Source organism: Solanum dulcamara, chromosome 12 (assembly GCF_947179165.1).
Source record: "Solanum dulcamara chromosome 12, daSolDulc1.2, whole genome shotgun sequence".
NCBI lineage: Eukaryota > Viridiplantae > Streptophyta > Magnoliopsida > Solanales > Solanaceae > Solanum > Solanum dulcamara.
The window spans coordinates 65,307,947-65,380,035 of NC_077248.1; the positions used below are offsets into that span (position 1 = coordinate 65,307,947).

The 72,089-nt window shown below is 33.6% G+C and overlaps 4 protein-coding genes and 1 long non-coding RNA gene across 5 annotated transcripts in view; 4 read left to right on the forward strand and 1 right to left on the reverse strand.

The window, feature by feature from the left end:
* Positions 1-6,658: 6,658 nt before the first annotated feature.
* LOC129876419 (uncharacterized) lies at positions 6,659-7,352 on the reverse strand. The gene is made up of 2 exons (XM_055951861.1): positions 7,045-7,352; positions 6,659-6,911 (listed from the first exon to the last, which is right to left on the reverse strand). The coding sequence occupies exons 1-2, from the start codon at positions 7,307-7,309 to the stop codon at positions 6,832-6,834; spliced, it is 345 nt and encodes a 114-aa protein (XP_055807836.1). The 5' UTR covers positions 7,310-7,352; the 3' UTR covers positions 6,659-6,831.
* A 14,494-nt stretch (positions 7,353-21,846) lies between these two features.
* Positions 21,847-22,609, forward strand: LOC129876554 (uncharacterized). The gene is made up of 2 exons (XR_008763386.1): positions 21,847-22,029; positions 22,357-22,609. It is a non-coding gene; the product is annotated as an uncharacterized LOC129876554 (long non-coding RNA).
* Positions 22,610-23,833: 1,224 nt separating this feature from the next.
* Positions 23,834-24,614, forward strand: LOC129876704 (uncharacterized). The gene is made up of 2 exons (XM_055952198.1): positions 23,834-24,236; positions 24,372-24,614. The coding sequence occupies exons 1-2, from the start codon at positions 23,903-23,905 to the stop codon at positions 24,455-24,457; spliced, it is 420 nt and encodes a 139-aa protein (XP_055808173.1). The 5' UTR covers positions 23,834-23,902; the 3' UTR covers positions 24,458-24,614.
* A 7,367-nt stretch (positions 24,615-31,981) lies between these two features.
* On the forward strand, positions 31,982-32,788 carry LOC129876798 (uncharacterized). Its single transcript, XM_055952291.1, has 2 exons — positions 31,982-32,374; positions 32,510-32,788. The coding sequence occupies exons 1-2, from the start codon at positions 32,041-32,043 to the stop codon at positions 32,593-32,595; spliced, it is 420 nt and encodes a 139-aa protein (XP_055808266.1). The 5' UTR covers positions 31,982-32,040; the 3' UTR covers positions 32,596-32,788.
* Positions 32,789-68,326: 35,538 nt separating this feature from the next.
* Positions 68,327-72,089, forward strand: part of LOC129876215 (uncharacterized) — a 9,117-nt gene continuing 5,354 nt past the window's right edge. The window contains exons 1-5 of the mRNA XM_055951580.1: positions 68,327-68,572; positions 70,327-70,368; positions 70,497-70,641; positions 71,371-71,600; positions 71,878-71,935. Of these exons, the coding sequence (XP_055807555.1) occupies positions 68,412-68,572; positions 70,327-70,368; positions 70,497-70,641; positions 71,371-71,600; positions 71,878-71,935 (636 nt within the window). The 5' untranslated portion in view covers positions 68,327-68,411. The remainder of the gene's footprint in view (positions 68,573-70,326; positions 70,369-70,496; positions 70,642-71,370; positions 71,601-71,877; positions 71,936-72,089) is intronic.

Below are 72,089 nucleotides of genomic sequence, written 5' to 3' on the forward strand. Positions count from 1 at the left end.
GAGATAGAGGCGAATACCCAATCTCTAAGTGGCAAGTACCCAAAATATCAAGGCTTAGTGGTGAGTATCCGAGTCTAAGAACTAGAGGTGAGTACCCGGTTTACACAATAGCTTAGTGGTTTCACTAAGGCATATAGGAGTCTATCTACATTAGCAAGTAGTCTCCCCCTTTTCTCCGATGTAGGGGTAACATCGGGACTCCATGTTATAGCTCACATGGTTTATGTCAGTTAATGGTCGCTCTCACAAAGGTACAAGGTCCCTCTTCCAATGTTTAAGTTTATTTGATGATTCATGATGGTTTTCTATATTTCATTGACTAAGCTTCACAACTCTAAATGATATTTCAAATGATCGCAAGGTTTTAGCATGATCCATTGCATCACCTTATGGTATAATGATATATTGCATTGCATACTCACATACTTAGTACATTCAAAGTACTAACGCATATTTTTGCCTACATGATATCACCATGTAGGAATCGATGTCACTCCTCGACCTCCTCTACGTGGCTTGCTCGAGTTAGTTGAAGATTGCTTGTGGTGAGTTTCCATGTTTCGAGAACAACATCTTTTTTATTCTAAGCTTATGTTTTGTAGAATAGTAAGACTTTTATTAAGGCATTTCTTAATATTTATTTTGAGGGTGAGCTGGGGACATGTCTTAGCCCCCGCCAAGTCTATTAGTATAGGTATGTTTGGACACAAATGGCAAAATATTTTTACTTCCGCTTATTATTGTTTATTATTACCAATGAATGCTAAGAGGCTTGGGTGAGGTACCTTCGAGTGTCTCATTCGCCATGTCACGTCTAGGTCCTAGGCTTGGGTCGTGTCAATCACATAGGTTCTAGTCTCCAAAACAGAATACAGTATAATCAGAAAAACAAAAATGACAATAATTTCTTTAAGATTGTTAGTAAACTGTATTGTAACATGTTGAAAAAGTAACAATAATTTCTGAAAATAAAAGACATAAACTGGACAGAAAATTGGAAATATGTACAGTATCTGAAAAATTATTTAAGAACAAAAATTGAGCCCACTAAATGCACAGTGTGTCCTTATGGAAATTATTCCCCTCAGTGTACCTAAGGTTTTGGAATCTTTCCTCCTAGATAGAACAATTTACTCACCAGAATAGCGTTACAGCAAATTATGATGCGAACCACTCGAATGTAGTATATTACACGAGTTTTTAAGAAGTACAGAAAAGAAGAAGATGCTTATCAGAAATTTTCGTAAGAAATTATTCTGAGGATCCTTGTTTGCAACTTTTCCAAATTCGAAGCTGTAGCGGCCTCGACCGAGCAACGACGACGACGACGGCGCGAGGGGAGACCCTCTTCTTGACCCTTTAGCAACATGAATGAGTGATATTACTTTTAAGTGGGAGACTTTTTCTTTTCACTACCTACGTGGGACATATGCTTATTTCATAAAGCAAGAGGGAACAAGTCATTTTTTCCTCTACTTCTTTTCCCTAAATTTCTCATTCAACCAATCAATTAAACCCAACACTTATTGATATGGGTCATAAGGGTAGTCAATTTATGTGGCTAAATAAATGTTATAAAAAATAAGAACTCCCTAATTCTAGAACGCCTAGACCATTTTTTAGCAAATGATGAATGGTTGTTGGGCTATCCTGACGCCCAAGTACAACATCTACCTAGGACACATTCAGATCACTGCCCTTTATTACTATCAACGTGTAAGAATGAGAGGTATAAAAGCAACAAACCTTTTAAGCTAGAAATCATGTGGACCTCCCATCCAAATTTTAGCAAAATAGTTATAAAGGCATGGGAAAAAGAAAACCTGCTAGAAGCTCTAAAAGCTTAGAGTCAGAAGTTACCACTTGGAAAAATATCACCTTTGGGGATATTTTCCATGAGAAGAGACGACTACTTAAAAATTACAAGGAGGGTCAAAACGTGTTGAGCACTTCGTCTCTTTGTATGTGCGCTTGTCGTCATCAAGGTTCTAAGGCAAATTTGTCCTTGTCCATGAGCCTCTTCGTAAGAAGCGACACTAAAACAATTGATATTTCACTTTATCATAATTTATTTTCAATTACTTTGGTCATATATTTGTCATTCATGTTCATAATTAATAGTCTTGGAATTAATATATATATTTGTATTTTTTTCTCCCTTTGCACCTTTTTTCATTAAAGCCCATATTTTATTTGCGCTTTGTGCTTAAAGTCCCAATGGACCTTAGAGCTTTTTTACGCTTTTCTCCTATGATTAAAATGTATACAAGTGCAAAAGTCTTGTATATATGCTTCAAACGGTCCAATCCCTTTCTACGTTGGCTACGTAGTTCATTGGATTCAAGTATGGATTATACTCATACCCAATTCGGTGCTCAATACTCCTCCCAAGACTCAATATGCTCATATCTATCAGGTGAGTAAAATACTCATTTAGTCTCTTTGGACTTAGTTTCAAATCAACTCGTTTAGTCTCATTGGACTCTTTTCAAAACTCAATCAATCTGGTCTCATTGGACCTTCTTTCAAAATCAACTCATCTCAATCATCAAACTCTTCTTTTTAAATTTATCCAATCTCAACTCAATTAATGCAGTAAATATTAATTGCTTTTAGAACATAATTTTAACCCCTCAACTCAATCTCAAAATAGACGTTTTAATATAAAAATGCTCAACTCATTTATACTCAAAATACTTATGCTCAAAATGATAATTAAGAGACTTCTCAAACTCAAATCATGCTTAAACCCTTTCTAAATCAAAGATGAAAATAATCATTTTTTAAACTCAAAATAGTGCATAAATAGTTTATGCAAAAACGTTCACAAATCATTTATTTAAAACTCCTTTTCAAACAATCATTTATACTCAAGATCCTCATATGACTCCAATCAAATCAAATTATGCAAATCATATCATGTAGTCACATTAGACTCCAATTCATTACATCTCAAAACATCATCATCACCGTTTCATCTTCATCAACCATTTCACTTTTTAAAGATGAACATCATTTTCATCATCGTCAAACATCTTGCTACAAAATACTTATTTAATTCTATGTTCAATTTATAGAGACACAAAGGACATTCTAGTTCTACCAAGGTTTCATTCATTTTTATGCCATTCACATTCATAGCTATCCCAATTCATTCTTTTCATTTCAATCAATACATATACATAATTATTTGCAGTCAATATGTAGCTACGGTTTATGAAATAAAATATGAAAGGTAATTATTCAAGAATTTAAGTCATGAAAATCATCAATTAATTAATAGTATGTAAAAATATTCTAGAGTTTATGAAAAATTCAAGAAAACATTCATAGAAGGTTCAAGTCTTTCACAATTTACATCCAACACATCTATGGGACATATAGAAGAACTCAATTCATATTTTAGATTAGCCTTACATACCTGTATATGAAGATTATCTCACCAAAAACCAAGGACGTGGCTTGGAGATCTTGAATCCTAACTCTTCTTCTTCTATCTAATATCTTCTCTCAAATCTCCTAAGGTAAAAGGAGAGGAAAACCTCCTTGGATATTACGAGGGAACTGATTTTTTTTCCCCAAATGGCTAGGGTTATATTTGGGATAGGTGGGGAAAAGTCCAAAATGCCCTTTCTTAAGAAAAGTTTCAAAAAAACAAGTTCAAAACCCTACAGGCTCAATAGTGGTGCACCGCGCCAGCACCCATATACTGTAGCTAATTTCGGGCGTTCTGCTGGCGCGCCGAGCCAAGCCCATAATTGTTGCAGCAGTAGTCTTTGGTAAAACGGTCATAACGATTTACTCAGAGTTCGGAATGAGGCAAATCCGGTGGCATTGGAAAGAGGATTCAAAGACCTTTAATTTTATATTTCATGGGACACCTAAATCTTAATATTCTGAAAGTTATAGTCATTTGAAGTTGACCCTTATACAGACTCATCTGAAAACTAAGCCAATAGAAATTCTTTGGACTAGGCTTGGTGTTAGAGATCCCTCATTAACCTAAACCACATCTAATACTCTTTAAATACATAAGAATTGATCCTAACTCATATATATATAATTACAAGTCATTCAGTTCGAGTCTATACACAGCGAGTCTTGACGAAAAAATTTGAGGTGTTACACTAAACTTATACTTAATGGTCATGATAGCTTTGCTAATATCACATCTGAATACAGGGAGTTGCTCCGGCAGATGGGGAGCCCTCAGATCAGCCATAGCAGCAGAAAGCAGAACCAGTTGGCCGATATATTAGCTAAGGAAGGCACTAAACTACGGCAGGATGTTCCTTTTATGGAATGGACAGTGCCCCCCGTGTTTGCATTGGAAGCTCACAAAGCAGACAAGGATGGAACTAATTTTGATAGGCAGAAAATGTCAATAACAGTTTATTTATGTTGTTAATTTTCAAGACTTACTTCGGGCCATTGGTCTTGTGTATATATAAATCTTTCTATTTTGTTGTCCCTTCGGGACGTCCAATAAGAAAAAAGTTTTTCTATTTTGTTCATCACGCAGATCGACATAAATAAATATAAATTATTATGTTCACTAAAATATCCTTCAAACAACTAATTATAATTTCACTACCATTTCAAGTATTGAAGTATGGAATTAGCTAGCAAATATGTAGAGACAGAGTTTGAATTTAAAGTTTATAATTTCACTCGCTTTTTTCTTCACTTTTACTATAGTACTAATTTTTGTATTTGGTCAACTAAGGAAAATGGATTAGTGGTTTGAGTTAAAAAGAGAAGTGGAGCAATATAAATTTAATTGAGATAGGTTAAAATAAAGTGAGATAAATTAGATGACACGGATCATTTAATCAGAGGAAACATTTATTTTATTATATTTTATAATCGGGTATTTGAGCCATATAATGCATTACTAGTAAGTAATGTGCACATTTTGTCACGAGAAGGAAATAAACAGCCTCAACTATTAGTGTATTAGTGGGTGGTATGAATGAGCCATTTATGATAGTCAGCTAATATATTTATATTTTTTCTTAAATAAATTAAACCTACTTATGTTGGTATGTTTTTGTAAATTAATTATGGTATTTTTAGCGATTGAGCTTGATCGATTTTACACTTTCTCAATTTTTGACACTAGAAAATCGACTGTATTCCATTAGTGTCTTTAAATTTTCTAAATAAAAAAAAGGTAAAAGTTGAACAACGTTGGTCAGTTTTTGTTGGCCGATTTTTTTGTAACGATCTGAACCGTCATTACTAAGGGACATGGGAAATCGTAATTTTTTTCTATTTGGACCCACACCATCCCAGAGCGGACATAATCCCGCTACGGCTACGCCGCTCCAGCGGGATGTGAACCTCCAGAGTGGGATAGTCAAGGCAGAACTTAAGGTCGCGAATTCTTATTTTCTCTTCTTGTCCCTAAGTGTCAAAAAGAGGCGAAGGTTACCCCAAAAACCCTCTGAAGGCTACCTAGGCTTGGGAAAGAAAGGAGAAGGAGATTTTAGCACAAAAAAGGTTCCAATTAGTGGAATTCAGGCCCACTTTCACCATCTTGTTGTCTAGAAGCTAGGATTGAAGCCTCAATGCCTCTCTATATGATTTACACATAGTGTATCGTAAGATAACATATATAAAAGTGATGAAAAATTGGTCCTGCTTTCTAATATAAAAGGAACAATACATAAGATAACATATATAAAAGTGACGACTGTATTGTATTTTCTCTTTCCCTTTCTCAATGATACTTCATTTTTCTTTCTCCCCTCTATTTTTCACTTCACTTTCACCATCTCAAGAAAATAATCTTCTACAGTCATGTATAATTTATTAGATAAAAATGATCTTTTTAAATCTTTGTAGTACTATTTTAAAAATCTCTTATATGTTAAAACGCCATAGCATTTTTAAAGAGATGGTGAATTCCCGTTCAATCAGTGCCAGAACGACCCTTGTCCAAAGGGTGTCAAATGAAACTCTTTGATTGAAAATTTTCATTACATAGGTAAAAAAAAATATTTTTTTATATTAATGATTGGTTTGACATGTTATTGTGCACTTTCATTATATTGAACACTAATCAATAAAATTCTATTATGTCGATTATTCCTTTAGTTTCTTCTTAGCTCAATCTTGATTTTACTTAATTAATGATTGAATCCATAGATTGTTAATTAAACTAACAAATACTCATGAATAAAAATAGAACACCAAGGGAAACTACAACTTCTCTCGTGCTTTAATATATAGAAATACATTAAAGCACAAGATTTATTCAATACGTACAGAACACAAATACATAATTTAGAAAAAGAATTACAATCAGAAATTAATAATTTAGTGTCATAGCTAGACACATACTTTTGTGGTAATAATTCTTAATGCTTTCTTCTTAAACTTAGTACATAATTTAGAAATTACAACCACAGAAGTATTTAGTAGCTTAGTACATACTACATAGCATAGTGTCATAGACAACACAATTATACTTTATAAGAATGACCAGTTTGATATGTAATTGTGCACTTTCATTGTATTGAACACTAATCACTAGATTTTATTCTGTCGATTCTTTATTTTTTTCTTCTTAGCTCAGTCTTAGTTCTACTTAATTAGATTGAATTCATGGATTTTTAAACTCACAAACACCCATACATAAAAATAGAACATCAAGTAGATCTACAACTTCTCTCGTGCTTTAATATATAAGAATACATTAAAGCATGAGATTTATTCAATACAGAACACAAATGCATAATTTATGAAAGGAATTACAACCACAAACTAATAATTTAGTGTCATATATAGACACATACTTTTGTGGTAATAATTCTTAAATACTTCTTCTTAAGCTTTCTTTAGAGCAATATTGCCAATGCAATAGTTTTCACTGCAGCCGTTCATGCAATTTCCAAACTTGTCCTTATCTGCAAAATTACATAATCGTTGTGTAAAGCAAGATTAAACATATATCGTGTGAAAAAACGTAATGATATAATATGTGATAGCGAAAAAAACAAACAAACAAGTATAGCAAGACAAAGAGTGTTAGTTACATACCATATTTGATAAGAAATTTGTAACAGTGACCTAAAGAACATCCAACATTACAAACGTGATTTCGAGTTTTTTCCTTATCAGTAGTATCAATTGATTCACTTAGAGCGCAATGGGGAAGGCATAAACCAGTACAAGTTATGCTAATACCGCACCTTTTAAGACAATCGACCATGCATGTTTGAAAGTCTCCAACGGTCTCAGCGTTGTTCTGATCAGTAAGCAAAAGCATTGCAAGAAACAAAACCAATACAACTTTAAATGCCATACTTAATTGTATGATACTATTGTTATTTGGTTGATGTCAAAAAAAGGTCCTCACCCTAAGTTATTTATAGAGGAAATCATATTAAACATATTTCTGAGATATTATAATATAAAAAATATAAATTTATAATATTTGTAGTTGTAAAAAACGTGTTCAAAGTTTGAATGATTGAAGTTCTTTGGGGTACTGTATAAAGTTACACAACTTACAAAAGGTGTTTCAACCTTATTATTAGTCTTAATTGATTCACCCTAGTATCAAAAGAATATGAAAAATCAATCGAATCGAATCGTATCAAAAAAATAATATAAAACAAAAAATTATTAATTTATGCTATATCATTACTTAAAAAAAGGTGAAAATCAATCGAAAAATGTCACGATCCAATTCACCGGGTCGTGCGGGCACCTACTCTAACACCTAGTTAGGAGAACTCTTACAAAAATACATGTGGAAGTTTAACAAATACCATTATAAATCCTAAAGGAGTCAGGAATACACCAAAATTAATTTTTTAAAATTCTAAGGTTTATTACAAGAGACACTTAACACCCCCAAGAATACTAGTCTAAACAAGTACAAGAACTTCTAGAGATACAGTATAAATAAAAGCAAGACACAACTCCCACCATAAGGAATGAAGAATAGAAGTTGTTGGGGACTCATCTTCGTCTTAACCTATGAAACATCACTAATTCTGCAATCAGACTATGCCAAGTGGCATAGCAAGAATAGTATCATATGCATCATCAGTCAACCCGATACCCACCGCATAATATAAGGGAATCGATAAGAAGAAAACATCCAATGTTACAAACAGTTGTAGTAGGATTTAGAATTGCAACTTCATCAGAAATTGTTGTAAATGACGAAAGGCAACCGCCGACACACAAAAGTAAACCCTTAATATCACGTGAAGCTGATAATTTTGTTATACATTGTGGCGGACATGGTATGTTACAATCAACGAGGCAATAAGGCTTTCAGTACTTTTGAATTTTGTAACACATCCTACCACAAAATTGGCCAGCCAAGACTTATGATCTGTAAAAACAATCATTGCAAGGAACAACACTACAACAACTTTCAATGCTATTGAGAGAGTTAATTTGCACTAGAGTTGATCTTGTTATTTGGTTGATGTATGTGAAAATAAGCTTAGCTTCTCTAGTATTTATAGAGGAAATACAAGCATATATACATACATCATTTATATTGTTTTTACATTATTATATCTAGAAGATATATAATTTGTGTGATGGAGAATCAATGGTGGAGACACTCTTTTCCAAAGGGTATATCAATTGAGATTTCTGAGTTCGTTGGAAAATTATATAATGTTATATGTCACGATCTCGATTCGCCGTGATTGACATCCATAATACTAATTTTAATATTTAATTTTAATTAATTCTAAGAATTTATTTAATTTTTGTCTAGGTGAAATATTTTGTCTATTTAGAGTGTGATATGACAATTTTTTTAAAATGTAAAAGAGAGTGTAACCAGTCTTCCCTTAGAATTTCTTCCCTTAGAAGGTCCTCACCCTAAGCTATTTATAGAGGAAACATATATATTTTGTAGTATTATTTCCAAAGCTTCCGGGGGGCTATAGCGGAACGGATCATGTGCACAATAGTCAAATTCACACAATTTATTTAGGTTATTTTACATGTTTTTACTCAGGAAACAAATACTAAGTAAGTATTCTTTTTGCATGTTTTGTCCAATAGTAGTGTAAACTTAATATTTATACCTATTTAATAAATTTGTAAATACAAATACATTATTTAAATAAAAATTATTAAGTTTGACTGAACACGTATCGAGCTTCTAGGTCGACCCCTGGATCCTAAATATAAACTTCAATATTTAAAAAAGCAGAATGGCATGGAAGACCTTTTTGCCTTTATCAATTTGTCATCCCGGTCCATTTACTTCGAGGAATTTCATCCTGACATATGAACTTGTTCAAAATTAATATTTTGTTTTTAAAAATTTTTCAAATTTGAATTATATTAAAACTCCTAAAATTTAAGACTTTAAAATGAATCACAGTTTTGTTAACTTGTATCAATCTTTTTTAAAAAAACTAAACTAACTTATTATTCATCACAATTTTTAATTCACGGCACAAAAAAATAAATTTGTATTAATACATTCAATTCCTAGCTGAACTGAATGTACTTTGAAAATGACTTATCATATGTACTTTAAAGCTATATTGGTAAGTCTAATCACCTTAAAAATTTCCATAACAACTTTTAACTTTAAGAAACTGTAAACCCTACACCTTTATTTAGGTCAATTTGGTGACATTTTAACAGAATGGAACACGATAATGATCAATTATTAGCCAAATTTTTCAAAATTTAATTATGCACCAAATTGAAATGATTGCATTATTTGCCATCATAATAAAGCTGTTCTCCATTTTCTTTCCTGCCAACCAATAATTTTCTAATTTTCCTCAAAACTCATTCTACAAAATAAAATTCTCAGAACATCAATATAAATTGAAAAACAAATTAATATATATCTTAAGTTTTCTCTCTCGTGCTCTTTCTCTTTTTAATATAGTATCCTGTATTCATTAATTTGAATTTGCGTCATAGGGAAGAACATTTCCTACTCAAAAATTGTTCATTTCCTAAGTTGTAACTCAAATTTAAAATTTTTAATTAAAAATAAAGAGATTTTATTCTTTCTATCATATTATCAGTACTAAATAAAATATACCTTATTCATATAAGATTCCCACAGGGAAAGCATTTTCATGGAAATTAAGCCATGAGATCTTAAAAAGATATGTTGCTAATTAGAGACACATATATTCTATGTGCTCATGGATCCCATTTTACACATATTGCATGTTTTATTGAGTTGTGCTAATTTCAGAGTTGAGTCCTATGAATTGAGTTGAGTTGAGTTGAGTATCTTTGAGTAAATTTTCTTTCAGCTATTTTACATACCGTACATTCCATGTACTAATGTTATTTGGCTTGCATCATTTTATGATGCAGAACTAAAAACTACAACTAGAAATCCAACTTTAGGTGGTCATTATGATCAGAAACTCACTCTCTAGAGAATTTTATGTCACGCCCCGAGAGGGTACCCTAGGCATGACCGGTACTTAGAAACCATCTCTAGCCTCTGAGAGAACCACTTGGTCTCATCACTTATTCGTTCATCAGCGGAAGATTTAATAAGAATACTTATATGGGCTCTCCATTAACAACATCTAGTGAAAGAAGAAATTTTTTAGAAGAAGTAGTTTCAAAGGAGAACTACTCCAATTACATCATTAAACTCTCTCTGTGAAGCCTCTAATACTCTTAGATGGTGCCAATGACATGTCCATGGCTACCTTAAAAGAAACATAATACTCAACAATAATTAAAGGATAAATAGTTCCTCCGAATATAAGAATGACTCACCAATGCAGGTCGAATGACGTCAGTACGTGGAATGTACGAGTATGTAAAATGGCAGGAAGGTAAGGACAGATATCAAGAAACTCCTCTCAAGAAAACTCATCTCAGAACTCAACATCATCTCAACATCAATATGTAATGCAAGTTTAAAAAAATAATAAAAATAATAGTAATAAGCAATGCTTACTCATTTGGGAGTTTCTCTAACCGACAACCATCATTTATGAGCTAGCGATGATACAACGAAGCGATGTCGTTGCCACATCCATCCAATACCTTGCCAGGGTAAAGAACATCACCATGTTGGATCCACTCATCAAAGTCCTCTTTTTGGGACTTAAGAGTAGGGCTGTTCAAAACCGTCTGCTACCGATAACCCAACCGCAAAATTGGCTTATTGGCTTATTGGTATTGAGTTATCGGATTAGCGGATGGAGAATGAATTTAAGTTTTAAAATTAACGGCTTATCGGTGTGGGGGACGGATTACTCAATTTTGTTAATGGGTAAACCGTTAATCCGTTAAGAATTTATTATATTTTATCCCTAAACATATAAATATGTATAATATTGATAATTTTTATTTGTAAACCTAAAATAAAATAAGGTCCAAACCCATTTAATTAAACAGGCCTAACCAATTTAATTAAATAGGCAGACCCATAATCCATTTAAACTTAAACTGTAGAAGCCCTACTTACTAGTTACTAGTTACTACTTCAACTCTTCTACAAACTTCTTCCACCTACTTTAGGTTTAGGAACTTCCGCCTAAACTTCTTCCGCCTAAATCTGCCTCAAAAATTCTAGTAGCATCCCAGAGTTGATTCTACATGCATTTCTGAAGTTGATTTTTGATGACCATATGCAGATACTTTGAAGGTAGATGCTGCTTGTGGACTGCTGTTTTCTTATTATTGTTTCCTTAAGAAATATTTTTGTTAATGAGCAAATTTGATGAAGTGGGTACTAGCAGCTTTACTCCTTTCTTGGGGTGAAATAATGTTTTCTGGACCTGATCTCTTGCATTGTTCTATATTTGGGTTGTTTGACCTTTGATTTGGCAGCATCTAGTAGTCATAAAAATAAAGTCTTGAAATGGGTTGGTGAATAGAAATTAGTTTGCGGTTGTTTCCGACGATTTGGGGGTGGGGGTGTTGTGTGGAAGAAAGGTGAAATTACTTTGCTGATTCACTTTGCATATGTTATAATGCTGTGATTTTAGTTTGTTTTTTTTTGGTACAATTTGTTCTCTGTTTATCTTAAGGTTTGTTGAGCAAAATGGCATATATGTATTTTAGAGGGATGATTCTTTTTGGATAAATTTTGTAGATGGATGATTACTGTTATAAGAACATATGCTTTTGTGCTCAAATTTAATGTGTTCATCACTTCAGCTAGTGAAAATAAGAAGGGAACTTTAGTTGAGTGTGCTCAGCAGGTAAGTCTATTAAGGTCACCACCGATACACCGCCCGATAACCGTCCGATAAGTGCTAATCCGATACCAATCCAACCGATATCTTATAGGTTGGCTAGCGGATTAGTACTTTTAAAAGCCGATAACCGTTAAGTCAAACCGTTAAGCATAATAATCCGTCCAATCCGCCCGATAAGCACCCCTACTTAAGAGGCATAGCCTCCATCCTACGCTGGCTACGTAGTTCTGGGGTTTGAGTGAATTAAACTCTTACCCAACTCGGTGCTCAATACTACTCCCAAAATATGTGCTCATATTAATCTCATTATCTAGTCTCATTGGACTTTAATTTAAATCATCAAACTCATCTCATTACCTCTTCATCAATCATTATACTTCAAAAACATCATTTACATCTCATCAAAACATCTTTCTCAAAATATCATTTACTCAAATTCATTTAAACTCAACTCTTTTGCTTTTTCAAAACTCAATAAAATACATATATAGTATTAACTCATATTACTCTTTTTATCAATGAAAATATTAAGAAGCCAACATCTTTACTCAAAATATATGTAAAAATATTCATGAACATCAAATCAATTAGGATTCATGGGAAAGGAGCCATGAATAATAATTCCAATAATATGAGAGATAACAATAATAATAGTAATAATGCATAAATATATCTAACTCAATATAAGAAGAATTAATTCATTTAGAATTCAAGATTTGGATAAAACTCAACTATAACTCAATTATAATAAATTTAAATATTGGGCGCATGGACGAACTCAATCCGATGCTATGAAAGCCTTACATACCTTAAATCTGAAGTTTTACTCCGATTTGAAACACTCTTGAACCCCTAGCCTTTTCTTCTCGCCGGAGTGTTTTGTGTACTACCCGGAGTATAAGAATCACCGGAGTAGTATTTTTATACTACTAAAACTAAAACTATATTTGAGAAGGAGTAAAAAAGTATATAGAGAGAAGAGTTGCTTAAGAAAGCTTGATGAAAAAAATGAGAAAATAAGGTGGTATTTATAAGTGTGGAGGAAGGACCTAACAATAAATAAACATAATCATAAAGGATGATCTTGAAAATTCAATGGAGAATTTTGATGTCATGGATAATGTCAAATGGTTCTAGATCTTTCTATGGTAGGTGAGATGGGATCTCTTTTAACGGAATATCCATTTTCGAAGCTGCGTTTGAATAAGATAAATTCCTTATTAGGATTTGGTATCTCATAAGAATTGTAGATCTAGAAGTCTAGTTTCTCATCCAATTGGGAGCATTCCGTTACAGCACTATGTCTTGCAAAGATCAATTTATTTGATCTAATTAAACTCCGAATCTTAAGATATGTTCTTCATGAAAGTTGTAGGTAATGATGTTGTGGTTACTCAAAAATTTGAATCAACTAATTTGGATTAATGTATGAAAAGTTATGCCCAAAATACATAGATATTATCATTTTCGTTGAGAATTAAAATACCGACATACAACGTTTTAGGGGGGTGTTACATTTTATAGCTCCGGTGGGCCTCGTTTCTGCCTCTATCAGGCAGCGACAACCCCCTCACCCCTCTACACACAGGTATGAGAGATCCTCGACAGAAGTACCATTGAAGATTCATTTCCTTCCTAATAATAGTGAGACCTCCTTTCTTTCATAAGAATCATAAATATTTCGTTCATTGCTCATGAGTTGTTTCTTTCGAGGTAGTCGTAGACTTGTCTCAACACCTTCTTGATAGTTGATAGATGCTTTATAGACATAGACTGAATAGATTGAAGTTGATGTCCCTTTTGAGTCTGTTTTTGTAAATACTATCATTTATGTGATTGAGTTGATTTTTAAAATTGTTTACTTAAGAAGTATTCATTTATTGAGTTGTTGAGTTGTTAGCCCACTTGAGTGTCTTATTTTTGTATATCTAAGTCTTTCGCTAAGTGATTAAATTGGTGATTAGAACAAGTGGTTCGCTTGGGGTCAACAATGGTCTTTGAGTGTCAGCCACGCCTAAGGTACCCTCTCGGGGTGTGACACCTTCGCAAATGTGAAGCATATACCCAGGCACCAGATATTAGCAAAATCCCACAAGGCATAAATCTCGAAACGGACTCTCGGGATTCGTTTGAAACTCCGTGAACACAAACCAGATATGCAACCTACTAAATTTGACGTTCCAGACTTAATTGAATCATTGGATTTTGAATTCGATTTCTCCTTGACCCAGAATCGGATAAGTCGCAACTAAACTAGTTTCGACACCTAAAATACCCAAAATACTCTCGGGACCTCTAAAAATTAAAATGAAGATATTTCTAGCATTAGAATCACCTCTCGAAACCATCAGAAATATAATTCGAGCACCCGAACTCCAAATGTTGACCAAAGTCAAACTTGGATCAAACTTTAACTAAATTTCCAACTTGGGACCAAAAATTCATGTTTCAACTCCAACTCTGATTCTGACAACTCCTCTAGACCAATTTCCACCATCTAGAACTGATGGAATCGACAGAATTCCATTTTAGAGACTCTAAACTCAATTCTTTTACTATTTCAAAACTCAATAAAATACATATATAGTATTAATTCAAATTATTTTTTCTATTAATAAATATTAAAAACCAACATCTTTACTCAAAACACATGTAAAAATATTCATTAACATCAAATTAATTAGGGTTAATGGGAAAGTAGCCATGAAAAATAATTCCAATAATATGAGACATAAAAATAATAATAATCTCAATGCATAAATATATCTAACTCAATAAAAGAAGAATTAATTCATTTAGAATTCAAGATTTGAGTAAAACTTAGCTATAACTCAATTACGATGAATTTAAATATTGAGCGCATGGACGAACTCAATCCAATGCTATGAATAGCCTTACATACCTTGAATCCGAAGCTTTACTCCAAATTGGAACACTCTTGAACTCCTAGCCTTTTCCCCTCGCTGGAGTGTTTTGTGTACTACTCGAATTATAAGAATCACCGAAATAGTATTTCTACACTACTAAAAACTAAAACTATATTTGAGAATGAGTAAAGAAATGTATAGAGAGAAGAGTTGCTTGAAAAAACTTGATGAATAAAATGAGGAAATAAGGTGGGTATTTATAGGTGTGGAGGAAGGACCTAACAATAAATAAAAATAATTACAAAGGATGATCTTGAAAATTCAATGGAGGATTTTAATGTCATGGATGATGTCAAATGATTCTAGATCTTTCTATGGTAGGTGAAATGAGCTCTCTTTTAACGAAATACCCTTTTTCGGAGCTGTGTTTGAACAAGATGAATTCCTCTTTAGGATTTGGTATCTCATAAGAATTGTAGATCTAGAAGTCTAATTTCATGTCGTTCAATAATCAACCAATTTGAAGCATCCTACCGTGAGATATGATTTTTCTTCAACAAACACTCGATTTTATCATAGAACCATGTCTTGCAAAAATTAATTTATTTGACCTATTTATCCTCCGAATCTTGAGATATGGTCTTATGAAAGTTTTAGGTAATGCCATAGGGGTTATTCAAAAATTTGAATCACCTAATTTGGACTATGCTATGAAAAGTTATGCTCGAAATACAGAAGCAGTATCATTTTCATCGAGAATTGAAATACCACATACAATGTTTTAGGGGGTGTTACAGGAAGGAATACTCTCATTAAAGTCTTACATACCTTAGAGTAAAGTTTAAAGATAATAAACATAATTTGTATAATCAAAATACTTTAGGCATCAGATAACATAATTATAATCAAAATACTTTAGGCATGAGAGAACATAATTATAATCAAAATACTTTAGGCATGAGAGAATATAATATAATCAAAATACTTTAAAACTTTTTCATGCCTTCATATAAGGACCTTTGATAAATCAACAATTCAATGCATTTAAGAATTAATATAAGCTAATCTAAGATTGGTAATTAAACTTCAAATATTTAATAATCTATGCATTTGGAATCATGATATGAAAACCCATAAAGTTTCATGCTTGAATTAAAAAGAAAACTTTGATAATTCAACTGGGCTTCATTAATGAAAGGATCCATGAATCAATACCACATACAACATTTTAGGGGTGTTACACCTGTACCATTGCAAAGGAAAAGAGGAATCTTTGAAGTACCATGATGAATATAGTAGCACTTTTGTCTTTACCATGTGTTGTCCCTTTCCTACAACGTACTTTGTATCTAGTGACTAAACGTGTATTAAGAAAAATTTTAGATTCAGTGGCAAATTTAAAATTTTTTTAAAGAAAATTAAACTATAAAAAAGTAAACATGATAAAGTCAAGATGTATATATATAAAAAAATTATTTCACCTAGCATATTAAAAATGCGGAGTTAGAATTAAAAAGTGTGTCTCTAGCGAGTCTCAAATCAGCAACAGTGGGCAACTATGCTAGGTGATTTCGTAACTTAATATTTACATATAAATAATTAAATTGATGTAAATTTAAATATTATTTAATTGATGAAAAATATTTTTTTAAAAAATTGAATGTGTAGGATAGGTCGGAGGCGGTGACACACAATGACCAATCCTGAAAGACCGCTCTTTCATCTAAGGATATCTAACCACTATACCGATCATTCGGGAGGAGGCGGAACATTGTGAGTTGAGTAGTTTACCTTGGTTGGATGCCTTCTAAATAGCAATAGAGGTGTGTGTACGTAGTCTCAAGTCAAATTTTTGATCGTGAGCAAGATCGTATAAGTTTGACTGATTGTGCGATCGGCTGGTCAAACAAAGACGCAATTTAATTTTCCATAAAGAGATTAATAAGTTGAACCCTTGTAATTCCGCCCATGAATATATACTGTAACGACATGTCCCCATTGTTAGAAATAGGCCAATGGAAAATGATTTCGGGAGAGAAAACTTAGAGTAGTAACTTCAAAAAAATTGAGCCCAGGCCATACTTGAACGAATTCTGAGTCAGGTGAAATCTAGGGTGATCATGTGAATGATGGAAGGTAAAATCTATAATTTTATTTGACAGCCAGATAGCCAAGACGATATGGAGCATTTACGATTTTACGGAATCGCATTCGGGTGAGTAAAACTCTCAGAATTGAATTTGGCATGAAGGGTATAATTTTAATACATCTTTGGAAGGTGAGTGTTGTAAAATGAGGGCTTGGAGCACAAAATTCGAGCTCATTATTTCTGCATATTCCGCTAGAGCAGGATGGATCCGGCCAGAGTGGGACAATCGCGACTTAAGTCATGAAAAAATCCAGAAATGGTCCTTTTTTGAAAAATCAGTGTCTAAAACTTCAAGAGGCGATCTAGGGAAAATTCTACCAATTTTCCATGGATTTCCACACTTAAGGTAAGGTTTTTACTCCCTAGATTCATACTTTCATTCCTACAAACTAGAAAGTATGGGTGGTATTCATTGGGGAAGTGTTTGAACTGAAAATCTATGGTGAAAATTAACCCTAGGATAAGGTTAGGATCAAGGGTTGGCCAAGGGTGTGAAATTATGCTATATTTCTTGATAGTTTGGTCATTGTGTTGATCTTTTATATGTATTTACTGTTTTCTACACCAAAAATGAGAAGAACAAATTTGGAAAGGGAAGGCTCTTGCATTGTAAGCTTGTTGAAGCTTGAATTTGAGGTAGGTGATAGTCTAGTTCCCATATGTACTTCATATACTTTTTAAATTGCTTCATGATAAGCATGTGTGTAAATGAATAGGGAAACATGCTAGATTATGTGTGAAATGATCAGTTGCTGTCTATTTTTTTTATGATGAACTTGTTCTTGATGATATAAAATATTGTAAATACTGAATGTATTTATGATTGTGGTACCTTTGGATCGGGTGTCACACTTCGACACATAATTTGGATCGTGTGTAACATTCCGACATATATTTGGATTCGATGTCATATTTTGATACATAATTGGATCAGGTGTAACGTTTTGACACATAATTGGATCGGGTGTCATGTTCCGGCATAAAGTTAATTGTTTGTAGGTCCTTTGAGAGGGCCCTAGTGTGAAGTTATAGCATGTGGAAGTTATTGAGTTGTGATATTGTTGAATAATAGCTGAACTTGATATTGGTTGAGTTATTATGTATATGTATATGTCTATTGTGTTAAATTTACTTGTGTATGATCCGCTTACTAGCTAATCGCGTGATCCTACCACTACACCGTTGTCTTTGTGTATTTGCTATGCCTTTTTGATGAGTACATTGCATATTCAGCTAGTTGCGAAGAGACCTCGGTTGGAAGATTAGAAGTTTATTCAAAGTCCAAGGGTGAGCTACTATGTCATGTTGACGTAGACTTTTCCATTAATCTTAGTCCTTCTTTCGGGACTCAGATGTTTAAACACTGTTTAAGTAGTTTTACTTCTGTTTGGGGAGTGTTTCCCCTTTTCTTACATTAACACTGGTTAGAGTTTTGGTACGGACGACTTTCAATTCCTAGGATGTGTTGACTTCCGCATTTTCGTAATTATTAAAATTATTGGCTGAGTTTATAAAAATACAGTATTATTTTCTGGTTATGTTCCTTCTTCTACAAGGTTTTTAATATTTATTGCTTAAGTTAATAAGTTGGGCTATAGAATTGATTCTTCCACTGAAATAAGTATTATGGGTGTCAATCACGACAAATCGGGATCGTGACATATAACATCATATAATTTTCTAACGAACTCAGAAGTCTCAATTGATATACCCTTTGGAAAAGAGTGTCTCCACCATTGATTCTCCATCACACAAATTATATATCTTCTAGATATAATAATGTAAAAACAATATAAATGATGTATGTATATATGTTTGTATTTCCTCTATAAATACTAGAGAAGCTAAGCTTATTTTCACATACATCAACCAAATAGAAAGATCAACTCTAGTGCAAATTAACTCTCTCAGTGGCATTGAAAGTTGTCGTAGTGTTGTTCCTTGCAATGATTGTTTTTACAGATCATAAGTCTGTGGCTGGCCAATTTTGTGGTAGGATGTGTTACAAAATTCAAAAGTGCTGAAAGCTTTATTGCCTAGTTGATTGTAACATACCATGTCCGCCACAATGTATAACAAAATTATCAGCTTCACGCGCTATTAAAGGCCTACTTTTGTGTGTCGGTGGTTGCCTTTCGCCATTTACAACAATTTTTGATGAATTTGCAATTCTAAACCCTACTACATGCCTTTCTTGGTCGGACCAACCCAACCGGCGATTTCCGACAAGTCTTTCTGAATTGGAAGAGTAAGAAGCGGAACTAGGCAAGAATTTCACCCTTTCTGTTATGCCCTTGAGTATCTACTTGTAATTGTCAAGCTCTACTTCAGGTAGCTGGGTGCATCAACCTCTTTCTTTCACAGGAGAGGGGACAATACGCTTTAAGGAGGTTGGGCTACAACTGTTTGTAACGTTGGATGTTTTCTTCTTATCGATTCCTTTATATTATGTCGTGGGTATCGGGTTGACTGATGATTCCTATCAGTACGTGTTGTTTGTACTGATACTATTCTTGCTATGCCACTTGGCATAGTCTGGTTGTAGGGTCAATGATGTTTCATAGATGAAGACGAAGATGAGTCTCCAACAGCTTCTATTCTTCATTCCTTTTTGATGGGAGTTGTCTCTTGCTTTTATTTATACTATGTATCTGTAGAAGCTCTTGTACCTGTTTAGACTAGTATTCTTGGGGTGTTAAGTGTCTCATTTGATAAACCTTAGAATTTTTAAAAAAAACAATTTTGGTGTATTCTTGACTCTTTTATGATTTATAATGGTATTTGTTAAACTTCCGCATGTATTTTTGTAAGATTTCTCCTATCTAGGTGTTAGAGTAGATGCCCGCACGAGCCGGTGAATTGGATCTTGACAAAGTGGCAGAAACCTACTACTCTCAACTGTCCTGTATATTTTAATGGATGAAAGGACCCAGGGGTCGACCTAGAAGCTCTCGGTCAAACTCAATAATTTTTATTTAAATAATGTATTTGTATTTGTAAATTTATTAAATAGATATAAATATTAAGTTTACACTATTATTGGACAAAACATGCAAAAAGAATACTTACTTAGTATTTGTTTTCTGAGTAAAAACATGTAAAATAACCTAAATAAGTTGTATTGGTTTTGTTTCTTGCAATGCTTTTGTTTACTGATCAGAATAATGCTGAAACCGTTGGAGACTATGGAACATGTCTGCTCGATTGTATTAAATCGTGCGGTTATATCGACATATTTTATAGTGATAATTAACCTATCACATGGATAAGTGAATATACAAATTTCTAAAGCAAATCGAAAAGTAAATATATAAATCTAGAAGCGAATATACAAATCTGGAAGTAAATATTTATAATCTCTTTTGAAAGTCCAATTTGTATAATGCAGTGAGATATACAAACGAAAATTTTTGCAATTTTTGAAAGCTCCCTTATTTTTTGTATTTGAAAATAATTTATAAAATATATATTTATATTAAATTTAACATATTATTAATATATAAAATATATTTGCATACATGTAAGGTTATTTGGTTCGGTTCGGGAATTTTTTGAGTTTTTTTATAAATTAAAAAGACCATCTCAATTGTTCAAATTGGTTATAAACTTAAATAAAAATCCACGATTATATTGAAAAATTTCTATAAATCAATTTGATACAATTCTATTGATTTTTCATATTCTTTCGATACTAGGGTGAGTCAGTTAAGACTAATGATAAGGCTGAAACACCTTTTGTAAGTTGTGTAACGTTATATGGTACCCCAAAGAACTTCAATCATTCAAACTTTGAACACGTTTTTTACAACTACAATTATTAGCTTCAACCATTCAAATTTTGAACACGTTTTTTACAACTACAACTATTAGCTTCAACCATTCAAATTTTGAACACGTTTTTTACAACTACAACTATTAGCTTTAATGTACATATGATAAGTCATTTTCAAAGTACATTCAGTTCAGCTAGGAATTGAATGTATTAATGCAAATTTATTTTCTTGTGTCGTGAATTAAAAATTGTGATAAATAATAAGTTAGTTTAATAATAATAAAAAAGATTGATATAAGTTAACAAAACTGTCATTCATTTTAAAGTCTTAAATTTTAGGAGTTTTAATATAGTTCAAATAAGAAAAATAGATAAATGTCAAAAACACATCTAAACTATTCCTTTTTTTGCGTTTCATACCTAAACTATCACTTCTTAGTTTGAGAAACACATATTTCTCTTTTAGTCCACTCTCACCATGGTCTGTTAGAATAGGTTCAACTCCTCTTTGATGTGGTTAAGGCAAAATATAGATATAGATATCAGAGAAGAAACTCTACGGGAAGACTGGCTACACTCTCTTTCATTTTAAAAAAATTGTCACATCACACTCCAAATAGACAAAATATTTCACCTAGATAAATTTTAAATAAATTCTTAGAATTAATTAAAATTAAATATTAGAATTAGTATTATGGGTGTCAGTCACAGCGGATCGGAATCGTGACATATAACATTATATAATTTTCCAACGAACTCAGAAGTCTCGATTGATATATCCTTTGAAAAGAGTGTCTCCACCATTGATTCTCCATCACACAAATTATATATCTTCTAGATATAATAATGTAAAAACAATATAAATGATGTATGTATATATGTTTGTATTTCCTCTATAAATACTAGAGAAGCTAAGCTTATTTTCACATACATCAACCAAATAACAAGATCAACTCTAGTGCAAATTAACTCTCTCAATGGCATTGAAAGTTGTTGTAGTGTTGTTCCTTGCAATGATTGTTTTTACAGATCATAAGTCTGTGGCTGGCCAATTTTGTGGTAGGATGTCTTACAAAATTCAAAAGTGCTGAAAGCTTTATTGCCTCGTTGATTGTAACATACCATGTCCGCCACAATGTATAACAAAATTATCAGCTTCACGTGATATTATGGGTTTACTTTTGTGTGTTGGCGGTTGTCTTTCGCCATTTACAATAATTTCTGATGAAGTTGCAATTCTAAACCCTACTACAACTATTTGTAACGTTAAATGTTTTCTTCTTATCGATTCCTTTATATTATGCCGTGGGTATCGGGTTGACTGATAATTCCTATCAGTACGTGTTGTTTGTACTGATACTATTCTTGCTATACCACTTGGTATAGTCTGGTTGCAGGGTCAGTGATGTTTCATAGGTGAAGACGAAGATGAGTCTCCAACAGCTTCTATTCTTCATTCCTTTTTTATGGGAGTTCTCTCTTGCTTTTATTTATACTATGTATCTCTAGAAGCTCTTGTATCTGTTTAGACTAGGATTCTTGGGGTGTTAAGTGTCTCTTGTAATAAACCTTAGAATTTAAAAAATTCAATTTTGGTGTATTCCTGACTCTTGTAGTATTTATAATGGTATTTGTTAAACTTCCGCATGTATTTTTGTAAGAGTTCTTCTATTTAGGTGTTAGAGTAGGTGCCCGCACGAACCGGTGGATTAGATCATGACATTTTTCAATTGATTTTCACCCTTTTTTTTTAGTAATGACATAGCATAAATTAATATTTTTTCTGTTTTATATTAATTAGTTGAGAATAAGACACAAGCAAATAATAAGAAAATGAAAATGTAGAAGTAGACAAAGTGGCAGAAACCTACTACTCTCTACTGTCCTGTATATTTTAATGGATGAAAGTACCCAGGGGTCACCTAGAAGCTCTCGGTCAAAGTCTGTAATTTTTATTTAAATAATGTATTTGTATTTGTAAATTTATTAAATAGATATAAAGATTAAGTTTACACTATTATTGGACAAAACATGCCAAAAGAATACTTAGTTAGTATTTGTTTTCTGAGTAAAAACATGTAAAATAACAAAAATAAGTTGTATTGATTTTGTTTCTTGCAATGCTTTTGTTTACTGATTAGAATAATGCTGAGACCGTTGGAGACTATGGAACATGTCTGCTCGATTGTATTAAATTGTGCGGTTATATCGACATATTTTGTAGTGGTCATTGCCATATCACTTGGCTGTATGTGAATATACAAATCTCTAAAGCAAATCGAAAAGTAAATATATAAATCTAGAAGCGAATATACAAATCTAGAAGTGAATGCATACAATTTCTTTTGAAAGCCCAATTTGTATTAAGCAGCGAGATATACAAACAGAAATCTTTGCTATTTTTCAAAGTTCCCTTATTTTTTGTATTTGAAAATAATTTATAAAATATATATTTATATTAAATTTAACATATTATTAATATATAAAATATATTTGAATACATGTAAGGTTAATTGGTTCGGTTCGAAAATTTTTTGAGTTTTTTTTATAAATTAAAAAGACCATTTCAATTGTTTAGGATGGTTATACACTTAAATAAAAGTCCACAATTCTTAGAATTAATTAAAATTAAATATTAGAATTAGTATTATAGGTGCCAGACACGACAGATCGGGATTGTGAAATATAACATTATATAATTTTCCAACGAACTAAGAAGTCTCAATTGATATACCCTTTGGAAAAGAGTGTCTGCACCATTGATTCTCCATCACACAAATTATATATCTTCTAGATATAATAATGTAAAACAATATAAATGATGTATGTATATATGTTTGTAATTCCTCTATAAATACTAGAGAATCTAAGCTTATTTTCACAGACATCAACCAAATAACACGATCAACCCTAGTGCAAATTAACTCTCTCAATGGCATTGAAAGTTGTTGTAGTGTTGTTCCTTGCAATGCTTGTTTTCACAGATCATAAGTCTGTGGCTGGCCAATTTTGTTTGATCGAATGTATTGTAAAATCCAAAAATCCTGCAAGCTTTATTAATTGCGTCGTTCAGTGTGACGTACCATGTGCGCTACAATGTATAACAAAATTTGAAGCTTCAGGTAATATTGAGGGCTTATTTTTGTGTGTCAGCGGTTGCATTGTGCCATTTAAAACAATTTCTGATGAAGTTGCAACTCTAAACCCTACTACAACTGTTTGTAACATTGGATGTTCTCTTGGCATTTGTTCCAAATACCTCAACGGTACGTAACTAACACAAACACACTCCTTGCCTTTATTGCTACTTCATATGTTCTATAATGTAATATAGATAAGGGCGACTCAATAAAATTAATGTAGCTCTTTAGTTTCTCTAATTTTTTGGGTGAATTTTGCAGATCTTAATGACAAGTTTGGACCTTGCATGACAAGCTGCAAAGAGAACCATTGTATTGGTGGCAAAATTGCTCTTCAGGAAGCTTAAGAAGAAGCATTAAGATCAAATTATGGCCACAAAGTATATTGTGTCATCTATGACACTATGATATGTACTAAGCTACAAAATATTTTTGTGGTTGTAATTTTCTAAATTATGTAATCGTTATGTTTTGGTTGAATAAAAGTCTTGTGTTTCCTATTAATTACTTCCTAATGGATCTTTTTAGTTTCTTGAATGTCTAATGACATAAATAAGGTGATTAACATTCCTATTATGATGTATAGCAATTATATAGTCATATGTTTACAACAAGGAGCCACTTCAAATCCTATAATAGTTTGTGAAAGACAATTCCCTTGAATGATATACATTTGGATGATGTGAAGATGGGAATGATATGCATTCGAATAATATACAGATTTTGTTACTCTTTTGCGTATCCAGCTAGGCATCCTCTTACTTGGTTTTCATTTATTTCTACGTTCTTAACTCCCTAAATTCAAAAAGAAACCATAAGAAAGACAAAAACTTGGATTTCAAGGCTTCCAAGCAAGTTCTTGTTTCAAATTTCAATATCTAAGCTATGTAAGGATTCAATGAGAGTATGCTTTGACTCTTATGCTAAAGTATTTTTGATTCTCAAGAATTTAAGAAGATTGCTAGAAATAAAGCTAGGGTTTCTATGAAATTATGATCTTTCTTTAATAGTTTACGTTTGATTGTTTCACTTTGGTTTTATAACCTTAATATACTGATTTAGCATGATTTTCTATGGTCTCTTATGTATTTATGACTTTTAAACATGAAAGCAAGCATGATATGATTTGCAACCTAAATACAGGTTATTTTAAGGCATGATTTTTGAGTTAATCTCACTTATGATTCAAGATATAATTTTTGAGGTTAGTCTCGCATGTGATATAAATGATAAGAGCTTTATATACCTATTAGCATTATATAAATATATGTTGTTTTGGGAGGATTATTTAGTACCGAAAGAACATGGGTTTAGAAAATTCAAGTCCCACAACTACGCACGTAGGATTATACATGTTAAGAGGGTCGGGCCGGGTTGGACCCGTTGGGCTTGATATTTTTTGCGGCGTTTATAAAAAAAGGGCAGCCCGGTGCACTTAAGCTCCCGCTATGCGCAGGATCCGGGGAAGGGCCCGACCACAAGGGTCTGTTGTACGCAGCCTTACCTTGCATTTCTGCCAGAGGCTGTTTCACAATATGCTATCTATTATACTAATATACTCACTATATACTCACAATCTACTATCTATTATAATCATATACTTACATTATACTATATATATATGTACTATGTATATGAAGTATACTAACATTATACTATATATTATAGTGATATAATAATTTATATTATATATATATACTTACAAAGTATACCAAATACACTCACAATATACTCTCTATTACTTACATTATATATTATATATACTTTCAATGTATATCTAATATACTCACAATATACTATCTATTATAATAATATACTTACATTATATTATATATACTTATAATGTATATCTAATATACTCATAATATACTATCTATTACTTACATTATATATTATATATACTTACAATGTATAACAAATATACTCATGATATACTATCTATTATAATAATATATTTTTTCAAGTATTGAAATCTTATAGTGACTACAAATTTAATTTTCCTTAGATGATTATGTAAAGTAAAAATAATTATTTAATTGATTCATACAAAATTTATAGGGAAATAAAATTAAGAAATGCAAACACTCAATGAGTCTTTGACTTTATTAATATATTGATAAAATTCAAATCATACAAGTTACAAACTTATAATAAGTTGTATATAACTAATTGTAACATCTACATATTTTAAATCATTTTCTCCAATTCATCTGTATTAACATTAACAGAAATCGGCTCATAATTTTCAAAATCAACAAATCTGTAATTTGGACTAGCTTGTACCGAAGGATCTCCAATTGACATTATTTCTTCAAGTTCTTCGTCTTCTTTCGTATATTCTGCTCTTCCTTTAGCCCTAAGCTCTGATCTAATCAAATCTCTGAGGCAAAATAAAACATTCAAGATAGGCTAAAGACATCCCAAAGCCGCAAAAAATCTTACACCGACGTGAGAAGGAGAGACTTAGAGTTTGAGGTGGGTGATTGGATATACTTGAAAGTGTCACCCATGAAGGGCGTCATGAGGTTTAGAAGGAAGGGGAAGCTTATTCCTCGATATATTGGTCCTTACCAGATTGCGAGGCGGATTGGGAGTGTCGCCTATGAGTTGGAGTTACCCTCGGAGCTAGCCTCTATTCATCCGGAATTTCACGTTTCGATATTGAAGAAGTGCTTAGGAGATCCCTCGTTGGTAGTCCCCATTGATAGTATTGGAGTTAAGGATAGCTTATCCTATGAAGAGGTTTCGGTCCAAATTCTTAATCGCCAAATTTGCAAATTGAGGAACAAAGAGATCGCCTCAGTCAAAGTCCTGTGGAGAAATCAATTCATTGAGGAAGCCACATGGGAAGCGGAGGAAGATATGAAGTCTAAATATCCCCATCTATTCGTGCCTACCGATGAGAATGTTGGAGGTAATGCCTACTTTCTTGACTTGAATTCGTTTGTGCATTTTGAGTTTGGATAGTAAGTTAATTAAGAATTTGATTGGTTAATTGGCTGAATGTTGATTGTGATTTGCACCTCGATTCTATTCTTGGTTTACTAGTCATTCGAGGACGAATGATCCCAAGGGGAAGATATTGTAACACCCCGCAAATTGTTCCCTAAGTTTCAGACCTTTCTTGAGTTCGTATAAGGGGTCGACTTCTAACGACCCTATATTTTGAAATATGATGATCTGGGTTGGCCACGACATACTAAATTAGAGGTCATCGAGTCTTCTTTCCAACGCCGCCAAGAATGTAATTTTTGGATTTCAGAGTCAAAAGATATGACGATCCTAAGACGGACGGGTATTACAGGAATTTCAGGCCTAGGGACAACTGCTGGAAACCTGGGCTTGGCGCGGCGCGCCACTATCGCGCCAGGAATAAGCCTCAGTAGTTTGGTCCCTGGCGCGGCACGCCACTAGAAGATGTGCAGGGCGCGACGCGCCACAAAATAGTCTCAGTAGTTTGGTCCTTGGCGCGATGTGCCACTATCAAATGTGCAGGTTTTAAGCCTAAATTCAACTTGGCGCCGCAGTGGCGCGACGCGCCACTATCGCGCCAAGAGTGTTTTAGCCATTTTTCCAGATTTTCGAAGAAAGGGAAATTTGGGTATTTCTCTAAATTATATATACACAGCCTTGGGACATTTTTGGACCATATTTTCAGTCTCTCTCTCTCTCTCTAAAAGCCCTAGAAATCCCTATCTTTTTCTTCAATCTTTCTCCAACAAAGATTTCATTCAAGAGCTTCAAGAAATTCAAGTTTCTCATTGAAGACCCAACATCAAGGTTCTCTTCAAGTCTTCACTAAGGTATATAAGGCTATTCAAAACATGGGTTGAGTCCACCCATGTGCCCTACATCTTCTTTTGATTTATTGTCCATGAGAATGAAGCTTATTGATAGAGGTAGGTCCAAATAGGTCCTTTTTATCAATCCCCCTAATTTCCATTATGATGATGTTGTGGAGTCAAGAAAGTGATGTGCTTCATGTTGTTATGAGTTGATTGAGATGAGGTGTCGATCATATATTGTTAATTCCTTAACTATGTTGATTTTGATAAAGAAATGTTAATTTTCTTAAATATGTTGTTTATCTTGAATTGTTGATTTAAAACCTTGGAATTGTGTTGAGTCCCAAAAGATTTGTTAAATGAATAGAGGAACGATTGGATAGGTTTACATGTTGTTATAAATGCATGCTTAATCTACTTTTGAAAGATATGATTGAGATTGATCGGATAGTATGATTGGGAGAGATTTGATTGTGATAGAGTTGATGAGTTGACAAGGTTGTAAATGAGACTTGTCGATATGATTGGATCGAGTTAATTGGATGGAGTTTTATGAGCATTAAGTCTTGGAGAGAGTATCGAGCACCGAATTGGGCAAGAGTATAGTCCATACTCGAACCCAATAACTACATCGCCAAACGTAGGAGGGGATTGAACCGTTAAAGTCGGATGCTTCCCCAAAATTATTATCCTGACATTATAGTACTTGGTTGGATTGGATCCATGATTGGTTGATTCGTTCATACCCTGGCAAGGTATGAACGGACGCGGCAACAACATCAGTTTGTTGTACTATCACGGGCTCATAAGTGATGGTTGTCGGATAAGAGAAACTCCCATATAGGTCTTGATAGTACTCTGAGTCGGATTGAGTTGAATGGTATGTGATTGGTCCCGTCTAAACCATATTCTTGTTTAGACTTAGGACACTTGATTGAGTTGTTATTTCTCTTAAGTTGAGATTCCGAGTTGATTTGATGTTTCCTTGATGTTTGTTTCATTCGGCCATTTTACATACTTGTACATTCCATGTACTGACTCCATTTGGCCTGCATCGTTTCATGATGCAGAGACAGGTACTAGAGATCATCAACCGGCGCACCATTGAAGATATACCCACTCCCAGCTAGTTGGTGAGTCCTCCTAGTTTTCGAAGGATGCCGAGATCGACCTTACTGCTTTGTTTTGTTTTCGTTATTTTGATTGTTGGTAGCCATGGATTTGTCATTGGCACCTCCTAGATTGTTGATAGAGGCTTCATAGACCGGAGCGTAGAAATGTTGGATTGTTCTTTCGAGTAGTTCTTCTATAACTGTTGGTTGATTTGATAGTTATTTGGCCTTTGGCCCTACATTATGAATAGTACTTCATTGATTGAGTCTTCCGCTGAGAGAATATGTTTGAATGAATGTGTGACTTGACCAAGTGGTTCGCTTGGAGGCCAGAAATGGCTTTCGAGTGCCGACCACGCCTAGGGTACCCTCCTGGGGTGTGACACTTGAATCCTTGAATTTTTTTAGGGCAAATCTTGTTGGAGATGTTTGGAAGAGAAGAGGGGAAGAAGATTAGGGTTTTTGGGAGGTGAGGAGGCTGAAAATATCATCCCAAAACATTCTAAGTTGGGTATATATAATTAGGGAAAAAGTCCAAGTTGCCCCTCTTCAAAAATATGGAAAACTGGGCAAAAATCTTGCTGGCGCTATAATGGCGCGTCGCGCCACTGCAGCACCAAGCCAAAATAGGCTTAAAACCCTGCACATCTAATAGTGGCGCATCGCACCAAGGACCAAACTATTGAGGTTGTTTTCTGGTGCTATAGTGGCGTGTCACGCCACTGGAGCGCCAAGCCTAAATTTCTTGCAGTGGTCAACCAATTCCAGCAGTACTAGTCTGTAGTACAATGGTCATAACTTTTGACTCTGAACTCTAAAAATTGCAATCTTAGTGGTGTTGGAAAGAAGACTCAAAGACCTTTAATTTGGTAGGTCGTGGTCCACCCAATTCATTATATTCTAGGAGATATGGTCGTTTGAAGTTGACCCTTATACTAACTCATCCGAAAACTTAATCGATTGGAAATCTTTGGACTCGATTTGGTGTTAGAGATCCCTTATGACCCCTCACCACATCTAACACACTTCAAATATTTAGGAATTAATCCTAACTTATATATAAAATTATAAGTCATAAGGTTCGAGTCTACACACGCGTGGAGAAATATTCGAATCTTTGCGAAAAACATTTGGGGTGTTCCATACATAGTCTCATTATTCCTCTTTATTAGTAGACGCATTAGCGTACTATAATTTATTGTGCTCTGATTTCTGTTATTATCTATTACTTTCTGTACTTTGATTACCCTATTTATCCCTGTCGTTCTCGTTATTTTCTTTCTCATATATGCCTTATCTAACCTCTTTTATGTTTTTATGCTTTTATTGAGCCGAGGGTCCTTCGAAAACAGTCGTCCTACCTTTATAGGAGTCAGGTATGCATACATTTTACCCTCCCAGACCCCACAGTATTGGATTTCACTGGGTTGTTGTTGTATGTATATACATAAAAAAGTAAACATGATAAAGTTAAGATGTATATACATAAAAAAATTCATTTTACCTAGCATATTAACAAATACGGAGCCAGAATTAAAAAGAGTGTCTCTAGCGAGTCTCAAATTCGCAACAATGGGCCATTGTGCTAGGTGAATTCGTAACTTAATATTTACATATAAATAATTAAATTGATGTAAATTTAAATATTATTTAACAGATGAGAAATATTTTTTTAAAAAAATTAAATGTGTTGGATAGATGGGAGGTGGTGACATACAACGACCAATCCTAAAAGACCGCTCAAGATGGTTATAAACTTAAATAAAGTCCACGATTATATTGAAAAAAAATTATAAATCAATTTGATACGATTCGATTGATTCGGTTGATTTTTCATATTCGTTTAACACCCCTATTATAAGCTAAAACACCGTTTGTAAGTTGTGTAACGTTATATAGCACCCCAAAGAACTTCAACCATTCAAATTTTGAACACGTTTTTTACAACTACAAATATAGCTCTAAAGTACATATGATAAGTCATTTTCAAAGTACACTCAGTTCGGCCAGGAATTGAATGTATTAATGCAAATTTATTTTCTTGTGTCGTGAATTAAAAATTGTGATGAATAATAAGTTAGTTTAATTTTTAAAAAAGACCTGATATAAGTTAACAAAATTATGATTCATTTTAAAGTCTTAAATTTTAGGAGTTTTAATATAATTCAAATAAGAAAAAATTTTAAAAAAAAAAATTTGAACAAGTTTATATGTCAGGATGAAACACTGATAAAGGTAAAAAGGTCTTCCATGCCATTCTGCTTTTCTAAATATTGAAGTTTATATTTAAGACTCAGGGGTCGATCTAGAAGCTCGATACGTGTTCGGTCAAACTCAATAATTTTTATTTAAATAATGTATTTGTATTTGCAAATTTATTAAATAGATATAAATATTAAGTTTAAACTATTATTGAAGAAAACATGCAAAAAGATACTTACTTAGTATTTGTTTCCTGAGTAAAAACAATACTATAAAATATATATGTTTCCTCCATAAATAGTTTAGGGTGAGGACCTTTTTTTTGACATCAACAAAATAACAATAGTATCATATAATTAAGTATGGCGTTTAAAGTTGTATTGGTATTGTTTTTTGCAATGCTTTTGTTTACTGATCAAAATAATGCTAAGACCGTGGGAGACTATACAAGTTTAAGTGTCTACTTGTGCATATTCAAAGGTGTGAAATCGACTGATTATGAGATCGTCTGGTCAAACAGAGACGCTGTTTAATTTTCCACGAAAGAGATTAATAAGTTAAACCCTTGTGATTCTGCCTTGAATATATACCTGATATAATTTTCCAATGAACTAAGAAGTCTCAATTGATATACCCTTTGGATAAGAGGATCTCCACCATTGATTCTCCATCACACAAATTATATCTCTTTTAGATATAATAATGTAAAAAAACAATATATATGATGTATGTATGCTTGTATTTCCCCTATAAATACTTGAGAAGCTAAGTTTATTTTTACATACATCAACCAAATAACAAGATCAACTCTAGTGCAAATTAACTCTCTCAATGGCATTGAAAGTTGTTGTAGTGTTGTTCCTTGCAATGCTTTTTTTTACAGATCATAAGTCTGTGGCTGGCCAATTTTGTACGATAGGATGTGTTACAAATTTCAAAAATGCTGATAGCCTTATTAAATGCCTCGTTGATTGTAACACACCATGTCCGCTACAATGTATAAAACAATTCGCACCTACACAAGATGTTGGGGGCTTACTTTTGTGTGTCGGTCGTTGCCTTTCGCCATTTACAACAATTTCTGATGAAGTTGCAACTCTAAACCCTACTACAACTGTTTGCAACGTTGGATGTTCTCTTGGCATTTGTTCCAAATACCTCAACGGTACGTAACTAACACAAACACACTCCTTGCCTTTCTTGCTACTTCATATGTTCTATAATGTACTATAGACAAGGGCGACTCAATAAAATTAATATTGTTCTTTAGTTTCTCTAATTTTTTGGGTGAATTTTGCAGATCTTAATGACAAGTTTGGACCTTGCATGACAAGCTGCAAAGAGAACCATTGTATTGGTGGCAAAATTGCTCTAGAGGAAGCTTAAGAAGAAGCATTAAGATCAAATTATGGCCACCAAGTATATTGTGTCATCTATAACACTATGATATGTACTAAGCTACAAAATATTTTTGTGGTTGTAATTTTCTAAATTATTTAATCGTTATTTCTGGTTGTAATTTTCTAAGTTATGTAATCGTTATGTGTTGGTTGAATAAAAGTCGAGTGTTTCCTATTAATTACTTCCTCTGCTCAGTCCTTCTTTGACGAAATGGATGTTGTAGGAGAGTTTGGGAAAGTGGATTTTTTTTAATTTATTGAATATTTAATGACATAAATAAGGTGATGTGATACTTCTAGATTATTAACATTCCTATGTACTATCTTTTTTCTCCATTTTTGGGTATTTTCTCTTTATTTTCTCACCTTAACTAAATAACAAGTATTCCCTATATTTCATATTAGTTGAATTTCTAAGATAATGCACATATACACTCAAGTACGAGACAAGATGGGTGCTACATATCATTTTATAAATTATAATATCGTTGGGGTGGTATTGTATTGTACTAAATTATTTTAAACATAAATATCATGTTTGAATAAATTGTATCGTTTTCTGTCATATTCATAAAACAATGGCTTGTCGGAAAATTCATAAGAAATCCCTTAAAGACGAGTTAATTTTCGAGGGGGAACAAATTCACTTTTTTTTATTAGTGACTTATTCAATTGAGGATAGAAGAACAGAAAAAAGAGAGGAAATGAAGCACCATTGCAAAGGAAAAGAGGAATCTTAGAAGTACCATGATGAATATAATAGCACTTTTGTTTTGTCGCTTGATTCATCTATTCCTTGATAGATTGTAAATAGAGCTTTTTTCTTTCGCTTCTTCAGCTCTCGTAGTTCTTCTTCGTTCTCATCCGTTTCTTCTTTCTTTTCGTAGCCATTTTCAACGAGATCCCATACATCAAGAGATCCTAGAAGAGCCTCCATTTGCATGCACCATCTTGCATAATTGTCTTTGGTCAAGAGTGGTACTTGTAATGAACTAGTAGATGGCATTTATTTTTCAATCACTCACTTTTTTTCACTTCTGCTTTTTTTTCACTCAATAACTCTATCTTTTTGTAAACAACACCCTCTTTTTTAAAAAAAAAAAAATTAAAACTCTTACACGTATGCACACATTGCACTCTCTACTCCTTTTTCTTTAATATCTTCCACTATAAAATAAAACTCACCACCTTTCAATAAAATAAATGAACCCACCAAGCACTACTATTTTTTTAATTAAACTCTTACATGTACTCTCCACTATCTTTTCTTTAATATCTTCCACCATAAAATAAAACTCACCACCTTTCAATAAAACAAATGGACCCACCAAGCATTACTACTTTTTTTCACATGAAATCCACAACAACGCTCTCTCTTTTTCACTTCTTTTAAGAAATAAAGTAATAAAATAAAATTCTTAAAACACACCTTCTCTTTGTTTTCTGTTTCACCTCAATCTCAAACAGAGCACTCTTGCTCTCTGACTCAATTATTTCTTGGTAATCTCTCAAGAAGATCACTCCAGCTTTCTCTGGCTCTGATTTCATATGTAGGATATAAAAAAATAAGTAAGATATATGTATGTACCGAAAGAACTCACTCTTTTATATCTCAAACAAAACATCAGTACATATGATTTTTATATCTATATTTTGTTATATAACTTCTACTCTACTTATGATTATTACAATCTCAAAATATACATCCCTATTTATAACAGTACAATCATACATGTGCTTAATTATTTTTCAACTGGTGGTTCTTATTTTTAATGGTCGGCAACCACCTTCACCGATGTTCATGCATTCTTTAATATCGGTCGCACCGTCTTCTCTTCCGTGTATGATTTATTCAATGGTTGGCCGTTCACAAACTGTACTTATTGCTGCTACTTATTTTTTATGTGCTTCAATTGAATGGAAACATGTTTACTTTTCAGCACAACAATCATTTTGAACTCAATTCTGTCATGTGTTCATTCTGCTGGCAAACGATTTCCCCCAAGAACTCCTATGGTTATTCTAGTACTTATACCATCAATATTACAACCTCATGGAGTTCAAGTGTAACTTATTTAGGTATTTTGATAGAATCCAGCCATCCATTCAGAAGTTTTTGTTTTGATTTAGGCCACGACGATAGTGGATTCATTGCTTCCAAAATTCCTACAATGCTAAGATGTTTATGTTGCACCGCTCGATGAAGATCATTAACAAACAGGTCCAAGCACGACCAGAAATTTCCTTCTGGTGGAAATTTTCTGTCTATCATGAAGCAATATATTCATATAGTCATGTTAATTCTTGACGAAAATTTTCATGATCTCTTGTATTTTAAATTTATTTACCGATATCTCCTATAAAAAAAGGTCATATGACTAAAAAGAAAATCATGAATTTAATCTAGGTTATTATCATGTTGTTGTAAGGGAAGAAGAGAGTGACACAATACCAAGGATAAACAATTCTAAGGCACAAAAAGAAGGGAAAAAGGAAAATCACAAACATGAAGTACACTAATATTATTATAAAAGTACTCCACTCTTACAAAACAATATATGACTTCACTTATATATAGTCTACTATGTCAATCCTTTAATCCTAGTTAAAGAACAATACACAATATAGCATGACTTAAAAGACAACACATGACTACTTCTATAACTTGTGCATGATCAATTGAGCACCATATTGAGGTTGAAGCAACAATGGATGAGGAGCATGACATAAGATTGAGAGAGTTCAAATGCATAGTGTTTTAGAATCATGGCCATTGCCATTTTTATCTCTAACATAGCAAAGTTTTGACCAATACATATTCTTGGACCCCAACTAAATGGAAAAAAATACAACTTGTCCTTTTGTTGCTTTTGATATTCTTTCACTAAATCTCTCTGGCTTGAACTCCATTGCATCATCTCCCCATATTTCAGTATCATGATGCACTAAAATTGTTGCTAATATGAGTTGCTACTAATTAAGTAGAACCAAGATTAAGTTAAGAAGAAACCCGAGAAAGAATCGACAGAATAGAGAATTCTATTGATTAGTATCCAACAAAATGAAAGTGCAAAATTAAATGTCATATAAAAAATTGTTTTACCTATCTGCATAATGAAAATTTTCAACCAAAGAATTTCAATTGGCATCCTTTAGGCGAGGGTAGTTGTGTCACTTATTGAAGGGGAGCTTAAGAAGAAATTATTAATTATGACTACAAAGTATATTGTGTCATTTATGACGCTATGCTATGTACTAAGCTACCAAAGCTTGAATATAAGATTAAACGTTAACTTAGTGATTGATCAATTTAAAATACATATTAAAGTTTCAAATTTAAATTTCAGGTACTATATTCTTATTTTTTGAATTTTTAAAAAAATAATCTTAAATCCGTTATTGTTAACACGAATCTAAATAATATATATCTTGTTTTTTTTACTTGTTCCTTTCTTAGAAAATATTCTTGAATTATGTTTATCACAGATTTCTCATGACTAAAGGTGTACGGAGCAGCGTACTTAAAATGTGTTTGATTTAGAATTTTTGCTAAGAAAACTTCAAATAATAAAGAAGTAAATACACGAAAAACTATAAAATTTAATATATATATATATATATATATATATATATATATATATATATCCATCGGTGGAACATGGATTTTCAATCAAAGAGTCTCAATTAACACCCTTTGAACGAGGGTGGTTCGGCACTTCGGACACTGATCAAATAGAGATTCTCCATCACTTTTATATATGATATCTTACGAAGATATGAATTTAAAATTAGCAGAGATCCTATTACAGATAAGAAATTGAAAATCAAAGAGAAAAAATGAAACAAAGTTAAAAGAAATTTGAAAATTTTATGATACTTGATTTGTTTTGAATTACTTGTCTCTATTGGATAACTCATACATAGTATGTATTGTCCCTTTCTAAGAATCTTATAGTACAGATCAGATATATCCCGTGACTAAACTAAACTTACCATGCATGACTAAAACGTTATGATAATATTGTTGAGAGGGGATATACTATAATATTCCTCTATAAATTAGTTGAGTGTGTGGACCTTTATTTTCTCACCTCAACTAAATAGCAAGTACTCCCTATATTTCATATTAGTTGAATTTTTAAGATAATATACATATATATTCAAGTTCGAGACAAGATGAGTGTTACATATCATTTTATAAGTTATAATATTGTATGAGGTGTTGTTGTATTGTACTAAATTATTTTAATCATAAATCTAATGTTTGAATAAATTGTATCATTTTCCGTCATATTCATAAAACAATGACTTGTCGGAAAATTCATAAGAAATCCCTTAAAGACGAGTTAATTTTCGAGGGGGAACAAATTTACGTTTTTTTTTATTAGTGAATTATTCAATTGAGTATAGAAGAACAAAAAAAAAGAGAGGAAATGAAGTACCATTGCAAAGGAAAAGAGGAATCTTAGAAGTACCATTGCAAAGGAAAAGAGGAATCTTAGAAGTACCATGATGAATATAATAGCACTTTTGTTTTGTCGCTTTCCTACAACGTACTTTGTATCTCGTGAATAAACGTGTACTAAGAAAAAATTTAAGTTAAAATTTTTATTAAAGAAAATTAAAATATAATAAAGTAAACATGATAAAGTTAAGATGTATATAAATATAATAAAAAAATTATTTTACAATAAATGCGGAGCCAAAATTAAAAAGAGTGTCTCTAGCGAGTCTCAAATCCGTAACAATGGGCCATTGTACTAGGTGAATTCGTAACTTAATATTTACATATAAATAATTAAATTGATGTAAATTTAAATATTATTTAATGGATGAAAAATGATTTTTTTAAAAATTAAATGTGTAGGATAGATAGGAGGTGGTAACACACAACGACCAATCCTAAAAGACCGCTCGAGATGGTTATAAACTTAAATAAAAGTCAATGATTATATTAAAAAAATCCATAAATCAATTTGATACGATTAGATTGATTCAGTTGATTTTTCCTATTATAGGCTAAAACACCGTTTGTAAGTTGTGATAGAGGTGGAGGGGGTGAAGCCAGATAATTTCGCTAAAGAGACAGCGTTCAAGAAGTTTCGTAAGAGAGGTGAGTTTAGTGGTTCTTACTCTAGAGGACAGAGTTCTGGAGATTAATCGACCCGTCCTATTCAGTCTTCATTGCAGGTTTCAGATGGAGGTCCGTTAAAGACTAGTCAGCCTTTTTCTAATTTTTGGGGTTATCTTCAGTCTTCTTCGTCTTCACAAAGACCCACTCTTGATCCTAAGACCTGTTACGGATGTGGTGAGCCTGGACATATCAGAAAATATTATCCAAGGCAGAGTCAGGCTTGGCATGATCAGGGTTATAGAGTCCCAACAGTTAGAGGTGGAGGTGACGGCTATGGTAGGGGCCGTCATTCTGGAGGACGTGGTGGCCAAGGTCATGGTGGTCGTCAGTCCGGTCGGGGTGGTGGGCAGGTTGGAACTACTGGAGTGCAACCCGACAAGGGAAATGATTGAATAAAATTCGAGTGTTTCCTATTAATTACTTCCTAGTAGATCTTTTTAATTTATTGAATATTTAATGACATAAATAAGGTGACGTGATACTTCAAGATTATTAGCATTCCTATGTACTATCTTTTTTCTCCATTTTTGGGTATTTTCCCTTCATTTCTCTACATTATCTAATAACTAACTAGATTAACAAAAGAAGTAACAATTAAATGTGTTTACTAGAAGATTAAATACTAAGAGGATGGATAGATAGAGAGAAAAACTCCCTCCACTCTCTAGAATTTTTCTTTTCCAATGTCCTTGTAACTAGCACAACTTTCTCACACACACACACACACCCCTCCCCGCAAACCTCCAGATGAATTGAATATGGAAGTTGATATGTCAAGTCCAAGTATTAAGCCAATTTCATTCAAAGACGCCCTCAACTCACCAGTCCCTCAAAATAAGCTCTAGGGTCCTAGGAACATACAAGCTACAATCGATCTAGTGGAGACGTAGAGAAGGAAAAATCTGTTGAAAGAAACTACAGCTGGAAACAATAATCTAGAATCCTTAACAAATACTTTTGGAGATCAAATCAGCTTATCCCAGGAGGAGTGAAACAGAATTTACCAGTCATTGGCCTACTCGGTGATAATTAAGCTACTTGGAAAAAAAATCTCCCACCAATATCTCAAAACACGATTGAGTACCTTATGGAAAGCCTCATAAGAGATAATTTTAATCGATTTAGGGTATGACTACTATACAATCAAATTCCTCAAAGAGGAAAATATGAACAAAGTTTTGAAAAAGGACCCATGGTTCATAAACGGGTACTACCTCTCTACAAAACGATTCAGCCCAACTTCGTGGCGGCTGAGGCAAAGGAAATACACTCATCGATATGGCTCATACTACTTGGGCTCCCCACTGAGTACTATGATCACAGAGTCCTACCCATGATCGGGACTAAACTAGGTAAACTAGTTAAAATTGATGTATACACGTCGTCGACTTTGAGAGGGGGGTATGCAAGGATTTGCATTGAAGTACCAGTCAAAAATTCAGTCAAAACACACATATTCATTAGGAATTTGAACCAAAACATCATCTAAGAAGGGGATGGCATACTCTGCCACCGGTGCGGGAGAGTGGGACATACTCAAATAGAAGGTTAACAACCACCATCATAGGTTCCTACCTTTCCAGCTCTACCAGGAATGGTTTGCCTACCCCTTTGCAGGCCTCCCTGCCCATCTTCTTCGGCTATTGGTCTAGAAATGGCTGCGAGAGACTGCTCTGTGAGCCTAAGAACATTGGCCAATACGAGAAAGAAATCAGACTTATAACCTCACTGTAGTGGCTTGTAGACTTGTTTTGCTGCAGAAAGCTCAAGTGAAAACCTATTAGAATTGTGGGCCTCATGATTGTAAAACTTCCTTTTATCGATCTTGATTCGCGTATAAATTTCGGAACTATAGACCTAGCTGAACTGGAGAGCCCCGAAGTCCCAGCATTTATAACTTAGATCATATTTGCAATTTATTTACATACTCGAACAAATAGAAATTTGTGGGGGGCAAATTCTGCAATTGTAGCGTCTATAGGTTTTCTTATAATTTGGATATGATATTTTGGGTTTGAAGAAAGAGGCAACAAAACTCAACACAAAAATAAAGGGAAAACGGGAGAAGGGGAAGAGTCCATAGAGACAGAACCAGAGGACAAACCTAGCGACACACAGGAATCCTCGTGGCAAACAATTTCCTTTAAAAAGAAATCACTCCAACAAATCAAGGGTAACAATACAACTACCAAGGAAACAAGCTCGGAGAGATATGCTACTCCGGAAGGAAGCTCAGGTATCGTAGTTAAGTTAATCGATGCAAAAATAGATAAGTACCACTTTTAAAATATAACGCCAAGACTACCTTTTCACTCATAAGTCAGACGTCAACACTCCATCAGAAAAACTCTCCACTCACACTAACAAACACGCTTCAAAGCAATGTCGAACAATGACCAACCCAACTCTCCACCCACCAACCAGTCCCATCTCCTAAACAACGCTCTTATTTATACAACATCGGCATCGCTTCCAAATGTAGTTTCAAAATTATGGATAGAACTGAGTCTTCCGGGCCATGCCTTCTCCTTCAATATGATTATAGAGGGGAGAGAGGTAGACATTGTACTGCAGAACCCCACCTTCCTATCCCAAGTTGTAGGGGAGAGGATGCGCCTTGCAATGGAGACTTACAACACTCACGTCTGGATGTCTTCCATCTACCAAAACCCACTCAGTTATTAGTATCCCTAGAGCCGAACCTTTCACTTACCAACCTGGGAAACATCAGTTCCTCAATCCATGGAATAGAACCCAGAGAAAATGCCCTTCCTTCCACCCATAATGCCAAACCTAGGGATGGACCCACTTTTCAACCTTCTCCTCCCAATCCAACAGGAATCTCGTCTTCTAGTGTTGGTGCCAATAGGTTCAATGGAGAGCTCGAACCAAGGGCCTAACAACATAGCATCAGCATCACAGGTACCATCTCAAACCCAACTACCCCTAGTACAATCTCAGAATGTGAACTCAGAAGAAGTGGAGGAAACCTTAGAGTTAATGAGAGAAAGAAGAACAAAAATCTTAGTGTTAAGAGAGATAAAAATAATGGTATACAAAGAAATATTCTAAAAGAAGCTAATAGTAATATGCCACCCGAATCTCTTAAAAATTTGCTTAGATATAAGACCACCAACTAACTCACACCTAAGGACCTTTGTGTTAGTCATGAATCCTATACGGAGAATCCCCAAGTGTCCACCTAAGGAACATGAGGTTGCCATTAATGGTCCCACCAAACATGACCAGATCAATGAATCTAATAATATGGAACTATAGGTGTGCAAATAGCCCAGATTTTAGGAGAAACTTTCGTTCACTTCTAGACTAGCATAAACCACTATTAGTTACACTGCTAGAGATCAAAATGCAAAACCATCAATCTATGCTAGCTAGAGGACTCCCCTTTCACAAAAATGATCAAAGTTCTAGCAATTGAAAATTCAGGAGGCATAGTGGTACTTTGGGATGATACAGTTATGGAGTTGGATGAAATTACCACTACTTCTCAAGAAGTCCATGCAATCATAAAGGTAGATACCATGAATTTATTTTGGTTATTTAGTGTTATTTATGCTAGTACTAACAAAAATATGCGTAAGATATTATGGAATAACCCGTGTAATGTAAAAAATAACTTTGATGAAAACTGGCTTATAGGAGGGGATTTCAATAAACTTCTACATTATTTTGAAAAAAAGGTGGAAAACCACTCATCCCTTCTAGAGTTAGGGACTTTCAAGAGCTAGTTAACTACTGTGAACTAATAGAAAAGGGTATAAGGGTAGTTGATTTATATGGCTTAGTAATAGATTTAAAAACAAAAGCTCCCTTATCTCGAAACACCTTGATAGATTCTTAACAAATAATGAATGGACACTAAAATATCCAGATGCTCAAGTTCAACACTTATCAAGAACATACTCTAACCACTCTCCACTGTTAATGACCCTAAAATTTAATATTGTTAGTACTAAACCCAAACCTTTTAGGATAATAGATACAATGTGGACTTTCCACCCAGATTTTCCTACGATTGTAGAAAAAGCCTGGAGCACCAAAGGAAATTTTATTGAGACCATAAGCAGGTTTGAAACTGAAGTTAGAAGTTGGGGGAAAATCACCTTTGAAAACATTTTCTATAAGAAAAGAAAGATATTAAGGCGTCTCCAAGGTATCCAAACCTCTCCAAATTACTCAACAAGCTCTTTCCTAGTTAACTTAGAACAAGAGCTCAACGAGGAATACAATGAATTACTAAAAAGGGAGGAGGATTTCTGGAAACTCAGATCTAGGATTAATTGGCTCACACAAGGAGATGCCAACACAAAATTCATCCACGCATCGACTTTAAATAGGAGAAGAAGAAATAGAATCTTGTCACTTCAAGAGGAAGACGGTAGTTGGATCTATGAACAACAAGAGATACTAGAATACACAGCCATACTTCATAAACCTATTTAAAACAAATCAGGACCAGTCCCCTAGAATATTTTAAAATCATGACTTTTTCCTTAATAACATAGAATTAACACTGCTAGGAGATGAACTAAATAAGAAGAAAATTGTTAATATAGTTTTCTCTTTCCAACCCCATAAGGCACTAAGGCTTGATAGAATCCATTCATTCTTCTACCAAAAGTACTGGAGCATAGTAGAGCCATCAATAGTGGCTTTCTGCAAGGAAGCCTGGGAAAAGAAAGTATACCCCAGATCTCAACATCACAAACATTTGTTTGATCTCAAAATGCAAAAATTCCTGCAACCTGAAAAACTTTAGATCAATAAATCTTTGCAATACTACCTATAAAATTATAACAAAGGCTATTGCAAATAGACTTAAACCTATACTAAACAAAATTATCAGTCCATGCTAGCCTACTTTCTGAAAATTAGACAATCTACAGGTAATGTGGCCATAGTCCAAGAGATAATTAATCACTTTAGGAGAATAAAGGGGAAGCAAGAAAACCTAATTATGAAAATAGAACTAGAAATATCCTGTGACAAATTAGAATGGTCGTTTCCACTATTTTAACCTGCCTTCTAAAATCATAAATATCATTATATTATGCATCACAAATAGTAGAACAACAATACTAGTCAATGGGGATAAAATAGAATATTTTGAATCAAAAAAAAATTAGACAAGGTGACCCAATGTCACCATACATTTTATTCTCTATATGGAAGTCCTGTCAAGGAACATCAACCAAAATGTCCTCCAAAATATATGGCAATCAGTACAGATTGCAGGTAAAGGCCAAAATTATCACACCTATTCTTTGCAGACGACCTTGTATTAATAGGTAGAGTAGATATAACTACGTGTAAAACTATTAAGAAAACTCTGACAGATTTCTATGAGATAAGTGGACAAAGTATCAACTCTAACAAATCAAAAAATATTTTTTCTAAAAACTGCGAACCTCACAGATCCCAAGAAATTTCTAACATAATGGAAATAAATAAAAGGTAAAAACTTTGGAAAATATCTAGGTTTTCCAATTTTCCATCATAGGCCCACAAAACAGGACTTCTAGTTTATCATAGATAATCTACAATTCAAACTAGTCAGGTGGAACATCAACTGGATAAACATAGTTGGTTGAACAATCCTAGCAAAAGCTGCCTTAAATAACATTCTCACCTATGCAATACATCCCCAAACTACCCACCACTATCACAAAAAAGTGGATCAAATACAAAGGAACTTTATTTAGGGAACTATGGATAAAAAAAGAAAAATACACCTGATTAGATGGACACTATTACGCTAGGTAAAAGAATGGGAGGGTTGGGAGTTCAAAAATGTGACATAAAAAATATAGCATTAGTAGCGAGATTGGCCTGGAGAATATTACAAAATCTCTCAGCTCTATGGGCAAACACCCTATTAAGTATATACTCCAAAAAATCAAAACTTGGAAATGCCTCAAATCATAAAAAAACAACAGAGTAGGACCGGAGAAACAATAAAATGGGTTGCCAGGAGTGCAGAGACTATCTTATTTGAATGATACGGGATGGAAAACATATATATATATATATATATATATATATATATATATATATATATATATATATATATATATATATATATATATATATATATATGGTTAGACCTATGGATTCCTAACTCAAAACCTCTAAGATTTATGATCTGTGGCCCTTTTCCTGAAGGCGGCCTGGATAGGAAGGTTAGTAGCATAATTAATAATGGCTTATGGGATCTGAGTAGCCTTCCTTATCACATACCCAACAACATCCTTAGAACTATAGAACAAATTCACATACCCAACATTGAGGAACCTCTGGAAAAACTTGTATGGTCCTTGAATTTCATTAAAAGTTTTAGCACATCTTCACCCTACTATCATATAAGAAATAAGCCGACCACCAAGGAATCAAATATTGTAAACTTCAATTGTATCTGGAAACAAAGTGCCCAAATAAGATAAAATATTTTCTGTGGACTTCCAACCATGGTAGGATGCCCACATGCCAATACCTGTAATCCATTGGTATTCACATTAACCCAGTTTGTGTAATATGTGTCCAAACGGAAATAGACAAACATGTAATACTAGAATTTCCTAAAGCCCTTAAATTCTGGAAAGAACTAGGCATACTACACCATATTAGGAGAATTTTGGACACAAACAAACCAAACTGGTTACAAGCTATAAAGAATAAAAATAATTTCATCATTATCCATCGCATTGACTGGATTTTTCTTTCTATTTCTTCCTATGGAACATCTAGCTTAATAGGAATCATAATTATGACAACAAAAAACTTTAGATATCCCTACCTGTCATAGATAAAATAGTAGAATTTTATTGCTTAGGTTGTCTAGGAGCATGGAAAAATAAATAGGAGAAAATAAGCTAGTATGGACTCCCCCGAAAGAAGGTCTTAAAATTAACATAGATGGTTCCTATAACTATAACACAAGAGTTGGAGGAGCAGGAGTAGTTATAAGAAATAATAAAAGAGAATAGATAACTGGATACGCTGCACGAATCAATGTTAATTGTGCCCTGGAATCAAAAATCATGGCTCTACTAATTGGAATAAAACATGCCCTAAAACTAGATATAACCAACATCCACATTGACTGTCACACCTCAAGAGGATACTCTAGACGTGGATGGTACTCGAACACCAGTGCTGGTGCTCAAGCGAATCACTTAGTCTAATCACGCATTCATTCAATCACATTCTATCAATGGAAGACTCAACTCATTAAGAAACTATTCATAAAACAAGGCCAAAAGGTCAACCATCTATCCAATCAAATCAACAGACTAGTATGAGAGAAACTAGTTAAAATAAAATAAATCAACATCATCAATAATCTAGTCTATGAAGGCTCTGTCAACAATCTAAGAGGTTCCAATGATAGATTCATGAGTACAACAAATAAAAGAGAGTTAGACTCAAAGCTTGAAAGATAAATGGAGTATCCTCCGGAAGCAAGGAGGACTCATCAATAGTTGAATGCGAATAGACCCTCAATGATGCATCTGTTGATGATCTTTAGTACCTATTTTTGCATCATGAAACGATGCAGGCCTAAATAGATGTCAGTATATGAAATGTACGAGTATGTAAAATAGTAGAATAAAACATGCATCAAGGTAAAATGAAATCAATTCAGATGCTCAAATTAGAAGAATGAACAACTCAATAAAGATGTCCTAAGTCTAAACAAGAATAAGATTTTGATAAGGACCAATCAAATACAATCCAATTCATTCTATTCCAATCCAATCCAAATCAGATTAATATCAAGACCTATATGGAAGTTTCTCTTATCCGATAACTATCACTTATGAGCCAGTGATAGTATAATAATCCGACATTGTTGTCACTTTCATCCATACCTTGCCAAGGTAAGAACAAATCAACAATCATGAATCTATAACCAATCAAGTCCTATCATGTCAAGACAATAATTTGGGAAACATCCGACTTTAATGGTTCAATTCTCTCCTATGTTTAGCGATGTAGTTAGTGGGTTCGAGTTATTACTTACTCTTACCCAATTCGGTTCTCAATACTTCTTCCATTACTCAATCTCATAAGATAATCAATCTCAATTAAACCAAATCAGTAAGTCTCTTTTGGACTCTTTTGAACTCATTCGTTCTATCAAATCAATCTTTTCAACCAATCAACTTCCCAAACATTCTCAATTATTTAGTTAAGAGAGGTTTTAGACAATCATTTATGACAACATTCAGGAATATCAATTCGTCAACACAATCAATACTACCATTATGCCCACATTCCAATCACAAGCACATACTTACAATTCGAGGCTCTAGACTCAATTCTAAGATATTTATAATTCAATATTAACCATCACGCTGCTAGGGTTTAAGTACACAAATGTTCAAATCATGTGTTTAAGAAATTAATTTATAGAAAATCAATATTTCATCAATAATCAGTAAAACATGTATATTTTAAGATAAGAATTTCTCGAGAAATACAATCATGAAGACTCAATCCGTTCACAATCACTCTATCACAATCATGAACACATGGAGGAATAAAATTCATGTTTTAGTTCCGCCTTACATACCTGGAACAAAGAATAATCAAAGATTCGAAGACCTTACTCGAAGAGGTTGAACCCTAGCCTTTCTCCTCTTCTGCAATCCTTGCTCTTAATTTGTCTAAGTGTTAATGAGAGCATTGTGCATACAAAGTATTGATAAGGGACTTAATTTAGTCCTAAAATGTCAGGGTTTTAGTCTAAGAGGGGTGGGAAAAGACCTAGAGCCCGTTTAGATGGGTTTTAAGTTGGTCAAAACCAACTTAAAGCCCCTTTTTAGCTTTTGAACGTGTTTGCCGAATGCTAACTTTAAGCCATAAATGTCTTAAATTCAATCAAAAATGAAAAGTTAGGATTCTTAACTTTTTTTTTCTAAGTTCTTAAAGTCATTTTCTTTGACCACGAAAATTACTTTTATATTCCTTATATTTTAACTAAATTCTCAAACTACCCTCTTTTATTCTTTTAACCCTAAAATTTATATCATTTTCTTCATTTAAGCATTTTTATCCAAACACTCAACTGCTTATTTATAAAAATAACTTTCAGCACTTCATACATAAAAGTTACTTTTTAAGCTCATCCAAACGGGCTCTTATTTGCCCTCACTAAAACTCGTAGAAACTTATATGGGTCGTCGTCTTCAATCGTGGAACTGGGCTGAAGAATGTTGGGGTCTACGATCATAACACCCCCTAAAATATTATTGATTCATGGATCCTTTCATTCATGAAGTCTAAATGAATTATCAAAGTTTTCTATTTAATTCAAGCATGAAACTTTATGGGTTTTCATATCATGATTCCAATTGCATAGATTATTACATATTTGAAGTTTAATTACCTATCTTATGTTAGTTTATGTTGTCTCTTAAATGCATTGAATTGTTGATTTATCAAAGTCCTTATATGAAGACATAAAAAGGTTTTAAAGTATTTTGATCATAATTATGATCTCTCATGCCTAAAGTATTTTGATCATATTATAATCTCCCATGCCTAAAGTATTTTGATCATAATTATGTTCTCTCATGCCTAAAAATATTTTGATCATATTATGATCTCTCCTGCCTAAAGTATTTTGATCATAATTATTTCTCTCATGACTAAAGTATTTTTATCATATTATGACTTCTCATGCCTAAAGTATTGTTATCATATTATGATATCTCATGCCTAAAGTATTTTGATCATAATTATGTTCTCTCATGACTAAAATATTGTTATCATATTATGATCTCTCATGCCTAAAGTATTTTGATCATAGTTATGTTCTCTCATGCCTAAAGTATTTTGATTATACAAATTATGTTTATTTTCTTTAAATTTTACTCTAAGGTATGTAAGACTTCAATGAGAGTATTCCTTCTTATAACACCTCCTAAAACGTTGTATGTGGTATTTCAATTCTCGACGAAAATAATACTATCTCTGTATTTTGGACATAAATTTTATAGGATAGTCCATATTAGGTGATTCAAATTTCTGAATAACCCTAACGTCAATATTTACAACTTTCATAAAAACCATATCTTAATATTCGGAAGTTAAGCAGGTCAAAAATAATAATATTTGCAAGATACGGTGTTGTGATGAAATGGAGTATTTATAGAAGAAAATTCATATCTTACCGTAGGATGCTCCAAATTGTTTCTTGAACCATATAAAATTAGACTTCTAGATCTACAATTCTTATGAAGACACTAAATCCTAATGAGGAATTTATCTTGTTCAAAGTAGCTCCGAAAAAGGATATTCCGTTAAAAGAGAGTTCATCTCACCTACCATGGAAAGATCTAGAACTATTTGACATCATCCATGACATCAAAATTCTCCATTGAATTTTTAAGATCATCCTTTGTGATTATGTTTATTTATTGTTAGGTCCCTCCTCCACACCTATAAATACCCACCTTATTTTCTTATTTTATTCATCAAGCTTTCTCAAGCAACTCTTCTCTCTATACACTTCTCTACTTATTCTCAAAATATAGTTTAGTTTTAGTAGTATAAAAATATTATTTCTGTGATTCTTATACTCCTACACAAAATGCTCCGACAAAGAGAAAATGCTAGGGGTTCAAGAGTGTTCCAATTCAGAGTAAAGCTTCGAATTTAAGGTATGTAAGGTTATTCATAGCATTGGATTGAGTTCGTCCATGCGCCAATATCTAAATTTATCGTAATTGAGTTATAGTTGACTTTTATCCAAATCTTGAATTCTAAATGAATTAATTCTTCTTCTATTGAGTTAGATATATTTATGCATTAATATTATTGTTATTGTTATCTCTCATATTATTGGAATTATTGTTCATGGCTACTTTCCCATGAATCCTAATTGATTTGATATTTATGAATATTTTTACACATGTTTTGAGTAAAGATGTTGGCTTTTTAATATTTTAATTGATAAAAATAGTAATATGAATTAATACTATATATGTATTTTATTGAGTTTTGAAAGAGCAAAAAAATTGAGTTTAAATGAATTTGAGTTAATAATGTTTTGAGCAAGATGTTTTGATGAGATGTAAATGGTGTTTTTCAAATATAATGATTGATGAAGAGGTAATGAGATGAGTTTGATGATTTAAATTAAAGTCCAATAAGACTAGATGATGAGTTTAATATATGCACATATTTTGGGAATAGTATTGAGCACCGAGTTGGGTAAGAGACTTAAACTCCAAAACTACGTAGCCAGCGTAGGATGGAGGCTATGCCTCTTAAGTCCCAAAAAGAGGACTTTGATGAGTGGATCCAAGATGGTCATGTCCTTTAGCCTGGTAAGGTATTGGATGGATGTGGCAACGACATCGCTTCTTTGTATCATCGCTAGTTCATAAGTGATGGTTGTCGGTTAGATAAACTCTCAACTAAGTAAAGCATTGCTTATTACTATTATTATTATTATTATTATTATTATTATTATTATTATTAAACTTTTATTACATATTGATGTTGAGATGATGTTGAGTTCTGAGCCGAGTCTTCTTGAGAGGAGTTTCTTTATATCTGTCCTTACTTTCCTGCCATTTTACATACTCGTACATTCCACGTACTGACGTCATTCGACATGCATCATTTTATGATGCAGATACAGGTATTAGAGATCCTCAATGGACGCATTGTTGAAGATCATTTCTTTCCAGCTATTTGGGGAGTCCTTCTTGTATTTGGAGGAACTCCTTATCCTTTTATTATTATTGAGTGTGATGTTCCTTTTGAAGTATCCATTGACATGTCATTGGCACCATCTGATAGGTTAGAGGCTTCATAGACAGAGTTTGATGATGCAATTGGAGTAGTTCTCCTTTGAATCTACTCCTTTTAAGGATTATTTCTTTCCTTGATGTTGATGGTGAGCCCACATAAGTATTCTTAATTTCACTTAAGTCTTCCGCTGATGAACGAATGAGTGATGAGACCAAGTGATTCTCTCGGAGTCGAGAGATGGTTTCTGAGTGTCGGTCACGCCTAGGATACCCTCTCGGAGCGTGACAATGACTCAGTTCGACGAGTCGTAAACACGACTCATCTTGCAGGTTTCTCAGAAACCTGAAATGATGAGTCTCTGAAGTTTTTTTATGGATCATTTATACGGCTCGTAGGAACTTCTACGGCTCATTATTTCAAATCATAGAAGTGACTTCCCCTTTTGAAATTTGACTAATTGTCAAGTGGGTTCTACGAGTCATTTCTACGACTCATTGTCCTTCTTACGATTCATTCTATCGCATCGTACTTAAAGTACTGAGGGTAATGTTTCTCAGAAGTCATGCAACAACTTTACGACTCATTCCTACGAGTTGTCAATGTCTTTATGAGTCGTAAGGTCAATTCGTAGGGAGGCTTTTAAATTCAAAAATGTCACGAAGTGTTGGCAGGATCTATGAGTCATATGTATGACTCGTAGAAACCTCTACGAATCATAGAGGACACTTGTGGTCCTCCAACTCAGTTTTTTTTCCTCAACCTTTCTCATCGTCATCGATCCTAGTTTAGGTAAGGACAACACGGGGTGTTGCATTGACACAGACTCAACTGAAGTCATTAAGTTATTTGTATTTGTCATTACACATATCACGTATTTCATGGCTATGAGTTGAATTAGTATTTAAAACATAAAAAATCGAAGATTGATGAGGATTTTTTTTTCCATTAAAATATTTTCGTTCTTTTATTTTTTAAAATTAGGGACAGGAGAAAGAGTAAATAGAGGAGCGGGTTACAAGTTGAAAAATCGAAATCTTATCAAAAAGGTAAAAATCTAGATAGTCAATCAATTGCGCTACTGATATTTTATAGGCTTTTATAGTGATTTTAGTCGGGGCATTCGCATGATATCCCTTATTTTGGAGTGGTCATTAATTTTTGGTCCTTATAGTTGTGTTCTTTAACTTTACCTTTTAGCACTTCAAGTAACCCAAAAAATGATCAGCAATAGCCATGACTTCGAAAGAACCAAAATAAAATAAAAATCGCTCAACGGAAGTTTATATTTTATATCACAATATAGTAGAGCTTATGCATTACAAGGCATATCGCTTAATTCATACAAAACTTATGTTGTTAGAGACGTAATTTTAGTTCATAACCTAAAGGTTAAGTCTTGTAAGATATAACTTTGTTCCTACATAATTTATGCTATTAGAGACATAATATCAATTCATAACACAAATGCAATGCGTAATTTAGTTCCTACAAAACTTATGCTGATAGAGATATAAGTTCATCTTCATTATGGTATGCTTTAACAAGTACTTCCTACAAAATTTATATTGATAAAGACATAAGTTCAGTTTCAAAAACTACAAAATTATGCCTCTTGAGGCATAACTTATTTCTTGTCGGATAATGTAAAAGTTCTCTAAACTTAGGTCCAAAGATATAAGGTCTCTAAATTTATTTCTTCTGAAATTAAGTCATAGTTAAAAATATTGTGTACCACAATTTTTTATTAAATGAATAACAAGAATAAAAATTAAAATACATTGATCTAAGGGACAATTCGTGCAAAAACATGACTTTAGTCTCCACAAATTAGCCGATTTCTTGTAGTGATTCCACCGCTACCTTCGAGGGATATGTGTAATATCTAACGTATTCACAAGTTGTGATACTTTTTCTGTCATAATTTAGGTGGCGGTGTTTGAATTATGAAAGGCATTTGAGTTTAATTATATTGATATTTTTTTTATAGATATTTTAATTTGTTAATTATTTATGACTTGCAATATTTTTTTATGAAACTTTCAAATATGAATAATTTTATTTCAAATGTCAAAGATTTTATATCTGAATTTACAATCTAAATTTTAAAAAATTGACTTTCTAATTCCATATTATAACACATAAGTTGAGATAAAGTGGGTATATACACTAGCTCGCCCGAAGTGCTTTTATAGTAAAAGAAGCTCTAAATTTATTTTTACTTAAAGTTGAAGTAAAAGATATTCAATATGTAATATATATGCATGAAAGAATTTTACCACTCCATCATATAATTAGAGAAGAATTCGAGATTTAAGCTTTATGGGTTCAATAATTTTATGATATATGTTTCCTTTATAAATAGTTCATCATAAAAACCTTATTTTCACATCAACCCAAATAACATATTACACCTATATATAGTGCAAAGCAAACTCTCTCTCTCTCTCTCAATGGCAATGAAAGTAGTAATGGTTTCTCATCAATTATGGTAACCAACACTCCTTGTATTGTTTTGCCTTGCTACTTTGTCTTTTTTCTTTCAATAGATAAAGGCGGCTCAATAAACCAAACATTTATTGGATATTTTAAAAGTATAAAAGCTCATTGGCCTATGAATATATTTGACATCATTTTGATGACCAAATACATATATGTCATTATATATGTCATTAAATTTGGTGTCCAAGTTCACATATGTCATAAGAACTTGGTGGCCAAGTTTATAATTTACTTTGTCCCCAAGTATTTTCATGTGTAGATTTCTCCTCCTTTACGTCTATATATATATATATATGTGGATGTGAAGTCTTTGAGAAGAATAACCTCAATTAGTGAATAAATCTTAGCTTAATATATAAACCCCCTTTCCGACTTGCTTAAATTTGTAGTATTATATTTTGTTGATTCTTGTATCCTCTAATTAATTAAAGAAGGCTTGTTTAATCCTAGAGAAACATTTCGCGTTGCTGAAATAGTTTCTTAGAACAGTGCCTACCACGATTCAAGTATTATTTATATATATATATTGTTTATAATATTATTGTAGTAATATTTATCTAAATATTCAAATTATTATTTTGATATTAAAATAAATTAAATAGAAAGATCTATTTAATTTTCAGTACTTCCATTTTGCTAAATAATAAGTTATATTATTATTCTGAAGTTTTTCACTGTTTCCCAATAATCATTTTTCCCCATACTTTACCAACAACATTAACATATCTAATCTTCTTGATGAATTTTGCAGATAATGAGAAGCTTGGACGTTGCATGACAAGCTGCAGTGAGAACTATTGCATTGGTAATATTCCTTTGAAGAAAGCTTAAAAGAAGCATTTAAGAATTATTACCACAAAAGTATGTCTCTATGACACTAAATAATTAATTTGTGGTTATAATTCCTTTTCTAAATTATGTATATATGTTCTGTATTGAATAAAAATTTAGTGCTTTAATATACGAGAGAAGATGGTTGTAACATATCATTTCATATTATTGTTTTGTATTGTATTGTGTTATATTGTGTTATACACATATATATAACCTCATACATAGTATAATTTTTAAATAAAAGGGTCTCAATTAATTAAGAAGTTTTAAATAAAAGGGTTTCAATTACAACAACAACAAACCCAGTATCACAATGTGGGGTCTGGGGAGGGTAGAGTGTACGCAGACATAACCCCCACCTTGAAAAGTAGGGCGACTGTTTTCAGAAGACCCTCGGCTTTAAGAGAGGAAAACAAGATAAAAAGTAAGATAAGGACAAGCATATCGAAAACAAGATAAAACAAGGAATAACAAAAAATGAGAAAGTCATGGTAGAGTGGTACGGGAAGAAAGAGGCATTAACTACTATAAATAAATAAGATAAGATAAGATAAATAAGATAGTCAAAGTGCAACGGCGCCACAATTAAAAGAAGAATCGACAGAAATGTATGGAAGAGAATATTATTAATTAATGGAAGTGCACAATTACTGTACAATGAAACATTGTTATAACACTCATTCGTCTAAGCAATTGTTTTACCTATTTACATAATTAAAACTTTGAACAACGATAGTGCTGTTTGGTTCAACGAGCCAGGGATCAGATTTTTTATGTCGTTCTTACATATAAAAGATCTAAAAATAACACGAGAGAAATTTGAAAATCATTTTTATTTATTCAAATTATAAGTGCTCATAGAAGATTATTTTTCCAAGATGACGAAAGTGAAAAATAATTGAAAAGAGATAACAATAGAAAAGGAAAGGAAAATTAAACACCAACGATCAAACACAACATATAGTCATCACTTTTATCTTATGTATTATTCCTTTCATATTAGAACGTACACATAATTTCCATCCTTAACATCAAAGGTCTCAGTTCGAGCCTTTGGTATGATTTTTTTTTTAAGTCAAGAGAGTATTTTTACTTTAATAGGTCTTTACACATGTATAACACCCCAATTTTTTTTGGCGAAAATTCGAACTATTTTTTTTTCCATATGCGTATAGACTCAAACTGAATGACTTCTAATTGTATATATGAGTTAGGATCAATTCCTAAGTATTTGAAGAGTATTAGATGTGGTTAGGGTTAATGAGGGATCTCTAACACCAAGCCAAGTCCAAAGAATTTCTATTGGCTAAGTTTTCGAATGAGTTCGAATAAGGGTCAACTTCAAACGATCATAACTTTCATAATATTAAGATTTAGTTGGACCATGACCTACCAAATTAAAGATCTTTGAGTCCTCTTTCCAACACCACTAAGTTTGTCTCATTCCGAGTTTGGAGTCAAAATTTATGATCATTTTATCAAAAACTACCGCTGCAACAGTTTATGGGCTTGGCGCGGCGCGCCAACAAAGCGCCCAAAACTAGCTGCAGTAGTTTGGGTTATGGCGCGGTGCGCCACTATCACGCCTGCAGGGTTTTGAACCCATATTTTAGATCTTTTCTTAATAAAAGGCACTACGAACTTTTCCCCACCTATCCCAAGTATAACCCTAACCATTTTATCCAAGGAGGTTTTCCTCCCCTTCACCTTAGGAGATTTGAGAGAAGAGACTAGAAAGGAGAAGAAGAGCTATGATTCAAGATCTTCAAGTTATGTTTTTGATTTTCGGTGAGATAATCTCCATTCCAGGTATGTAAGGCTACTCGCAACGTTGGATTGATTTCATACACGTGCCCTACATCTCCATTGATTCGAGTTGAGTTGACTTTTGAGGTTCCATGAGTTGGAGTTTGTCATGCCCCGAGAGGTTACCCTAGATATAACCGGCACTCAGAAAGCATTTTTGGCTCCCAAGCGAACCACATAGCCTGATCACACATCCGTTCATTCATTCATTCAGCGGAAAGTTTAAAAAAATAAAGAATAATTTAGCGGGCAACTCAAATCACCCATCCAACTCAAAGAATAAAGGTCATGGGCCGACAGATCAACTAAAATATTTGTCATTTAAAAATAGTTTGACAAGAATAACTCAAGGATAGAAATACTCAATCGACTCATCACTATCTAGTCTATGAAGCCTCTATCATTACTATCTAATTGGTGCCAATGACATATTCATGGCTACCTCAACTCAAAATGAAAAGGCTAACTCGGCGCAAGATTACATGAGCGGTGTCCTCCGAATATAGGGAAGGACTCACCAATACGCTGAGTGTGAAATAGATCCCCAATGATGCTCCTATTGACGATCTCTTAAACCTGTCTCTACATCATGAAATGATGCAGGTCCAAATGGACGTCAGTATGTGGAATGTACGAGTATGTAATATGGCAGAATGAAACGTACCTCGAGGAAGAATAACATTGGTCCACATATCTCAAACCAGAAAGATAAGAGAGACTCAAATAAGGCGTCATAAATCTAAAGTAAGGATACAGTTTAGACAGAGACCAATCATATACCATACAATCCAATCCAATTATGTATAATACAGTTCAATCAAATCATTTACAATTTGATCCCTTTCAATCATGTACAATCCGATTATATACACTCAACTCAACAATTAACTCAATAATCAAATCCAATCTAGTCACATACCATTCTATTCAATCCAATCATAATTCATCTAATCCAATCTGACCATATACAATCAACTCAACATTCAACTCAACAATCAGCTCAAAGGACTCAACTCAGTAAATATGCAAATTAAATTATGCAACATTTTACAATTCAACTCAAAGGACTCAACTCAATAAATATGTAACAACTCACTCAAGTGTCCTAAGTCTAACAAGAAATAGTTTAGATAGGACTAACTCATAAGCATCTAGCAACTCACTCAAATGCCCTAAGTCTAACAAGAAATAGTTTAGACAGGACCAACTCGTAAACCACTCAACTCAACTGACTTGGAGCACTATCAAGACCTAAATGAGAGTTTTTCTTATCCGACAACCATCACCTATGAGCCGATGATAGTACAACAATCAGAAGTTATTGCCACGTCCGTCCATACCTTTCCAGGGCATGAACGCCTCTCTAATCATGGATACCATCGATTAGTCAAGTCCTACTATTTCAGGACAATAAAAATGGGAAACATCTGACTTTAACGGTTCAATCCCATGGGAAGCATCCGACTTTAATGGTTCCATTCCTCGGGAATCATCCGAATTTAACGGTTCCATCCCTACCTATGTTGGCGGCATAGTTTCTGGGGTTCGAGTATGGACTATACTCTCACCCGCTTCGGTGCTCGATACTCCTACCATGACTCCATGCTCATAAGACTCCCTCCAATCATCTCAAACAAGCCCTCACGGCTAGTTTCATGTGGAACATTACCACCTCATCAACTCTGTTCTCATTTCAACTCAAATAAGTCATAATGGCAAGTCTCATTAGACTCTTTTCAAAACTCAACTCAAATCATCAAACTCTTCTCTTTAAAACTTGTACAATCTCAACTCGATGAATACAGAAAATATTATGTACATTAAAACATAATTTCAACCCCTCAACTCAAACTCAAAATAGATACTTTAATGTAAAAATACTCAACTCATTTAAAGGCTCCTCATACTCAACTCATGCTTAAACTCTTTTTAAATCATAGATGAAAATAATTATTTTTTAAACTCAAAAATAGTGTATAAATAGTTTATGTAAAAATGCTCACAAATCATTTATTTAAAACTCCTTCTCAAAAGATCCTTTATTTCCAAAATACTCATAAGACTCCACTCAACTCAGATTATGCAAATCACATATCACATAATTACATTAGACTCCAATCCGCTCCATCACATAACATCCTCATCAATATACATCTTCATCAATCATTCTACACATATTAAATAAGCACCATTCACGTCATCACTCACATCTTCATCAAAATATCATCATCACATCATCATCATATATTATCATTTAAATCAGCATCAAACATTATCATCACATTGTCAAGTATCATCATCACATCAATCATCAAATATCTACTCCAAAATCCTTATTTTTGTCCTATGTTCATTTTATAGAAGCAAACGTACATTCTTGACTAACCAATTCATTATTTTCATTTCAATCAATACATATATACGTACAACTATCCATCTCAACCTCAAGACATTTATGACAAGAAATCTCATCTTGGGTTCATGTGAATGAAACATGAACCCATACTCTCAACAAAACTCAACTTAAGAATATCGTCAATACCTATAAATCTATATACAAAGATACATTTGTAGTTAATAATATGAAAAATAACTATTTAGTACTCAAGTCATTAAAATCATCAATCAACCATTTGTATCTAAAAACATTCCATAGTTTAGGGAAAACTTTCAAGAAAACCTTTCTAGAAGGTGCAACTCTTTCACAACTCCTAACCAACACATCTATGGGCATATGGAAGAACTCAATCCATATTTTAGGTTAGCCTTACATACCTTAGCGAAGACTTGGAGAAAACCTTGATGTTGGGTCTTCAATGGAGGACTCAAATCTTGAAGCTCTTGGAACTCTTCTTGTTGGAAATGGAGAAAAAGAAAAGAGGGAGAGGAACTCCTAGGGATTTTTAGAGAGAGAGTGGGGCTGAAAATATGATCTCAAAATAGTATAGGGTGATACATATATAATTTGGGTAAGTTTCCAAATTGCCCCTTCTCAAATGTTTTGAAAAATAGGCAAAAATGCACCTGGCGCGATAGTAGCGCGTCGCGCCATTGCAGAGCCAGGCTGATCTGCACATCTCATAGTGGTGTGCCGCTCCAAGGACCAAACTACTAAGGCACATTCTTGGCGCGATAGTGGCGCGTCGCGCCCTTACGGCGCCAAGGCCAATATTTTCTGGTTTCTGGAAATTGGCTTAAAAAACCCCGTACACCTTATAGTGGCGCACCGCGCCAGAGCCCAAACTACTGAGGCACATTCTTGACGCAATAGTGGCGCGTCGCACCCTTACGACGCCAAGTCCAATTTTCCAGCAATTGCAACCCAGGCCTGAAAATCTCTGTTGTGCTAGTCTATAGTAAAATGGCCATAACTTTTGACTCTGAACTCCAAAAATTGTAATCTTGGTGGCGTTGGAAAGAAGACTCAACGACCTTTAATTTGGTAGGTCGTTGGACACACAGTTCTTTATATGCTAGTATATATGGTCGTTTGAAGTTGACCCTTATACTAACTCATCCGAAAACTTAATCGATTGGAGTTCTTTGGACTCGACTTGGTGTTAGAGATCCCTTATGACCCCTAAACACATCGAACACTTCAAATACTTAGGAATTAATCCTAACTCATGTGTATAATTACAATTCCTCCGGTCCAAGTCTACCCACACATGAAGAAATGTTTGAGTCTTTGCGAAAACAAAATTCGGGGTGTCATAGAATTCTTGAGTAATCTAAAATTTCTATCTAGTTTTGTTTATAAATTTATATGTATTAATGATGTTCTTGAGTTGAGTTTTTTTGAGAGTATAGATTCATGTATTCATTCACATGAACTCAAGATGAGATTTCATTTTTGTCATAATTTTTCTTGAGGTTGAGATTGATGGTTTTCATGTATAAATAAAATATTGCTTTCAAAGTGAGATGATGCATATTTTAATGAGTTTGATGAAATTGAACATAGAGTTAAATGAGGATTCTGGAGCAAGATGTTTGATGATGATGTAAATGATATTTATTTTTTTTAGTAAAATGATTGATGAAGATGTAATATTGATGATGATGTTTTGAAATAGAGTGGATTGGATTCTAAGGTGACTACATGATATAATTTGCATAATTTGATTTGATTGAAGTCTTATAAGGATCTTGAGTATAAATGATTGTTTGATAAGAAGTTTTAGAAATGATTTGTGTCACACTCTGAGAGGGCACTCTAGGCATGACCAGCACTCAGAAACCATCTCTGGCCTCCGAGAGAACCACTTGGTCTCATCACTCTTTTGTTCATCAGCGGAAGACTTAAGAATACTAATGTGGGCTTGCCATCATCAACATTCAAAGGGAAAAAATAATCCTTAGAAGAAGTAGTTTCAAAGGAGAACTACTCCGATTACATCATCAAACTCTATCTACAAAGCCTTTAATACTATTAGACGGTGCCAATGACATGTCCATGACTACCTCATAATACTCAATAATAATAAAAAGATAAAGAATTCCTCTGAATACAAGAAGGACTCACCAAATAGCTAAAAAATAATGATCTTCAATGATGCGCCTGTTGAGAATCTCTAATACCTGTATCTGTATTATAAAACGATGCAGTCCGAATGACGTCAGTATGTGGAATGTATGAGTATGTAAAATGGCAGGAAAGTAAGGACATATATCAAGAAACTCTTCTCAGGAGAACTCAGCTCAGAACTCAACATCATCTCAACATTAATACAACAACAACAACAACCCATTGAAATCCCACACGTGCGGTCTGGGGAGGATAAAGTGTACGCAGACCTGACTCCTACCAAGGTAGGACGGCTATTTTCGAAAAACCCTCAGCTCAGAAAAATTATAAGCAAAGTCAGACAAAGATACGGAGTTCAAAGCTAAGCAAATAACACAACCAACTCAGATAAAATAGAATAGAATAAAATAGAGCAATCAAATTACAGAAAGTAATAAACTATAATAGATTATAACAAAAATCAGACCACAAAGGAATTATAGTGCGCTAATCTGCCTACTAAAAGAAGAATAACATCTCAACATTAATATGTGATGCAAATTTAAAAATAATAATAAGCAATGCTTACTCAGTTGGGAGTTTCTCTAACCTACAACCATCACTTATGAGCTAGTGATGATACAACGAAGCGATGTCATTGCCACATCCATCTAATACCTTGCTAGGTTAAAGGACATCACCATCTTGGATCCAATTATCAAAGTCCTCTTTTTAGGATTTAAGAGGCATAACCTCCATCCTACGCTGGCTACGTAGTTCTGGAGTTTGAGTCAATTAAACTTTTACCCAACTCGGTGCTCAATACTACTCCCAAAATATGTGATCATATTAACCTCACCATCTAGTCTTATTGAACTTTTATTTAAAACATCAAACTCATCGCATTACCTCTTCATCAATCATTACACTTCAAAAATATCATTTACATCTCATCAAAATATCTTGTTCAAAACATCATTTAATTCAAAGAGTCAAATTCATTTAAACTAATTTTTTTTTGCTTTTTCAAAACTCAATAAAATACATATAAATTATTAATTCAAATCACTATTTTGTTAATAAATATTAAAAGTCAACATCTTTACTCAAAACACATGTAAAAATATTAATGAACATCAAATCAATTAGGGTTCATGGAAAAGTAGACATGAAAAATAATTCCAATAATATGAGAGATAAAAATAATAATACTCTCAATGCATAAATATATCTAACAGAATAGAAGAAGAATTAATTCATTTAGAATTCAGATTTGAGTAAAACTTAGTTATAACTCAATTACGATGAATTTAAATATTAGGCGCATGGACGAACTCAATTCAATGCTATGAATAGCCTTGCAGACCTTGAATTTGAAGCTTTACTCCAAATTGGAACACTCTTGAACCACTTACCTTTTCCCCCCGTCGGAGTATTTTGTGTATTACCTGGAGTATAATAATCATCGAAATAGTATTTCTACACTACTAAAAACTAAAATTATATTTGAGAATGAGTAAAAAATGTATAGAGAGAAGAGTTGCTTGAGAAAGCTTGATGAATAAAATAAAGAAATAAGGTGGGTATTTATAGGTGTGGAGGAGAGATCTAACAATAAATAAAAAAAATTACAAAGACTGATCTTGAAAATTTAATGGAGGATTTTGATGTCATTGATGATGTCATATGGTTCTAGATCTTTTCATGGTAGGTGAGATGAGGTTTCTTTTAACAGAATACCCTTTTTCGAAGCTACGTTTGAACAAGATGAATTTTTCATTAGGATTTAATATCTTCATAAGAATTGTAGATCTAGAAGTCTAGTTTTATGTCGTTTAAGAATCAACCAATTTGGAGAATCCTACTGTGAGATATGATTTTTCTTCTACAAATACTCTATTTCATCACAGAACTATATCTTGCAAAACTTAATTTATTGGACCTACTTATCCTCCGAATCTTTAGATATGGTCTCATGAAAGTTGTAGGTAATACCATAGGGGTTATTCAGAAATTTAAATCACCTAATTTAGACTAATATATAAAAAGTTATGCCCAAAATACAGAGACAGTATCATTTTTGTCGAGAATTGAAATACTACATACAACGTTTTAGGAGGTTTTACAAAAGGAATACTCTCATTAAAGTCTTACATTCCTTAGAGTAAAGCTTAAAGATAATATACATAATTTATATAATCAAAATACTTTAGGCATGAGAGAACATAATATAATCAAAATACTTTAGGCATGAGAGAACATAATTATAATCAAAATAATTTTAAAAACATTTCATGCCTTCATATAAGGACCTTTGATAAATCAACAATTCAATGCATTTAAGAGCCAACATAAGCTAATATAAGATAGGTAATTACAACAACAACAACCCAATAAAATTTTATATCGTGGGGTCTGGGAGGGTAGAGTGTACACAGACCTTACTCCTATAAGATAAGTAATTAAACTTCAAATATTTAATAATCTATGCATTTGGAACCATGATATGAAAACCCATAAAGTTTCATGCTTGAATTAAATAGAAAACTTTGATAATTCATTTGGGCTTCATGAATGAAATGATCCATGAATCAATACTCACATACAACGTTTTAAGGGGTGTTACACCCAATTGGTGAAAGACGATCCCCTTAAGGTGGATGTAAAAGAGCCAGAGGTTTCGGGTTCGATACCCCATAGCGCTGCAGCATAAAGAGGGATTAAGGTGCAAACTGTCTAACCCTGGCATAGACAATACCTGAATATGTGGGCCCTGAGAGGGGGTCATCACAATTTGTGAACGTTTTTGAATAAATTATTTATGCACTATTTTGAGTTTAAAGAATGATTATTTTCATCTTTGATTTAGAAAGTGTTTTAGCATAAGTTGAGTTTGAGAAGTTTCTTAATTGTTATTTTGAGCATGAGTATTTTGAGTATAAATGAGTTGAGTATTTTTACATTAAAACGTCTATTTTGAGATTGAGTTGATGGGTTAAAACTATGTTTTAAATGCATTTAATATTTACTGCATTCATTGAGTTGAAATTGTATCAAATTTAAAGAAAAGAGTTTGATGATTGAGATGAGTTGATTTTGAAAGAAGGTGCAATGATACCATATTGATTGAGTTTTGAAAAGAGTCTAATGAGACTAAATGAGTTGATTTTGAACTAAGTCCAAAAAAGACTAGCTAAGTATTTTGAATATTTTGCTCACCTGATAGATATGAGCATATTGTGTCTTGGGAGGAGTATCATCACTGAATTGGGTAAGAGTATAGTCCCTACTCGAATCTCAGGAACTACGTAGCTAACGTAGGAAAGGATTGGGCTGTTAAAGTCGAATGTTTCCTTATTTCATTTTCCTGACATGATAAGAACTTGATTGATTGTTGGATCCATGATTATTTAATTCGTTCATACCAAAGCAAAGTATGGACGGATGTGGCAACAACATCGGCTTGTTGTACATCACTATCTCATAGGTGATAGTTGTCGGTTAGAGAAACTCCTAAATTAAGTGGATTGTGCATGATATGATTAGTTTGATTGAGATTGTAGATGATTGAGTCAAATTGTATAACATTACTATATTCTAATTTGCATATCTATTGAGTTGAGTTCTTTGACTTTATTGTTGAGTTGATTGTAGATAGTTATATTGGATTGGATTGTATATTGTCACGACCCAATCCCGTAGGTCACGACTGGGGTCCGACCTGGACCCCCCGTATACATATCTATTAGTTGTGGTCACATTAAACTGTAAATAAAACAATATATCATATAACAGAGCCCCACTGGGCGATAACATTTACATATACATGTAGCCCTTTTTGTTTGTATCACAACATGATAGGGAACGCAAGCCGACAAGGCTGCCATAACATAACAACATGTACAATATATCATATAGACCCAGCTAAACCACACTGACATATACAACCCACATATACATGTCTGCAGACCTCTAAACATATAAATGACAACATATGGGGGGACACGGCCCCCGCCGTACCCCTAAATAGATGAAATAATTTTTATATATCCGTGGACACTATCAAAACTAGGCCCCGATACAATGGTGCCTCTTTCAACTGAGCTGCATGGAATCCTAAGCTGACGGACTCCCAAAATCTGTATCTATACCTGTGGGCATAAACGCAGCCCCCCGAGAAAGGGGGTCAGTACGATATATGTACTGAGTATGTAAAACATAATATAATACAACTGGAAGCATATCTGAGATAGAGAAACAGGGGATAAGATATCAATTCAGAAACCTGTACCTGTACTTTGTGAATTACAAAAACATGCATGTTCGAGTCATATCATATAGCCGGCCCTTTCGGGGGTCCGGTGAATCATCTCTATAAAACTATCATGGCCCCAGTGCCATCACCACCTTATTATAACACATCATCATATATCTATACACGTATCCTGGCCCTCTATTGAGGGACTCAGGGAATAATGCAGTGAACTGTGCACGAGAACATATCCTGGCTTGGGACTCAAGGAAAGAAGTGTTACAATATACACGATTAGAGTAGTGAGTAACTATATGCAATTTAAATCATTATCAGAGACTCGACAGAATAAGAAAGTTAAGCTTTTATTTGAGAACCCGAGTAACGGTGTAGTCATCTCGAGTGTCCCTTAAATGCCATTATGGGTTATCTCAAAAGTAATCTCGGAGGCCCTGGACATGTATTAACATAGGGCCAAATCACTTATGGAATCAGAAACATTTGTTAACAAATAGTCTGTAAGACTTGGAGCCTGTACATTTGTTACCTTTTTAACATATAAAAGTTTCCAGAGAAATAATTCGATTATTATAAAAGTCTGATATTCAGACGTAAATAAGAGATGCTAAGAATGGAGTTACCCCGGAACTCATATCATGTTTAACCTATAACTAAGATATGCCAGAAAAAGAAAGAGAATAAACTATATATAGTCTGTTCTTTCCTTTATGGGATCTGCATACACATATTTCATACCCGACCCATCATGGGGCTCGGTGAATCATTATGGCATCATAATCTCACTTTCGTACCAAATACTTATCAAGGGAAATGAGAGATAGCTTTCCACACACTACTGTTTAACACATAGAAGCCTTACTAGGCAATACTCAATCCTTGCAGAAATTCCAATACTAAGCAGTGGATAGGGGTTATGAGGCATACTTGGAGTTTTGGGAATGGAATTATCCCCACATTCCACACACAATTCACTTAAGGCTAAAACTTGCCAAAAGGAAAGAAAGATAGTTGTACGAACTTATACCAAAACATGCCAAGAGAAAGCTTTACATACCTCTTGGGAGTTACCATTTATCCTGCTCGCCTCATCGTCTTCTGAACCTATTCAATATAAAGTAATACGAATATCAACTACTCTTACCTTTTCAGCATCTGAGGTTACGCCTTAATGTTAATGGAATCTATTTCCTTAGTCGTTTCCTCGACTAGTTCTTTAGTTTGTTAAGGCATTAACGAAAATTGGGCAGCACCTCTCCTATAATGTGTCCTATCCGAATTTCCAATTAGGTCCCTAAGACCTACAGCCAACCAACAACAATAACCTGCAGCAACTCAGACCAACAATATATAATATATACTCCAAACGACCTATCCAAAATACGATATCAAAATGAAGTTTCTAGTTTCCATTTTTGCCAAATCTTTAACCGTGCGAAGCGGGGGTCGTGTGGATGAAACCAGCATCTCCCCCACCTCATTTATAACATGTTTAGGCCCTGTAACCACAAGCCACACCCCTGCAGCAGCACCTCACAAGAACAACACTTTGTTTCGACAACAATTCAACTATAACGACTACAAATTAGTTTATTCCGAACGCCAAGTACTTCTAAGACATTTCATATTTCCAGCCACCAATAGGGAGTGTAACATGCTCCATAACAACACCATAAATCTCAAATTTAGAGAAGAAACCTTACCTTACCCGAAATTGGATACAATTCGCCAAGACGCGCCTCGAAACTTCTCTAGACGTGCTGAAATTAGGAGGACTGTTTGTATGACTTCCTTGCTGCCCCAAATTGGAATTTTTGGTTGTCAAACACTATTATATAACCTTGTAACACCTCAAATAATTAATTCACAGAACGAAACTCAAAGTCTCACCTTTTGGAGACCAAACCCGTAACCCTCTCTTTTTGGCTTTCTAAGTTTTCCTTCCACTTTTTCTTGTTTGTTCCAAGTGTAAAATTGAAACCATGGTTCCGTAGGCATCCTAAGACACATATATACACCTCCACATATTTAAGGAACACTGCATATACTTAATTTATGGAGCAAAAGTGGAAGCTTACCTTTGTTTTCCTTGTTGCCGCCATAACACTCTCTCTTAGCCTTAGGTTGTTTTTTTCCTTTTGTTCACGTTTTTGGCTGAAATTCTGGATAAGTGAATGACTAAGAGTCATTTTAACATGTATATATGGGATGCCTTGGAGGTGACATGTGTCAGCCCCTTAGGGTAACACGTGTCGAGCCATGATTGGCCACCGTATCATGCTGCCAACTAGGGGCTGCCACGTGGCAGTGGGGCCCACCTCCCCCAAGAAGGTGGGTCACCTACTTGACCCCAAGCAGGTGGGTCACCTGTTTGCTTGAGGTGCTGCCACGTGGTACTCCTCCATTGGCTGCCACGTGTCATTGTTTCTTCTCCCTCGTGGGTTCGTAATCTCGTCTTATTTTAAGAGCCTATGTAATCCCTACTACGCAAGCTTGGTACTTACTCCAATAGCTTAAGTATGTAAGACTTCCAAGTTAGTAGCTTACGTAGGTAACTCGAGTCCTACGACCCATTACTTGGCCTCCAATTTCTTCCGGACTCTTATGATTTCATCTCCAACCTTCTCTAGTATGGGGTATCACATTCTCCCTTCCTTAGAGTCGTTTGATAGTGTCGTAACTTAAGTGGCTCACATACTAGCTTCTAAGTAACTTAAGGGACCTTCCGAGTTCAAAGATGTGGGGTGTAACATATATGATTGGATTGCATTGTATATGATTGGTCTCTGTCTAAACTGTATTCTTACTTTCGACTTATGACACCTTGATTGAGTCTCTTTATCTTTTTGACTTGAGATATTTGAACTGATATTATTCTACCTTGATGCATGTTTCATTCTGTCATATTACATACTAGTACATTCCACGTACTGACGTCCATTTGGACCTGCATCGTTTCATGGTGCAGAGACAGGTTTAAGAGATCATCAATAAGCGTACCGTTGAGGATTTGTTCACACTCAGCTTATTGGTGAGTCCTCTCCTACATTCGGAGAATACCACTTACGTTATTCTTGCGTTGAGTTGAGTCTTTTCATTCTAATTTGAGGTAGCCATGAACATGTCATTGACACCAATTAAATAGTAGTGATAAAGGCTTCATAGACTAGATAGTGATGGGTCAATTGAGCATTTATTTTCTTGAATTGTTCTTGTCAGACTATTTTAATGACATAGATTGGAGTTTGATTTGTTGGCCCGTGACCTTTCTTCCTTGAGCTAGATTGTTGATTGGAATTGTTCACTTAATTATCTCTTTATTTTAAGTCTTTCGCTGATTGATTGAATGAACGGATGTGTGATTAGATCAAATGATTCACTTGGGGACCAACAATGATTTTCGAGTGCCGACCACGTCTAGAGTATCCTCTTGGAGCGTGACAATACGAATCCAAATTACTCAAGGTCCTAATATCGATTCTAGACATCAAATTGGAAATCAAAGAAAAAAATAAAACAAAGTTAAAGAAATTTGAAATTTTATTATTAAAGTGAACTCTTGTACATATTTGACTTGTTTTTAGTTATATTTGTCGAGAGTGGACAACTGCTATCTTGTGACTCAAACCAAACGACCCCTCAATTAGTCTAATCAATCATTTCACTCAAACAATGAAATTATAGGGAAAATGTTACAATTAGATAAAGAAACATGAATAGAACACCAAATAGTTGAATGAAAATTCCTTATCTGAATTACTAGTGTCTTTTAACTTATTATCGTGAATTCTTTTCATACCATCTAACCTGCTTCACAATCGATTTAGGGGTCGTTTAGTCGGACGTATAAACATAATGATGAATATAATATAATAATAATATTAATATTTGTAATGTTAGTATTAATTATGTTGCTTATACACTATTTGGTTTGGTGTATTAAAAATAATATGCATTATATAATTTCTAAAAAGAAATTACCCTCAATTTTAATTTATGTCATATAGTTTGACTTGACATAAAACTTAAAAAAAGACAAATATGCTTTTGAAACGTATGATCTAATATAAGTCACAAATATTTATATGATTTTAAAATATTTCATCGGGATAAATGAATATATTAAAATTAAAAAAATTCGATTAAAAAGTTAATTTACTTTCGAAATATTTCAATTGTGCCAAGTAGGGGTGATCACGGTTCGGTTTGGATCGGTTTTTATTTAAAAAATAATCAAACCAATTGAGTCGGTTATTCAAATTGTCAAATCAAACCAAACCAAACTATATCGGTTTTTACTATTCGGTTTTTGTCGGTTTTTATCGGTTTTTTCGGTTATTGTCGGTTTTTAAATCACCTTGTAGACACTAGTCACTATTTGAATTTAAACTTATTTGAAATAGTATTGCCAAGAATAGTCACTCCTAAAACTAAACTCAGGAGCATAATTATTCTTAGCAATGATGATATGAAGTCCACATTTTGTTTACTTTTACTTTGGATCCAACCATGCAAGATGGACTCATTTCAATAGAAGTCCATCAAAATATTTTGACCCAATCTAGTATAATTCAAAAGCATGGCCAAGATCAAGAATATAAAAATTCAATATAAATTGTATTTTTTCATAAAAAAATTAAAATACACACACATATATATACAAATTTAATTTTTAAAATATGTATATATAAAGTCGGTTTGGTTCGGGTTTTTCGGTTTTTTTTAGACTTGAAACCAAAACCAAACCAAATATAGTCGGTTTTTAAATTTAAAAACCAAACCAAATCAAACCAAATAAATGTCGGTTTTTTTTCCGATTTGGTTTGGTTATCGATTTGGTTCGGTTTTTTGATTTTTCGTGTTCAGCCCTAGTGCCAAGTAAATTGCGAAAGGGGAATTTAGTGACTATTTCACAATTGGCCAATTGTCTTCTTTCTCCAATTCTCTTGAAAAATCTGAGATGGAAGAATGAGCTTATTGAAAATGGATTCCACTATGAAATCCAGATTTCTATTGTGCTTTCTTCTTTTCTCTACTTGTCTGAGCTATGGGATCGCATCAAGTTCATCTTCGACCACTACGATGCATACGAACAATTGGGCTGTTTTGGTCTGCACTTCTCGTTTCTGGTAACTTTTTTCCGTTTTTTTTCCCATAAAGAAATATGGGTTTTGCTTTGAGAGTTGGGTTCTTAGCAATTTATTGTTAGATGTGTGGTGGGTTTAGGCTGGTAGGGAAATCAGTGTACGGGTATTCAAAGAACCGTCGTGATGTAGCTTGTGATCCAGTCTTAGTAGATTAATGATAGAAATTTTGAATGTATTTGTTGAATTAAGTTTAATTGTATCGGAATGATGTCTGGAGAAGTCATATAGTCGACCCTAGCATGTCTGGGATTAAGGCATAGTTGATTGATTGGATATTGAAAAAAATGCAATTTAGGAATGGGGAATCAAGTAATGCATCTCTAAATGGCAATTTTCTAGAGTAAATGTGTATGTGATTGTGTGGTAATTTAGGATGACTTTAAAGAAAGGTGCCTATTGAAGAACTAATGGTGGTATGATGGCAAGCTTTTAACTGGGTTTAACCTTGATTTGAGATATTATGAATTTCTAAACCAGTTGTTAATTAAGAGGCTCTACGTGTGCAAGAGCAAGATTCTTACTTTTTAGTTGTTACACTTAAAGTTTAACAATAGACACTGGCATCCTTGTACATGATTTTAAGAGTCTCTAAGATTTGGCATGTCAATCTTGAGGATAGAGTTCTCTAGAAAATGGTCATTTACACAAAATATGACATGGATTCATCTTGGATCACAAGATCCCCTTCTCCACCTCTTGGCTTATGTGTGTGGAAGCATCTCAGAGCCCTTTTGGAGCTATTTTGGGCACAATGCTCCTTCAAAGTAGGTGATAGTAGAAAGATTAGATTTTGGCAAGACTCGTGGCTTGCCCCCCCCCCCCCCCCCCCCTTATGAACAGATTCTCTGTCCTTTTTAGAAATGCATCCAACCAACATTCATATCAGGGGTGGTTCATTCCATATAGGAGAAACCTCAATGATTTTTTGCTTTTGATGAATCAGCTGAACGCTCTCCCTCCTCTGATCTCTCAACCTGATTCCATCATCTGGAAACACTCTCACAATGAAATCTTCTCTCTGAATAGATGTTATGCGGCCTTGACTAACCCCTCTCCGTCCATGTATCCTTGGCCTTGGAGGATTTTATGGAAGAATCTGACTCCATACAAAATCATATGTTTCTCTTGGATTATAGCTCATGGAAGATGCCTCACCATTGACAAGCTTCAAAAGAGGTCATCAATCTATGTAACAGATGCTATCTTTGTGAAAAGGAAGCGGAAGAAATGAATCACCTCTTTTTACATTGCAAGTTTACTCAACAGATTGGGCATCTCTTTTTAATTACTTTGGGCTTGGAGTGGTGCACGCCCAAAAACACCGTCGACTTCTTGTTATCTTGGCATAAACTGGATTTATCCAAATCATCCAGGAGCATTTAGAAGACGATTCACGTGGTAATTTGTTGAGTCATATGGCGAGAGAGGAATGATAGAGTTTCTGAAGACAAGAAGGAATACATTATTAATCTTAAGCTTAGGTGTATATCCTTGTTTAGTTTTGGTTCAACAAAGCTCTGAATTATATTTTGGATCTGGAGGCAATTGTTGACTTTCTTAGCTCTTTACCACATTGTGAAGTTCTCGTGTGGGTGTTTTTTTTCATCAGAACTTTAATACTGTTTTTTGCTATACATCAATAAAATACTTACTTTGCTGATCCCAAAAAAAGAACTTTTACCATTAAGAAGACTCTATGTAGCAAGACTCTTGACTTATTGTTTTTCAATCTTCAGGTTTAATTACAGACACATGGCTAACACTTTGTCTTTATACAGGTAGGAATCTTACTTTTTTAAGCATTATCATGATCATCATAGATTATCTTTGTTTTCCTTGTGTGTTTCCCATTTCTGAGATTCATTAACTGTATTCTAATTTCTTTCTATTTGTTTGTTGAAATTAGAACCGTAAAACGATTAGGCATACCTGATGAAAGAATTATTCTGATGTTGGCTGATGATATGGCTTGCAATGCTCGTAATAAATACCCTGCACAGGTCTTCAACAATGAAAATCACAGGCTGAACCTTTATGGAGATAATGTTGAGGTGTGTAAATTCTTCCTCTCTCTTGTGGCTTTCTGTAGTTATCCCAAATCGAATGATAGTTCTGTGAGACATTCTGTTTTATTGACATCTAATCTAGCATTATCAAGGTTAGCTGTTAGTATCATGATCAAGTACCTAGTAATGGATAGTTATGGTAATCGCTTAAATTTGAGGATTGATAATGAAAGGAAGGCAGCATGGAAGACCGCATCATCGTGTCTTTTCTGGGTATATGGAATGAACAGAATAGGAGATTGTTTAACAATAACGAGAAATTGTAAAAACAATTAAGTGATTTTTTTTAAACTATATTTTTGGTGTAAGGAGAAACTGTCATGCTGTATGGATAGTTGGTCAAACATGTGGAAGATGTTAAATGACTCAAGCATAGTCACTTACACATCATGTACATATATTTGACACCAATTTGGTTTTTATTAATCTTGTTACTCGTGAAAAAGAAAAGTTCAATGTTTTTAATCTCAGAAAGTTTCAGTATTTTAAACAATTTTAAGTCTGTTCTGTCGATATTTTTCTCCTAGGACCTTTGTAGATTAAATGTTTGAACAAAATAATTTCTTAATTTTACTTATATATATACATACACACATATATATAGACACGCGCACACACACTTCAAACTGGTTTCCATATGAGTTTAACAGAATTAAAGTTGTTTTATTATCTATTTAATGTAGTGTTCTAATCTTAAAAGCTTCTAAATATCAGGTAGATTATCGAGGTTATGAAGTAACAGTTGAAAATTTTTTGAGGGTGCTGACTGGCCGTCATGAAACAGCTGTTCCAAGATCAAAACGTCTTCTTAGTGATGAAGGAAGCCACATACTTCTGTACATGACAGGGCATGGCGGAGATGAGTTTTTAAAATTTCAGGATTCAGAAGAGCTTCAAAGTCATGATTTAGCTGATGCAGTGAAACAAATGAAAGAAAAGCGTAGGTAAAGAAATTGGCCTTCATTTTCCATTGTATGTCAATGTTGTCTTGTTAAACAATAACATTGATTATGATGCAGCTTTGGCTTAGGAATCATCTAATTTGTCGTCTCCCATTTTAAACTGATAAGGGCCTGCTGGATTTGTATGAACCTTAGCACTCTGTTTGGTGCCCTGGCATTTGTGCACATGACTCCTTGTTGGTTGTATCATATTGATGGATAGTTCCTTTGCCGGTCCTCTGCAATGACACTTTGTCATGTCTCCATTGTTCAATTTCAGATTCAAGGAGCTGCTTATAATGGTTGACACTTGCCAAGCCGCTACTCTTTTCTCGCAGGTGACTTTTGCCGTTTTATCATTAATGTCTTGTTTTTCTAACAAAATGTCCAATGATATATTTCTACTTCATGTTCTTGCAGCATCCCAATATAGTTGGTCTATATCAATTACCATGGGAAGTATTCAGTCTAATGTACCAATGTTGGTCCAAT

Excerpts from the sequence above, each read along its gene's own strand:
- LOC129876419 (XM_055951861.1), bottom strand. The coding sequence starts at position 7,309 with ATGGCATTTAAAGTTGTATTGGTTTTGTTTCTTGCAATGCTTTTGCTT. Across the intron at positions 6,912-7,044 it reads CAAATTTCTTATCAAATATG|ATAAGGACAAGTTTGGAAAT; the intron begins GTATGTAACTAA and ends GTAATTTTGCAG.
- LOC129876704 (XM_055952198.1), top strand. The coding sequence starts at position 23,903 with ATGGCATTGAAAGTTGTTGTAGTGTTGTTCCTTGCAATGCTTGTTTTC. Across the intron at positions 24,237-24,371 it reads TTGTTCCAAATACCTCAACG|ATCTTAATGACAAGTTTGGA; the intron begins GTACGTAACTAA and ends TGAATTTTGCAG.
- LOC129876798 (XM_055952291.1), top strand. The coding sequence starts at position 32,041 with ATGGCATTGAAAGTTGTTGTAGTGTTGTTCCTTGCAATGCTTTTTTTT. Across the intron at positions 32,375-32,509 it reads TTGTTCCAAATACCTCAACG|ATCTTAATGACAAGTTTGGA; the intron begins GTACGTAACTAA and ends TGAATTTTGCAG.